At 49.5% G+C, this 72,089-nt stretch overlaps 1 pseudogene; it reads left to right on the top strand.

Moving 5' to 3' along the window:
- Positions 1–25,968: 25,968 nt before the first annotated feature.
- LOC139438330 (S-adenosylmethionine decarboxylase proenzyme 1-like) lies at positions 25,969–26,935 on the top strand (annotated as a pseudogene).
- The last annotated feature ends 45,154 nt before the right edge of the window (positions 26,936–72,089 follow it).

Raw genomic sequence — 72,089 nt, forward strand, 5'->3', positions numbered from 1 at the left:
TAGTCATATAATTGGAAGCATGCAACATTTATTCTACCATATCTGACATTTTACTTAGCATAATGCTTTCAATTTCAGGCATGTTACAGCATGTAGCAAACCATCATTCCTTTCTATGGCTGATTAATATTTTCTCTATGTATCCACGAAATTTTACTTGTTAATTCATCTGTTGATAGATTTTTGTGTTGTTCCTGTCCTTTGTGTGTTTTTAACTATGTTGCAGTGAATATCGGTGTATAATTATGTGTTATATTCCCCAATTTCAATTATTTTTGGTGTATATCTAGGAGTGGAAGTGCAATGTCATGTATTGATTCTATGTGTAATATTTGAGGAACCACTAAAATGCTTTAAAGAGAGCCTGCACTAATTTACTGCCCTACTGGCAATCCCAAGAGTATAAATATCGCCCTGTCTTCACCAACACTGTCATTTTCCAGTTTTAAATATAACTATCATACTGGTATGAAATAGTATCTCCTGATGGTTTTTATTTTCGTTTCTCTTAAAGCTAATGCTATAGGGCATTTTTTCATGAGGTTCATGGCAATTTGTACATCTCTTTTTTTTTTTTTTGAGAGATGTCTATTTACGTCCTCAGCCCTTTTTTATTTTTGCTTTTGATATTGGATGATTTTAATTACTTAATCAGTCTCTTTAGTTGTTACAGGCTTAATCAGATTTAATTTTGTTCATTATTCCTTTTGATAGTTTGATATTTCTAGGAATTGTTTCACCCAGGTTTTGTAATTCTTCATCATATAAATTTTCATAGTTTTCTCTTTTAATTCTTTTTTAATAAAGCAGTTTTGCTGAGATTAAGATACTGTATAATCAATCCAAAGTGTACAATAAATGGCTTTTAGTATATTCAGAATTGTACATTCATCATCACTGTCTCATTACTCATAAGCAAAATAAAACAAAACTATATCTGCTAGCAATCACCTCTCAGACCTTCCATCCTTCCCCAGGCCAACATTATAACCAATTTATTCTATCTCTGTGATGTATTTATATTTGCATTTTATATAAGTGGAATGTAGAATATGTAGAATTTTGTATCTACTTTTCACTCAGCACAATGGCTTTTTAAATTAGCATTTTTTTAAATTAGAGAAATTGTAGGTTACAGAAAAGTCATGTAAAACACAGCATGCCTATGTACTCTTCCATTGTTACACTTTACTTTAGTCTGGTACCTTTACTATGATTGATCAGAGACTATTTAAAAAGCATTATTAAGTATAGTTGATGTTCACCTTATGTATATTGTTCCCATGTACCACGGTGGCAGTTTGATATTATTTATGAATTGTAAAAAGAGATATTGATTATTTTTTTAAATTGGTCTGTTCTACTGGGTGTGATACCCCTTTGACTGTGTAAAATTTGGAGGTTTCACTTTTACTTTACAAAATCAAGATTAGGGTATTTACTCAACCATGTTATTAAGGCATGCAATGTTGGGTTCTCATCCCCTTAGAGGAATATAAAACTCAGCACTTAATCAGGAACTCAGAAGCCCATGTGTCCACAGACAGGGAAGAACATCCTGAGGCCCTGGGATGAGAGTTGAGCCATTCACCTGTTAGTTTACAGTTGACTTTGTGAAGAGAATAGAATAGCTGAGACCAGAAAGAAATGAGTGCTGGGAAGAGAGACAAACCCTATACTAGATGATAGCCGAGCTTGGAAGAAACTGGACTCATAGAGCCTTAAAAGGAAAGAGGAAGCCTGGACCCCCTCTGATTGTATCCGTCATCTTGCATTAACAGGTGGCAACAGACTTTGGGTACAAAAATACCTCTTATGGTACCTTGAGTTGGACTTTTTAGAGCCTTGCAACTGTAAGCTTCTACCCCAACTAAATACTTGGCATCAGTACCCCTTTGGCTGACTAATGCAACCACCCTATTTTTAACAACTTGTATTAGTGACATACATTTTTTCTAGTTCATGGAAGGACATTCTTATATCTGTAGTATTAATCAAACTTATCATCCACAACCAAGTTTTTGTTTTATACAGTCCTATGCTTTATCTTCTAGCTGTTCTTCTAGAGACATACAAGATACCAAATACATAATCAGCACTATTAAGATTGTCTTCAACTATGTGCTACCAATACCTCCATCCATTTCCAAAAACTTAGAATCAGCCTAATAAAAATTCTGCACAATTTAAGCATGAGGTCCTTATTATCTACAGTTTCCATCTCCTGACAACTTATAGTTCAGATCTAAATTCTATGAGTTTGTGTATGATATATATTTTTCATATTAGTGACATCATATAGTATTTTAACTTTTCTGTTTTTGTTGTATGCCTCTAATGTATTTTTAATTTCTACTACTGTGTTTTTCTGTCATTGTTTGAGGCTTTTATGGACCCCTGAAAAGATCATGTTTCTAGAGTTAGTCCATTCCTATTGGTTTAAACCTGTATAGCTGGGCTCTTCCTTTGATTCGATCACTTCAGTAGGGTGTGACACAGGGTGTGTGCTAATCTTCTTATTAGAGTCCTTTATGAAAGGAATGACTAGGGAGAGAAGGAATGGCAGAGACACAGGAGCTCAGAGAGGAACCCACTATAGCTGAGAAAGAAAATAATGGAGCAGCCAGATGCTGAAAGCACCAGACCCTGGAGGAGAAGGCATAGACAGACATCCACTGTGATGGGGGCATGGGGTTCTAAAAACAAAGGCAAGAAGAGGGGCTTAACAAGAAGCCCTCTGGATAAAGCTGAGTCCAGAGGGTTCCGTCTTTGCTATAGAATGAACTAGAAATAAACCCACCATGTAGAAGGAACTCTTCCCCTCTCTACCTTGCCATTGGGAAGGAAGGGTGCACACACACACACTCACAAATCTCAAGGACTTATAATCCGAAGACAGTCTCCATGTGGCAACTTGGTGTCTGAAAACTACAACCTGAGAATTAATTCTAAAGTCATCCTGGGGTGGCAGTGCTCCCAGGCTCCAAGCAGACAGGGCCTCTGGAGGAGCACAGCTCAGCATCAGAATTCCCACAGATAAAATGTCAAAGGATGTTACTTCACAATCAAAAATGACAAATACACCAGGAAATGAGATGCTTCGAATGAGAGGCACAAAACCAATAAAACCACAGAGAGAGGAATGAGACCCACAAAGATTTCAGATACTGGAATTTTCAGACAAAGTTAAGTGTGCTTAGCATGTTTAAAGAAATTTTAAATGAGAAGGAACATGAATAGGGACCAAATGACTATAAAATAACCAGACAGATTTGAAAAAGAACCAAATAGTATTTCCAGAAACTAAGGGCATAATTACATAACTGAAGTTAAAAAAAAAAGAGGGGTCAATTAAGAGAGAATTAGTAAATTGGATGATTCAATGACACAACTGAAGAGATTGCCAGGAATTAACAGCAGAGAAAACAAAGGTTGCATGACAATATGAAAGAGGTTATAAGCTCTGAAAGTTAGAAAGTCCTTAGTCCAGGGAAGGCCAGAGCAAATGAAGAACAAGCAAAGGGTCATTTTCCAGAAGAGATTTCTAGAAAGAGTCTTGAGATTCTTGAAGCCAATCAATACTAAGAAATCAATCAATCAATCAATCCACACATCTTCATAAACCTGTAGCACATCTAAGACAAAGGGCCAATCCCAAGAACAGCCAGGGAGAAAGGCAGATTGTCTTTCACTCAAAACTGAGTATTTACCACCTCAGAACCTCATTAAAATGAAGTTCAAAGGTCAAGAAAAATGATTACAGGAGAATACCCATGATCCAAGAAGGAATGGACAGAGGAAAAAAAAATTAGGAAATGTGTGAATTAGCTAAATAAACATTGATTTATGAATCAATAATAATGATGTCTAATTTGTGGGATTCGGGAATAAAATCTAAAAGAACTAAAAAATTCTAGGTGACCAACAATCCCTGACAAAAACAGTGCCAAAACCAGGAGTTGTGTAAATCTAGTTAGACAAGACAAAAAGAAACAAAAATTCTGCTAAGGGCTGTTAACAAGGGGAAAACCTAAAACATAGCAACAGAATAATATTGAATAAATAAGTAGAACGGAGCTATACCAGACAAAAACTAATCGGAGGTGATCTGGTGTGTTCACATGATTAGGATACAAAATAGATTTTAAGGCAAAAGCATAGTGAGGGAAACATACATATTGATAAGCAGTTCAACTGAGAAGAAAATTGAGTTCAGTTTGCAATAATATCCGCAGGTGTGCCCATACAGCTTATCCTTGGAATTAAAGCAAACAAACAAAAAATTGATAGAACCACAAGCAAAGAACTTGAAGAGTGCCAGCTAGCATAGAGAGTGGAACATGCAGCTCCCCGTAGTTAAGAGGCAAGCTGGGTAAACTATTATGTGTGAGGTGCAGCAATGCTCCAAAATGTGTTCACCGAGTGCAATGAGTGTGCAGCAATGATGCGGGAGGTTTTTGCTGAGGGAGGAGTGGGGCGGGGGGTATACAGGAACCTCATATTTTTTGTAATGTAACCTTTTTTGTGATGTATGTATCTTCAAAATAATACAATTTACAAAAATGATGGGGGTGGTGGGTGTGGAGTGGGTTATATGGGAACCTCATGTTTTTTTAATGTAATGTTCTAAGTGATCTATTAAATTCAATTTTTAAAAAGTGGTGTTTTTTTTTTAAGATAACAAAAAAAAATAAAAACAGGTAAGCAGGCAATAGTTGTGAGAACCCAGAGTGCTCCAGCCTGGGTCTCCCAACTGGGTCCGGGCAGTGGTGAGTGTCTCACAGAAGGGGAGCTGCTCTCCTCTTGACCCCTAACCCCTGCCCCTGGGCACTGGCTTTCAACTATGTTGTTTGTGTAGCGGTCTCTCCTGCCTACTCGTGCGACGTTGTGTCCTTGAGGAGCCCTCTCTACAGCCTCGCCGCACTGAGCGCCCGTCCTGCGCGCTGCACACCGCGCCCTGTCGAAAACAGCCAGGGGGCCCCCCATTGCACCCGCGGTGGGTGGGGGAGGGCCAGCCCCACACTCCCGACCTTCCCACCGGGGCTTTCACACTTGGCTGCTGAGAATGTGAAGGATACCACGGAACCTAAGACCCGGAAGCCACGGAATGAGGTTCCAGGCAAGCGTGGCAGGGTGAGGCTCACGTGCAGGAAAGCAGGGCTGAGGAGCTGTTGGCCAGCCCACTCCCCCCCGCCTCGCCCGAGGCGCGGCCCGGCTCGCCCGCCAGCCTGCATGCACCCTGCACGCGTCGGGGCTGCCCTGGCACGTCCCCGCGGCCGGCAGACATCCTGTGCCCCTCGGATTCGGGCCTGGCTTCCATTCAAGACGCCTTGACCTGTGGTCAAATGGACTGAGAGCGCTCACCCTCTCCTAACCTGATGGAGGGGGAGAAGAAGAGAAAGAGCCCGTGGCCTTCGTGGTCAGTTCCTTGGAAGCCCCTTCCTCGGGGCAGCAGAGAGCCTGCCGAGAGGGGCGGCGACTGGGCGGCCCGGGGAGCCCACATCCACGACAACGTCGGGAGGATGCTGCGCCTGGACCACTGCGGACCCCAAAGTTTAAGCGGGTCCAGAAAGCAGCCAGAATGGCCCCCTCCGAGGCCAGGCTGATCCTCCTGGGGAGCCTGGCAAACGCCCTTCTGGGTTCCCGAAAGCGGATTTCTGCAGAGAGCCACCCTTCCCACACGCCCGAGCTAAGACTGGGGAAGGCCCCGTCGTCCACCCAGGGCCAGGTGGGCCGCTGGCCCCCTGCGGCCACGTCCCGGCTCATGCCCGACCAGTTGGACTGCTTGACCCTCGCTGACCCATCTGGCCGAAAGACCCACGCACTGGGTGCGGGCAGACACCAGCCCGGAGCCTCTCCCACTGCCCAGGGGCTTGGCCAAGACCTCTGGTGAGGCCGACCCTGGCAGTGGACCTAGCCCTCCCTCTCGGCCCTTCTGCGTGCTGGCTGACCACAATTTAAAGCTCTCCTGGCTTGGCGCAGGTCCTCCTTTGGCTTGCCCACGCCTCCTGATAATGGAAGACCTCTTCCTGCCTGGCCCTGGCAAGGCCTAGGCCTCTTGGCCAGAGGTTTCCCCTCACTGCAGTAGTCCTGCCCTGTGCAAGGTGCCTCTCACCAGACTGCAATGTCTTCTTAAATAAAGTCTCTCTTTGCTGAGCCTGGATTGGCCTTTTATTTATTTATTTATTTATCTATCTATCTATTTATTTATTTAATTGTCTTTTTTTTAAGATACATAAATCACAAAAAAAAATTGCATTAAAAAATATGAGGGAAGCAGCTGTGGCTCAATCAGTTGGGCTCCCGTCTACCATATGGGAGGCCCTGGGTTTGCGTCCTGGGGCCTCCTTGTGAAGGCAGGCTCACCTGCACACTGCGGAGAGCGACTCACCAAGGTGATGCAACAACAAAAAAGGAGACAAGTAAAAACACAGAAGAGCACGCAGGGAATGGATGCAGAGAGCAGAGAACGAGCAAGTTGCAAAGGGGGGCAATAAAATTTTTAAAAATACAGACACACAGAAGAAAACACACCAAATGGACACAGAGAGTTGACAGCAAACAAGCCACAAAGGGGCGGGGGGGCGGGGTGGGGATAAAAAAAATATATAAGAGGTTCCCACATACCCCACCCCATTCCCACATTAACAACCTCCCTTATCATGTGGCACATCCACTGCATTTGGTGAGTGCATTTTGCAGCACCGCTGCTTTGCATGGATGATAGTTCACATTGTAGTGGATTGACTTTTTATCTGACAAAAGAAACCAACTCCTGGGCCACATGTCATGGACCTCACGTCCTCATGTCTCCTGCTTTGCTTTTTCTAGATTCAAAGAGCTGAGCGCCTAATTGTTCACAGAAGGAATACCCCTATGTACAACTGAACAGAGTCTAAGAGACAGATAAGGTAGATACAACCCCAGGTATTGGTTCTTTTGAGGGATAAAGAGACCCACGGGTTCTATGGTCATGGCAGAAGGGGTTCACTGCCATGACAGATAGCCCTTCTTTGGACCTGGTGTTTCTGCGTGATGGAATTGGACTCAGAGGGGATCTCTTTTCACAAGACTTGCATGCTACTTTATTGGAATTGTAGTCGGTGCAGGGTTTAAGATATATGTAGGGAATTTGAATCTCTGGACTGATCATATGACACCCAGGCCCAGAGCCTCAACAGACTTCAGCTCCTACACTTTGATTTATTGGACTTACTCCACTCAGCTAACATGGAGTTGAAGAAGGTCAACCACCACAACATGGAGCCTAGAGTGTCTACAACTGGAAGCGGGAGGAGTGCATCCAGTACCCATATGGAATCTAAGCCCTCACTTGACATAGATGTGCAATGGACACAACCAATCCAATGTCCACAGAGAAAATGTGGAATGGGTGTGGGAACGGTAGCCATGGTGGCTGCTGGGTGTGGGGAACGGGAGGAAGAGATGAGATGTGGAGGCGTTTTCGGGACGTGGAGTTGTCCTGGATAGTGCTTCACGGACAATTACGGGACATTATAGATCCCCCCAGGACCCACTGGATGGAACGTGAGAGAGTCTGGGCTAGGATGTGGACCATTGACTATGGGGTGCAGTGATGCTCAGAGATGAACTTACCAGGTGCAATGGATGTGTCATGATGATGGGTGAGAGTGTTGCTGTGGGGGGAGTGGGGGGCGGGGGCGGTGGGGTTGAATGGGACCTCATATTTTTCATAATGTAATTTAAAAAAATAAATAAATAATTAAAAAAAAAAAAAAAAAAAACCTCTGGGGCTTCCTGGGAGGTTTTTAAACCTGAAGGTGGCTGTGTATTGGGTCCTGTCTCTTGGCTGGCAAGCCCCCAGTTCTGCTTTGTGCAGTGTTGGAGCTGGCCTCTGGGTGTACAGCACTGGCCTGCTCTGTCACGGGGCAGCGACCTCCAAGTGAGCATGCTAGCCTGATGGGGAGGGAGCTGCAGACCTGGGTTTCAAGTTCCTTCCCAGCAGACCTCCCAGCCTCCCCTCCCAGGGGCAGGGGCTGGACCTCCTCCTGGGTACTCCTGAGATCACAGCCTCCCCTGGACAAGGCCACCCGTGCAGCCAGGGGACGTCTCTCTGTGTGCGGCGCTGGCAAGCCAGGGCTTGAGGCCTGGCATCACGGCCTTCTTCCATTTTCTTTTTTTTAATATATTTTTATTAGAGAAGTTGTGAACTTACAAAACACTCATGCACATGTGTGGAATTCCCATGTGTGGACGCCCCACCCCAGCACCACACTGCTGTAGGACATTTGTTACAGGTTTGGAGATGATGTCATCAGCCTATCACCACTGACTGAGGTCCATAGTGTGTATTTGGCATGTTTCTTCCATACCCTATTATTAACACAGTATATCTTTAAAAAAAATTTTTTTAATTACAATTAATAGATCACAAAGAATGTTATATTAAAAAACATTTAAAAAAACCAAAAAACATAAGAGGTTCCCATATATCATGCTCCCCACTCCCACCATATCATTTTTATAAATTGTATTTTTTTGAAGATATATACATCACACAAAAACTTTTACACTAAAAAATATGAGGTTCCTGTATACCTCCTACCCTCCCCCCCACCCCACTCCTCCCACACCAACCACCTCCCTCATCATTGCAGCACATGCGTTGCACTCAGTGAACACACGCGTTGCACTCAGTGAACACAATTTAGAGCACTACTGCACCACATGGATTATAGTTTACATTGTAGTTCACACTCTCCCCCAGTCCATTCAGTGGGTTATGGCAGGATATATAATGCCCAGCCTCTGTCCCTGCAATATCATTTATAACAACTCAGAGTCCCAGAAATGCCCCCACATTTCATCTCTTCTACCCTCTCCCTGCCACTTTCTCTACCTCGATGCTAAAATTTCTTCTATTACTCATCACAGTTGTTTTGTAGTAGAATATCAGTAAGTCCACTCTAGTCCATATTTTATTCCTCCATTCTGTGGACCCTGGGATGGAGATGTCATCTCCACCTCTAGAAACGCAGTATGTCTTTACACTATCCAAGAACCTTCCAGTATGGCTAGCAACTAGAGTACACAGGTTACCTTAATTGTGTTTTTCCATGCCTCTCCCCATTCCCACCACTCTGCAGTCCTGATGTCCACATATTGTAGGTCATAGAAGGACATCCTCATACTTGTCAGCCTTCTTCTTGAAGGATTATGCAGTCCAGTTCGCCCTCCCGTGAGCTGGGCTATGTGTGTAAATGTGAAGGAACACCCCTGGGGCCAGCATGTGGCGTGTGCTCAGCAAGTGTCTTCTGAGATGGCCAGGACAAAGCGCTCCCATCCCCAGCGGCCAGGACATGTTCCCACAAGTGAGCATCTCTTAATTGATTCCTGAAAGAAAGTGCATTCCTCCAGAACCGCCTTTAAAAATCATATTCAAAGGGAAATTAACAGACTTGTCCAAGGGGGATAGAAATGGCTTGCAGAACAAAAGGCAAGAAAATTTGAAAGAATAGGTTCTTCCAGCCCAATTTAACTGATATTTGGGTATCTTTTGGAGCCAGCTATTTAGGCAGCATTTTCCCTGAGTCAAGGAAAAACTCCTGGCATCCAAAGGGCACTTCACAGACAGAATCTGCCACATTGGTCTAGCAAGTCCCTATAAAAAGCAACATGAGTCAAAAGCACTGCCTGCGCTGCCACCAGACAATGAAAATGAAGCTCTCTTTGCTGCCTGCCCTGCCAGCTACAGCCTGGTCATGGTGACTCTTGCTGGAATCCTCAAAATTCTCTCTCCTGGCAGGAATATTCCAATGCCTTCAATTGTATCCTTACAAGCAAGGCTCAGAAATCCCTTCTTTAATAGACTTATCTCAGCTTAATCCGATGTGGAGGATTTTATGTCTTCTAATAATTGCAGACACCTGAGCCAAAGGCACAGCATGCTGTTGAGTTAGATTTGCAGGAGTAACTATCCCACACCAACTGAGACTGTCGTTTGCAAAGCACAAAAGCCTTGAGAGTAGCTGCCTGTTTGAGCAACGGTAATGCATGAGGGAGAACCAGAGGTCAGCGCTGGGCATTTCCAGGGTCCTCACTGGCTCAGGGGGCAGACCCCAGGCTACAGAAACCCCAGGGACAGAGGCCGTGTCAGGTTTATCCACCAAGGAAGATCCCAGGGAGGAATGGAGGAGGGAGGGAGGGGAGAAGGAGGAGGGATGAAGGAGGGTGGGAGGAGGAAGGAGAGAAGAGGGAGAGAGTGGAGGAGGCGGGATGGAAAAGAGAGGGAGGGAGAAGGGAGGGAGGGGAGAAGGAGGAGGGACGGAGGAGGGTGGGAGGAAGGAGGAAGGATGGAAGAGAGGGGGAGGAGGGAGGGAGGGAGCCCACAGCCCATGTCCTTTGACCAAGGCCTCGACCCCAGGCAGGTCTCTTTCCATTGGTGGGATGTCCCCAAGCTTGGTCCAGTCCAGGAGAGCTCTCAGCCAGCTGCCAGCACCACCTGACATCCAGGCGTGAGCCTACCTAACATCTAGCGCCATCATGCCTTGGGAGGATGGCTGCCCTGGCCAGCGTCTGCCTGCCGCTGCCTGAGATGACCCAGCAAAACCCTCCCAGCTGAGCCCCCACAGTCTGCGGGAGATGATGATAAGGAGGGCCCTGGGCCTACACGGAAGGATGCTCTGCGCTCAAGGTGGAGGTCCGAGCAGCGGCCGGCATTCCGCTCCCCGCTTGCCATGCACACCGGTCAGACGCTCTGCTGGGTGGGATGCAGTGTTAAGAAACCACCACAGCCATTTGTGGGATCAGGATTCTGGTCTGGAAAGGCCAGGCCGGGCCACGGCCTGTCCACCCTCGGGGCCCAGGGACATAGAACAGGCTCATTGCTCTGCTGTGGGAGGGGGTCAGAAGGGGCTTTGCTCCTTGCTGCCTTTCAGGGATCCAGACAGGGACAAGCTCTGTTTTCTGGAACCCTTGGCCTGCTCAGCTGTCAAGAGAGGGCGTGATTGTCAGTCAGCACAGGGTTCTCCATGGCCTTAGCCTGATAGTGACCCATGGCCCGTCCTCCCACAGGCCCCTGCCCAGAGCTGGCCACACAGCTGCACCCGATTCCATGGGGGCTGGAAGTACTGTCCTTGGATGGAAAGGAGAACCGATGCTGGCAAGTGCCCTGAAGTCTTCCTCTATTTCAGCCACTTTACGAGGGCGAAGGCCAAGCTGGGGTGCCCAGGAGCCCAGCTTGTGGACACAGCAATTTCATTACAGCAGCTCCACAGGAGAACTGGCGCATCTGACTCCAAGGACGCAGGGCTTCCCAGGACAACCTGCACACACTTTTTTGATAGCACAGTGTGGCTGGGGCATGACAAAAATCACAGGTGGGGCAGTCTGGTGCCCACAGCAGAACCCTGGCAGAGAGGAAGGGCCTCTGTCAGGAGGCATAAGTTGAGGCTTATCTTTTCCAAAGAATAGAAGGAAATGCTCTAGGCTGCAGGTGGCACTAAAGACCCTCCACTTGAATGCTGCGGCGGTCCCTTGGTAGCTTTGCCAGTTGCAAGGTTTTTGTGTGTTTTTTTCTCACCTGCAGCCTGCTGGGGTTTTCTATTGGCAGAAATGCCCCTCGTAAGCCTTTGAGGGGTCCTGGAGTCCCCCGAACTGACTCAGAGATGCATGAGGCCGATGTCCCAGAGCAGAGTATGGTGGCAGGGAGGGGGATGGACGCTGGACAGTGGGTCCCCCCGAACACGGGGTCAGAGACCCCTGCCCAAGTTCAACGGTGCTGGGCGGGGGAGTGGGAGGGCAGTTTTGCAATGTTCTCCACACAGGGGCAAGGGGTAGTGGGAAAGAGGAGGTGTTCTTCAAAGCTAAGATGCCAGCACCCCTTTGGGTCATCTTTAATCTTCTTAAGCCAAGCTACAGAGTGCTGCCAGCAAGAGCCCAGTGTCCCTGGAGCTCCTGTTTCCCTTTTGACGTGGGCTGATGTGGGGTCCCACTGTCCATGCTGGTCCAATGATCCCCAGCCCTTGAAATACCCTGGGGTCTCCCCCAGCTCCTCGGATGGCCAGAATGGATTTGGGGGAGCTCTGCCTGGAGGGAAGCCAGCTCCCAGGTTCTTGGTGAGCCTGGAATGGGGATAAGTCTGACAGGGTTGCTGAGCAGCACTGGGTGCTAGGAGGCAAGGAGGAGCAGACAGTGGGCTGGGCTGGGGAAGGAGCAGGGCAAGGGAGGAGCCCGAGAGGGAGCTGGCGGGGGAGGAGGGGGCAGGAAAGGGCAAGAGCTGGTGATGGAGCCAGCAGGGTCCATTCCCAAGCCCACTGAACAACCAGGGGTCCCATGAGCCTCAGTTTTCCCCACTGAGAGTGGACTTGGGGGCGCTGATCTATCACAGAGTCTGCTGCAGGAGTCAGATAACAGGGCTGCCCTCATGCCACTTCCGCAAACCCACTTCTCCATGGAGATCGGCAGAGGAGCCTGCAAGAAGCAGTCACTCTGTGTAGTGAAAACCACACACTCAGGGGCTTCCAGATGCACGACTCTTCTCTCCCGGTTTGGGAGGTTGGAAGTCCACGCTGGGCCTCAGCCACAGTGACCAAGGGGCCGGCAGCAGCCTGCCTTACTGCAGGCTCCTGGGGCGGCTCCTCTACCTGCTCCACCTCCCAGAGGCGCCCTCATCCCCCCTCCACCTGCCAAGCCAGCCACGCTTGGTCCTCCGCTGTCCTCCCCAGGTCATAGCTGGCTCTGGCCCAAGTCCGGGAAGGTTCCCTGCTTTGAAGGCCCCCTGCCTAGTCCAGGATAACCGGCCACCCCACTAGCTTAGTGACATCTGCCAAGTTCCAGAGAGCCATGAGCCTTCATCACGGTGAGATCCATGAATAGAATATAAATATTACAGCAGCCGCCACTCACTCTTAGGCTGACTGTGTGCTCACAAGCTGTGGCTGTGCAAGGTCCCGGGACAGAGTCAGGAAAAGTGATGAGGCTTAGGGAGCAGCTGAGAGGAAGTAGAGGCACTGCTGAGAGAGCTGAGTTGGGCAAACCTCAGCCCCGATACTTGCTGTAGGGATTTTACAGCTGCTTCTGAATGAACAGAGGGCTCCAAGAGGGCCCCAGGGCCAGGTGATGCTGCGCCCAGCCCTGGGTGACCTTGTCCGTGACCCCAACCTCAGTTTCCCCATCTCTGATACACAGGGATGACTCAGTCATCCATAGCATTTTGGGAGGAGCCAGCATGACCAGGCGTGTGGCACCTGGAATGGGCAACCAGGTGTCCAGGTCCGCAGGTCCAGGCTCTCTCTCTGCCCTGGAGGAATTGATTTCTCGTGTCCCTGAGAGGGAACTGAAGGACTCTTGGATCCTTCCTTAACTCTCGCTCACCCTCTCCTCCTCAACATCCACCAACAGCGAAAAGCCGCATCACAACAGTGAGGCACAGGTGTGACTCTGCAGGAATGAGACACTGTTCCTGCTGGCAGGGATGGGAGCACCATTTTCTGCCACACAGTCATTAGTTAAGGTTGGAACAACTGGCCAGGGAAAGTTATGTTTCGTAACGTTTTTTGTTAACAAACTGCTGCCTCCCTGTCAGGTTGGAGGCGCACGGAAAGGTGCTTGCAGTCTTTGTCATCTTCTATTCGTCTTAGGAGCCACACCATGTGAACACACCCCAGCCTTCCCACTCGGTCTCCTGCCACCAGCACCCCTGCAGCCCTTTACCCTGTGCAGCCTTCAGCTTTCACTGCACCATGCGCCTCATCCTGGGCTGCCGAATGTTCAGTACTCTGGGGCTCTGGGTCACAGATGGATCTGGATGGTCTGTGTTCAGATCCTGCTCTGCCTTTTCCCAGCTGATTACACATTATGTAATCTCTCTGAGCCTCAGTTTCCTCATCTGTAAAATGGGGGTGGTAACAGCTTCTGCTGCATTGGTCATCCTGAGTATTGCCACCTGTTCCAGGTGCTGAGCACGCACCCATAAATGTCAGCTGATCCCAACATCGCTACTACTATATTAGTATTAATACAACCAGGCACCAAGAGCATTCATGTGCTGGCACTGAAACTCTCTCCAACCTGTCCTCTTTTCTCCCCGTCAATGTATTTCATCTCTCTCCTTGAGTATTGCACACATCTTCTTACTGGCCTACCAGTAGAATATGCGGACTCCTAGCAAGAAGAGCCCAAACTCATTTATACACCATTCAAGGCCCTGATATTCGACCCCATCTGACTCTGATCACTTCACCCCACAGCCCTGTGGGCCAAGTTCCCTGAAATGCTCATGGTTTCCCAGAGAGACAATATTCAGTCCCTGTGTCTTGGCACATGCTGTTCCCTGAACCCCCAATGCTTATCCAACTTTTCCTTGATTACCAGTAACAACCTCTGTGAAGGGTCCCAATCTTGGCTGAGCTAATAGCCACCTACTCTGTGCTCAGAAAGAAAAAAGACCAGAGAAAACAAGAGCCATAAAGACTGCAGGACAAAACAAGGCTTGCCGGTGCCATTTGAGTAATCACCATACTACTGTGAATGCTGTATGGATGAATGGACAGAGGGACAGAGGGAGGGGGGTGGGGTACATGGCTGTGTAGATGGACAGATGTCCATATTCTTGACCAGCTCCCCAGCTCCTCCAGGCCAGGGGGCCCGACTACCTTATCCCTCAAGGCATGTCCAACTCCAGTTTTCCAAGACGGAAAACAAAACACCTTTTCAAGGACTTCTGATTCCCCAGGTACTGAGGTGTGTCCGTGGGCAAGGTAAACTTTACTAAACCTCTAGAGATGCATCCAGAGGCAGGGCCATCGACCACAGCCTGAGCCTCTCTTCTCAGGCTATCATTCAGCAGATTCCAAATTGGACTTCCATCTGCAGTCCCAGAATGGGCCCTAAACACTCCAGAAAGCTGATTCCTCAGCTCATCCAGCACACAGGCCATCCAGCCCATGCCTGTTCCCTGCATCTACAACTGGCAGAGCCCAAGGCAGAGTATCACCTTTTCCTTACAAGAGAAAACAAACCAAAAAATAAAGACAACAAACAAGCAGCCCAGTAGAGCCAGCTAAAAAGAGCCCAGGCCAGCTTTGCCCACCGCATTTCACAGCACAAAGCCTGCCCCGAAGTGACACTTGAGCAATGGGACCTTGATGCTATCTGGCCACAGAGAGGAAAGAAAGGAAGTTGCAAAGCCCAGAAGATGCTCTTGCCAACAAGCCATTTTCTGATTCAGAGAGGTGCGATGGAGAGGCATTTCTTACTTTAACTTCTGCTGATTTCCTCTATCTGGGGACCTGGGGATTGGAGAACAAAGGCCGCTGGGAGCCATCAAAACAACAGGAAAACTCTGTCCCCAGGGATTCTGACAAATCCTCGGGCACCACTTTTCTCAGGCAGAGAAAGTGGTTTTAAAGGCTCAATAAAGTGCATTTTGTTGTTACAGAAAAGCAATACAATTTTTTTGCTATTGCTACTGCTACTGCAATGAAAAATTGATTCTTAAAAAAAAGAGAAGTCCCAGTTCCATCTCCCCATGATAGGCCAGCTTGAAAGAACACAAGGCACTAGAGAGGGAGGCACAGGGCGCCAGGCAGGGGGTGGCCTTCCCGCACTGGGAGCTGGCTGGCTCTGGCCGGATGAGCCTCCTCCGCTGAGAAAGGGAGTGGGGGACGGGGCGGGTGGCAGGCTGAACGTGGGGCAGGAAAAACTCTCACAACAAGCCAGCTCATTTTTTCAAAGTGATGGAGAGGCAGGGCAAACACACTGACCCGAGCCCACGGGCCCCACCTGAGTGGGAGCTGATGCTGAGAACGCAGTGGGTGTCTCCATGGAAACCCATAGGCCTTGCTGCTCCTGGTCCCGTGAACCCCAGGGCTCACTGCCCACCCCCCCATGGATCCCATAGGTGCCGGCCATTTGCCAGGTTCTTCTCTAACCCTGAGACTAATATCCTAACAGACATAGACTGAGAGTCCTGGTCCTGCTGCAGCCCCAGTCTTGGAGATTAATGAGCAAAGAAAGGTGGCTGCATAGGCACCGTGATTCCTACTTGTCAGAAGAGGGGACCCAGGCTCAAGGACATGGAGGACCCTGCCCAAGGTTGCAGAGCCACTGAGGAGGTGGTGATAGGGACGCTGTGGCCAGGGCACAAATATTCCTCAGCCCCCCAAGATCTTTAAAGTCTGGCTGGTACTGCGATCTAGAGCCCCTACCTGGCAGAGTGGGAAGGCATCCTGCTCACTGCCCAAGACAGACCCATGGCAGTGATGTTCTTCTCAGTGGCTGCCCTGTCCCTGCTTGCACACCCCTCAAGACAGGGAGCTCATTCTCTCCCATGGCAGCCTGTCCATCTCAGAGCATCTGAAGCTGTTAAGAAGTCACTCTAGTTTCCAGCTGACTGCTGCTCAGTTGCCCCATGCAGCTGTCCTCAAGTCCATGGCACAGAACTTCTTCTTGGGGAGCAAGCCAATGGGTCCCAGAGACTTGGTTCAAACCACACCTTGTCGTTTACGGGTGAATGAGGGTAGGTGAATTATTTAGCAACCCTGGGTTGCAGTGTCCCCAACTTGGCTTAGAGGTCACTCTGAGGATGACACATGTTCCTGAGGGCTATCCCATAGAACTGGGTCATAGAAAGGGTGACTCTTTCCTCCCCCCTCGAGGTCCCTCTTATCACAGGAGGCCCCCCTCTCCTCCAGGGAGGGCTTTAGATCTTTTTAAGAATCACGTGGAGTGCCATCGCTATAGTTCAGTCAGAAGGAATACACACCAGTTATTGAACTACTGGGGGAAAAATACCCCAAAGAAAATAAAAACAAAACAGATGCACATTTTGAGGCACTTCACTTTGGTCATTTTTTTCTTTGCACATATATTTTACTTTTGGAGACAGGCGTGTGTATTTTTGGTAACCAGCCTTTTCACTCAAGCATATCCCTGCAGGCTTAAACATTTTTTGGACACACACTTTTAAACCTTTAACAAATTTGTGCTCCCACTGATGCCTCAGGTAATTCACCAGGCCAGTGTTCACATCTCTGCCACACTCTTGTCAACAGGGCCTCACCCAGCGGTTCCCAGAGCTGCACCCTGCTTGACTTGCGCTGGCCACACCCTGCCTGCATCTGTCAGCCCTGCCATGCCGTGTCCCCCATGCTGGCAGCTGAACGACAGGGATTCACTGGCTCGCAATCCCTGTGGTGGATATCTCATGTCACAGCGCTGGCATGGTGGTGCGTTCTCCAAAGTCTACAGTTTCCGGCCATCCCCCACCGCGTGGGCTCTGTGTCCTGACAGGTCCCCTGGGTTTTGTCCACCTCCATCTGCATCCCTTTTCTTAGGAGGGCTTCAGCCCCTCTTGGTGATGCCCCACCTTCCTCCACGTGGGCCTCATTTGGACGAGTCTCACCTGCGAGGTCTCGCTTAGGAGTAGGTATCCACCACCCGACTGGTTAGGACTTGAGCATGTCTCTGTGGATGCTGCAATTCCATGCCCAGTAGCCTCTCCTTGGCTGACCTGCAGGGGAGGGTGCATGGCACATGTCAGAAGAGGGAGGACTTACTAGCCAGGGTCGGGGGGGCAGGCAAAGGGTGGGCAGTGAGAAGGCCCAGCAGGGCACAGATGGGCATGCTGGAAGAAGGGGGCACGTTCTCACTGATGGGAAAAAGGGCGGAGTGGGTGGGGTGGAGGTTCAGCTCCAGGGTCTGCAGCTGGGGGGTGGTTAGCCTGCCTGGGCTCAGCTCACGCAGGACTGACTATAGCCTTCAGAGGCCCTTTGGCCAGGGTGCAGGCCTGAGCCTGCCCAGCTGCTGAGTCCTCCACACAGAGAGCCAAGGAGGTTTTCCAGGAGAGGGAGCCAAAACTCATGCACATGGGAGACCCCAAGCAAACCCCTCTGCCTGCCTATCATCCCAGTGCCCACCCTTCTGTGGAGCCTGGGCGGGCCATTGGAAGAAGCCAGCTCAGAGTCTTTGAGCACCTCTCACTTGTCCCAAGGACTGAACTGACCCTGCTGGGTTTCGCTTGCCGTTTGCATTATTTTAGCTCCCAGCACGCGCAGGCAGGGGAATGGGTGCTGGGGCATGCCTGGTCACCCTTTCTCTTGGAAAACAGGGAGGGATCAGTGGAGGGGGCTGAGAGAGGCCCCACTATACTCCCAGTAAGGCTGTGGAAGAAATTTCTGCCCTGGCTTTGGGTTGCACAGAGTGATTTCTATGATTGCTCCTAAAAATCCTGTACCAGCTTTCACTGGGATTGCCCAAGATATGCCAAACCCTGTTTATGAAAACTGCCTGATTGCATTCCCATCACAGCACTGGCAGATAAGAGCATCATCATCCTAGTATTCAGATGAGGAAACAGGCACAGAGAGGTGCAGCAACTTGCCCAAGGCCATATGGCTGGGCAGCGGCAGAGCTTTCCCAGGGCCTGGCCTGCTCCCATCTTCTGAAAGCACACAGCCCACCCTGGGGACTCAAACCCGACCACATAAAAGGAGTAAACCGTTGTGCCTTTTGAGCAATGCTTGGGCCAAAACAGTGCCCAACAAGCCATATGCCAGGCAGTGAGAGGAGGCTCCCACAGCCCTCTGTGTCGTTGCCATTTGGTGAGGAGGGAGATAATGTTACACGTAAAGGAAAGGCTGTGGGCTTTTTAATTGCCTGCCATTACCTTGTGCAACTGTGCAAAATGACAGTTGGAGTTAGGCTGCTGGTTTGATCTTTCCCTTCATTTTTTTTTTCCATAGGAAAAAGCAAAGGACTTGGACACTCTGGAATTTCAGCCACTGGCTGGCCACATACATCCATGTAAATGAAGGCTCTGAGACTCAGTTTGTTTCCTGAGAAATGCCCAGCTCCAAGAGCGGTCACCACGGTAAGAGGAAATGAACCGCAGAAACGCGTGGGCATTGGACGGCGCTGTCCAGTATTGGCGTATTCCCAAAACTCTAGGGCTCTGCAGCAGTGCTCTGTGGGTGGCTAAAGGGGACACCCATGGACAGGTCTCAGCACACCCTAAGGTGTCTGCAAGTTCGTGGGGCTCTGGCATCTTTAAGGCAAAGGAATCCAGCTGACCCATGAGGGCTGCTCTCCTCCACCTCCTCACGCAGGGCAGGCACAAGCCTGCTCAGACTGACACAGGTAGCTTCATGTGGAGGCTCCTGATGGCCAGAGAAGCCCGCTACACCCAGGCACCCCGGACTGATGATGGGGGTTCCCCCTCCCCCCACCTTCTACAGCCTTGATCTGACCACTCACTCATGGAGACAGGCCCCTCTCAGGGAATTTTACTGGGTTGGGGCTCTGGACTGGGCGCCAGGAAGAGCGGGACTTCCAGTTGAAACGGCCTCTGGCCCCAGCCCCTGAAGCGCCTCCTCCAATGGTCTGGCTCACCGATGCTGGGACAGAGAAAGGGGAGCCTCACTGCAGTATTGAGAGCCAGGAGGGAAATCCTGACAATTGCCACCTTCCGGTCAAATGCAGGAGTGACGTCCATGGAGCTGGGTCCCCCAGAACTGGCCGCCTGAAATGGGGCAACTGGGCCAGGCCAGAATCAGAGGGAGGGGCTGACCCTCTCAGCTCTGGGACCCAGGCCGACCCACCAAGATAGGGACTTGCCCCTCATGCTCCGTTCTGCTTATCTAGACAGTGACAAACATGATAGGAAGTAGGACATAACTGGTAGGGGGCTGCTCATCCTGGGAGGAGGCAGGTGGCACCCCAGGGCAAAGGCATGCAGGGCTCTCAATGTATCACAAATCCCCTAAGACCAGAGAGGAAGAGGCAAGGAGACAAGGCTAGGCATCTGCCTGCAGGGTTTTAAACACCTGGGCAGGCATGGTGCCTTCAGCTAGAGCCATGAAGAAGTTGGAGGGAGTTGATGAGAACCCAAGTGGACAATGAATGAGGCTAAGAAAATCCTCATCTCCTTTTTCAAAGATGGATCAAAAAAGAAATAGGAGAAACCATCCAGCCTGGCCTTTACAAAGAAACACCACAGCTGAACAGAAGGGAGCATTATCTTAAAGACTCAGAAATATCTCTGTAAAGGACTTATCTCAGAGACCTGAAGAAAAGTTCTGGAAACTGACTGACATCTTCAGTAGGATGCAAAGAGATGGCTTTCCATGGAGGCATGAGAAGTCATGAAGACCATAGGCTAGGATGAAACAGTGTTGTCATTTTAGACTGAGAAGACGGCGGAACCATTTGGCAAAGGGGAAGACTGAAAAGAAAATATCAGGATAAGGGTAGAATTAAAACTGTCATTGGGAGACAGTGAAAGGCAAATTAAAAAATGTAGGAAAATGGTCAAAATCTGAAAGAAGGATTTGTGAAACTCTCCCAGAAGGCAGAAGACAAAGATGAATGTTTGCAAATAATGGAAGGAAAAATGGCCATGAAGATGAGAGTACAGACACTCAAAATAAGTGTCCCCAGAATAATTGGAAGAGGGAGAAGATAAGAAACAATGAACAAACCTTGCATATTAAAGCAGCTCAGTACATCCCAGAAGATGCCCGAGAAAGAATCCAAACATCTAGACCTCTCCAAATGGAAATATTTAATTACGAGGAAAAAGAACATATCAGTCAAAAGCAATAAACAGCCAGGTTGGCATAAGGTACCTCTGCAATGCTAAATAGCAGACACCTAGAGCAACCCATTTTCTCTGAGAGAAAAGGCAATGCCTCGAAAATTCAATGTTCAATGAAGTTGTAATTTGGCAGTAATGGTGCCACAGAAAGAAAATTCCAGAATGCGAGGCTATGCTGGCCACTACTCCTGCCAAAGAGATACACTCCAGCCAGGAGAGAGGAACCGAGATTAGTAATTCGAGGTTGTAAAAGACGGGTGTAAAAATCACCATGAGGAATGAAACTGTCCACAGGTTCACAATTGTAGTAAGTACGGTTATAAGACAATGAAAATGTCAAAATACTTGAGCACCAAGATATATGAGGAAAAAGTAAGACTTGAGCAACTCTAATCTGTAATTTGTATTATAGCTATGATACACAGAGGAGGTGGAAGGTATAAAATTCAGTCCCTGGAGTGTCTGTGACTTGCCAGGGAGTCTCAGCAAAGCCGGGACACAGCTGGATTCAAGAAATGTGGGGGATGGATCTGTCTCCAGCAGGAGGAAGGAAAGCCATGAGGACCCGAGAGGAGCACCTACGATGGTTTTCTTGGCTGGGCGCTCCACTTCTCCATGCTCCCCCTCCCTCATGCAGGCCCAAACCCTGTCTTTGAGATCGGGATTGTTTTGAGGTTCTGCAGCAGGAATGCAGACCTAGGGTGATGCATTTGAGCCAGATGCCCATTTGAGCCAGAAGGATCCCACAGGGTGGAATTCCAGGAGACCCCCAAGCATTCATAGCCTATGACATTCCATCTGCTGAGAAGACAGGGCACCAAGGGGACATTATATTCTACAGCTTTACACAGCTGGCTCAGATCATCCCTCCCTCCCTTGCTACCTCCAGTCCACCCAACAAAGCAGTTTTGAGAACATGTAACATACCAGATGAGAAGGGTGTGAGTTCTTAGCTGGCAGTGTAGGGGTGCATGGAAAGACGATGTAGCACCAAGAATCAGAGCAAAACCCCCACAAGTTGCACCTCCCCGCGTGTTTTGCCGCATACTTCTTTATTTTGACATCCCCCTGGAACCAAGCATCCAAGTCTATAAACACACCCCACATAATTAGGCTAATGACATCGATAGTGTCAGCTGAACTGGATAATGGGAGCATTTATTTCACTTTGGAAATCTCACATGCAGTCTGCCAGGGCCGCACGATTAGGTGCTCCTGGAACTTTGCCTGTATGTCGGATTTCACTCCCTGCAGATAAGCCCTGCGTGGGTCCAGTTGCTGCAGGGGCAGGGGTGCAGATGCCTGACCTCATGTGTACCATTAAGATCCAGCATGGAGGCATCCTGGTTCCTTGTTCTGTGGAGCAAGACTGGCAGAGAGGCTGACTCGACATTTAGCAAAACCCAACCTTATCCCCGTTTCTGTCACTCTTCGGCCTTGGCGAGTCCCTAACACAGTGCAGAGCCAGGCTGGCCTCCTGTATGATGAAGGGATCCCAAGTTCCTTTCCAGGCTTCCCTGTCTATTCAGTATTTCTGCTTTCAGGCCACCAGCATATGAAAACACACTTTTCTTAAACTTCCTCTTTCAGTTTCCAAAGCATTGACCAGACCAGTAGTAGACACAAACCCAGTTGAAGCAAGAAGTTGTGCCTCCAGGGGTCCCAACTCCATTTTATCCACATGCCTGCCTTACCCCAAGTCAGATGCCAGTGGGATTCCCATTCTCTTGGACTCTTCTTCTTATCCATAATACTTACTACTTTTAAAATACTATTTCATGCAACTGATATGTATGGACTAAGAAACAATATAGGTTCACCACTGTCCTGGGAGCTGTTTCAAAAGAAGATGAAGCTACAATATACATGGTTCTAGTGAGAGCACTTTGCAAAGCATGTCCACACATGTGAGGGCAGTCCTCCATGTGTCGAGCCTCTGGGGGCAGGTCCTATGAATCCTGTTTTAGAGATGAAGAATTAAGACAGGAAGCGATTTGGCTCAAGAGATAGAGCATCTGCCTACCACATGCGAAGTCCAGGGTTCAAACCCAGGGCCTCCTGACCCATGTAGAGCTGGTTCATATGCAGTCTGATATGTGCAAGGAGTGCCCTGCCATGAAGGGGCGTCCCCGTGTAGGGGAGCCCCATGCACAAGGAGTGTGCCCTATAAGGAGAGCTGCCCAGGGTAAAAGAAAGTGAAGCCTGCCCAAGAGTGGTGCTGCACACATGGAGAGCTGACACAACAAGATGATGCAACAAAAAGTCACAGATTCCCAGTGCCACTGATAAGGATACAAGTGGACACAGAAGAACACACAGCAAATGAACACAGAGAAACAGACAATGGTGGGGAGAGTAAGGGGAGAGAAATAAATTAAAAAATAATAAAATACAAAAATAAAACTTAAAAAAAAAAAAGAATTAAGGCAAGGAGGGGTAGAGGCCTGCACATGGGCATAGTATGAGAAGTTCACCAGCCCCACCACCAAGACTTGCTGTGCTTTTCCATAGCTGGGAATGCCAGTGGGCCAGTCTGGAGCTTCCTGGGCTGGGAAGGCCCTGCTTGAAGCATTAAACCTGGGTTCTAACCCTACTTTGCTTCTATATGGCTCTGTTATTTCTGCAAGTTATTTGGGCAGTTCCCCTGTTGGAACACCAGGCTTCTCCTCTAGAAAGTGTAAAGGGGGAATTAGAAGAGTTGGCCCTTAGCCTTGTTGGGGATTGCATCATGGCCCCCACAAAAGGCATTCTGAATCTAAGTTCCTGTGGATGTGAACCCACTGTATAAAGGACCTTTTGAAGATGCCCTTTTTAGTTAAGTTCGATTTGTGGCCAAATTGAATCAGGGTGTGCCTTACTCTGTACCGCTGGAAACCTGACAAGGAGGAGCCAGCAGGTATAGAAGCCAGAAGTCAGAGGAAGCCATGGGGGGTGAAGGACAGCACCATGAAGCAAGAGCTGCCAGCACCAAGTGACCCAGAAAGAAGGACATCCCTGCCTCCAGCTTGAGGTTGGCCTTCCAGTCTTCAAAATCATGGGACAAGAAAATGTTGTTTAAGCCAACCCACTGTGAGGTGTTTGCTCCAGCAGCTTCAGCAAACTAAGACAAAATCATATCCAGAGTAAACTGTCTGCAATACCTGACACTCCCCAAAACTTGCAGCTCTGAACAGACCTTTTAAAGCATGGAAGTGCTTGGGAAGTATTTCAAGCATTAGGAAGCACCTGAGATGGAGTCAGAAACATGAGGAGAGGGTGTGGTCAGACCTTTCCACGACCCCCAAGTCTAACTACGCAGGCAGCATTTGTCCCAGGCTGATCTGGGTGGAGCAATTTCAGTTAGTTTTCTGCAGGAGGGATTTGGCCAGATTGGCCAAGTCTGTAGGAAAGTAGGAGTATATTGTCTTTATCCTAACCAAAGTTGATTGGCCTCCTAATGTGTGCCAGGTGCCACCCCCTCATGTTCAACAGATGAACCTGGGGTGGGTGGGGAGCTGACTCCTGGATGGCCAAACAGCAGGAAGGCTGCTAAACCAGCTATTGCTATTGCCAATAGAATGGACAGCCTCAGGGAGTTCTTCATCAGAAGAAGCATTCAAGCAGGAGGCTATACTCTCTTACTGAAGAAGGTATTCCCACAGAGGAGGATGTTGGAAGTCATCAGTTTTGCCTTGGTGTCTCCCAGTCTCCATCTTCTGTGTTCCCTTTATATTTAATAATCTCAAAATCATCTAGTTGTCCAACAGTCTGGTAAGGGATATGTGAATTGTGACATACTTGTGATTCATTTAAGCATTTTACACAAGGAGCTGTGGGGGCAGTGTGCTGCAATGACAAGTTCATGGGCTTTGTCATCAGGCGTCCATTGACTTAAAACTGTCTGTGTCCTCCTTACTGAGCTGTGTGACCTTGGGCAATTTGTTTACCATCACTGAACTTAAGGTTCCACCTCTATAATATTGGACATGATACCTTCATTTTGGAGTTTGTCTGTAAATAGCTTAAAATTGTGCTCAGAACATAGAATGCGTCAAACAACAGGTGGCTAAACAAAAAAATGGCTCCATCATAGTTATCTACACAGCAGACTATTTTGAAGCCATTAAAATGGCTACAAACTGTTCCTAACAATGCAGTTAAACAGTTGTATAATGAAAATTTGAGTAGAGAAGTGTCTCAACTACATAAGAAAGATGCAGAGAAAAAAGTTGAGAAGGTCATATATCAAAGCATTAAAAGGCCTTCTCTGGACGATGGATTTACAGATGAGAAACATTTTATTTTTCAGAGTGTAAATTGTCTACAGTTAGCAGGTATTGCCCTGGAGGTAGGGTACAGGGCTCGGCATCTGGGCAGGTATTGTACCAGGAGCCCTACTGGACACAGGAAGGACTGGCTGCTGCTCCCATGGGCACTGAGCATCCAGGAGCTCGGGCAGGGCAGCACCATGGACAGCGCCCAGAGCTCTGCATGGTCTCCAAGGGCCAGGCCTGGACACAGCTGGGTAGGTTCCCCACAGCCCCACAGTGGGGCCCCTCCACCCCGAGCTCAGACCAGCCACACGGAAAACCGCATCGCATTGTTTCTTCAGGATGGGATCTGCTGTGGTCTTCTGAAAGGACACTGCCTCCTTTTGTTTGAACGATATGTTTTTAAAAGTAAGAGTAACATATGCAATAACATGAATCAAAGCCCATCCGCTGAACACCTGCTCCCTAGATGCTTGCCAAACTGGGTCTTACCATTACTGATGTTATTTTAGTGTTTTGAGAAATTAAAAAGGCCCCTGGTTGTTAGATTTGCTTTTCATCAATGGTAACTCTGAGCATCTTTTCATGTGTTTATTCAAGTTTGTGTTTTGCTGAAAATTGCTTTTGCATGCTCTTTCCCCATCTTCCTTGGTAAAAAAGGCTTCTTTTGACTTCTTTAAAATTAAGGAGATATGAAGGTCAAAAGGCCTTTGTGTTAGAATTCGGTTCAATTCTAAGGCCCGCCCTCTCTTGCCCAGATTTTTCTCTGAGCCTCAGTTTCCTCATCTGTAAAATGGGATCTAGTGTGCTCCTCAGAAGGCTGTGGTAAGGATTTGCGATGGGGTCCATAAAACAAAAAACATGCAACCCAAGAGTTTTCGTCAGCTCTCACTCCTCCACCGTCCTGCACCTTGTAACGCTTTGATCAACGTGATGCCCCCAGGGCTCAAGGCCCACGCTCTTGCCAGGCCTGACTTCTTCCCCAGATGTGGTCCCAACTCCTCTCACACACCACCAATCCCACAGTCCCTGCCATTCACAATCCGCAGCAGCAGGAGAAGAGATTTCCTTTTGTCAGTGTTTAGTGGTTGCTGGTTGTTTGCTAGCCTCATGGTAACAGCAGCTACATGTTTTTCTGAAGGAACCAAGAAGTCGCTTCAGGTTTGGCTCAGCAGCAGCCCAACACAGACCAAGGATCTGGGGCCTTCATGCCATCCCAAGATCTGAGTGGGGCATGTTTTTGAAGGATGTGCAGTGTTCAACCATAGTGTGACAAAACTGACAAGAAGGAAGCACATGCACTCAGCGAGAGCAGCATGCTTGTCTCCAAGAGATGTTTCATTTTGAAGAGGTGGCACCAGCCTCTGCTGAAAGTGCTAGTTCCCCTGCTGCAGCCAGCCAGGAATCACAGTAGGCTTGATTCAGGTCGAAGCTTCTTTTATTCTTGTAAGACTTTCATGATGCCTTCTTACCAAGGGTACCCATGCTGGAATTTCCAGGAAGAAATAAATTTCTTAATGCGATTTCCCCAAATGAAGCAACATATTGTATGCGACAGATGAATTCTGACTCTAAGCTCTTAAGTCCTCTGGATTTCCCAGAGTCGTGTTATCAGTCAGCCACATCAAACCCTGGCATCTCTGTTGAGTGAACTGGAGCCCGGGCAACTACGGATCAGTTCTGCATGAAAGACGGTAATACTGCCGAAGGTGTCACTCATGAGGGTGGAATCAGTGACCAGACACCAGGTTTTGTCATTGATGCCACACTTTTCAATCCTTGTGGGTATTCGATGAATGGAATGAAATTAGACAGAACTTATCGGGCTATTTGCACCACTCCAGAAGCAGAATTTTCTTACTTTAGTTTTGAAACAAACTTAAATCAGACCTCTCATGACAACCTGATCAGGAAAGTTGTGGAAGTCTTCAAGCCAGGAAAATTCATGACCACCTTGTTTGTAAATCAGGGTTCTAAATGTCACGCTGTGCTTTCTTCACCCCAGAAGATAGAAGATTTGAAACTTCTTGATTGCCAGAGGGCTATGTTTGATGATTACAACTTTGTTTTTACCAACTTGGCTAAGAACCAGCAACAACAGTGGAGCTGATTAAGAAAAGGAAGAAGAACCAAAAAAAAGAACACACATAGGGGAAGGTGGTGGCTGCTTTCTAGAGAGTGACACAGGGGCCATGCTTTCCATAACCACCACCATGGAATTGTAGGACATCCTAGTCGTAACCATAGTGTAATCTCTTGGAATTGTTGTATGCAGTATTATTTCAGGGACTAAGATACCTTGCATGAATGCTCTATACCACTTGTAGCAGTTGGAAGTTATTTGTGGGTCCCAGAAAAGATCATGCTCTTGGACCTAATCCATTCTCGAGGGTGTAGGATCCTTTGATTAGAATAGATTGTGTGTGTGTGGGGGGGTGTTGATTGGATTTTTCAGTGAGGTGTGAACTAGCGTGGATCTTAGTCTTCCTGCTGGAGTCCTTTATAAATGGGAGAATTATGCAGGGACACACAGAAAAAAAAGTGGCAGAGAATCCCCAGGAGGCTGAGGGAGGTGCCAGGGCTGGAGGCTGGACTCAGCAGAGCACAGAGGATGGAGAGAGCATCCCGAGAGGCTGAGAGATGGGCCTGGAGGGGAGGGGAGAGATGAGGCCTCTCCTGATCACCCACAGCAGAAGGCAGGAGAAAGGAAGCCTAGAGGAGAAGGCAGAGACCCTGCCTGGAGAGCCGCCACGGTGGGGAGGCCAGGCTTGCCAGTAGCTGGCCTTGGTGAGATGGTATCTCTGCTGGTGCCCTGTCTTGGACACCCAAGACATTCTCCCAGCCTCAGAACTATACACCTCTAACCTCATAAATGCCCATTAAAAAGACCAACCCAGTTCTGGTATGTTGCTCCCAGAAGCTGTGAGCAAACTAAAACACCACTCTTGCTATGAAATTGAAATTCACGTAGGAAAACCCTTTTACTAGACAAAACTTTACAGCACTTGTGAAAACAATTCAATTTGGTTTATGCACAGTTTAATATTTCTCTCTCCCAGAATCATTCAAAATTCCCCACAGCCGAGGCTTCCATCCTCACTAGGTGTTGACCTCAGCCTAATAGTCTGGGCCTGTTTTATTAAATTGCTGCCTGGATTTTACATCCACTTACCTCCAGTTTCTAGAATATATTCTCCACTAATGTTATTGAAACCAATTTCTACTTCATACAGATGGATTTTGCAACAGCAATTAAGGTTTTTCTTCCATGAAAAGAGTATTGTTTTGTCTATTGGTGTGGAAGATGACAAATTAAGCCTATACCTCATTCATCATAAGAGTTGTAGAGCAAGCTGGGTTTTGGTTACACAGCCTGCAGGTGAAGCAGCAGGTGTCCAGGTGTTCATCAGGTACATCCTTTATAAGCTCACACGTCCACCTGCTGACTCCAAATGTCCTCGGCCCAGTCTCTCTTCCCTGTCTCTGCTCATACCCTTCCTCTGCCTGAAGTCTCATCATCTGCTCCTAACTACCTTCACAGTGGCCTTCTCTTCAGGCAGCTTTCCAGGTTCCTGCCAGGTCAGGTGGAAGGGATCTTTCTCTCCTCTATGATCTTCTAACACTAGATGTGCTGCAGTTTATCTCCCTACTCGAAAGTGAGCTCCCAACACAGGCTGTGTCCCCTTCACCTTTGTGTAACCCATCCTGGCACAGAGCCCTGGCAGAGCAGCAGCTCCTTGAAAGCATTCAGGTGAGAGCCAACCTGGTGCGCAGATGGGACGACAGCCCAGCTCCACGTCTTACTGGCCCTGTTGTCTTGGGGTACTTGAAACAGGCCCTGAAAGATGAGCAGGATTCAGGGGAGCAGAGCAAGGAGAGGGAAAGAGCCAAGACCAGGATTCTAATCCTGGGTCTCCCACATAGTAGTTGTGTGACTTTGAGAAATGAAGTTCTCTGGATCTCAGTTTGCTCAGCCACACCATGGTGCTAACACTATCCACCTCCAAAAGGTGGTGTGAGAATTTAGTGGGATTTAGTATTGCATATATATGTATTCTTCAATATAGACCCACCTACATGCATATATACATGCATGTACACAAATGTGTATGTGTGCATGTATGTATGTGTATATATTGTCTACCCAAGAGAGAATTTTGTAGGTACTCGGTATAAGGTTACTTTTTAAATTTAAAACAAAATAAAATAATCATGATAACACAAGTAGAGCATTATTAAAACTACCCGTGCCTCATTATTCCAGGGTGGGTGAGGTAAAGGGGTTCCACAATGGAGGAGCGCAGGAGGTGACAATGTCTAAGATCCAAGGGGACCCCATGTGGTGAGAGGCTGGGGGTTGCTGGGTTCATGTCAGTGGTCTCTGGGAGGGAACACATCACCAAGCTCGGACTCCATAAATACTGAAAAAAAATGGAAACTACTGATTGTTTGCTTCATTCATTCATTCATTCATTCATTCATTCATTCATTCATTCATTCATTCATTCATTCCACCTGGTAGATGCAGAGATGTGTTGGGGGAGAGTGGGGAGTGGTGGGAAATCAATCTCCCCAAACTTCCTGATATCCACACCCAGTAGACTTTAGAAGATGAAAGAAGCTAACTTAAGGGTGAGATGGACTTCTATAGACCAAATAGAAATATAATGTTTAAAACACTAATTTTTCTCTGAAAGTATGAAATTAAGTAGAATTCCAGAACTGGGAGAAACTTTGAGACCAAATACTCCACTTGTTCCATTTCATAGAATGAGAAACTGTGTCCACAGAGGCTGCCTGCCCTGCCATCAGGCAGGATGGGGCCAGCTCAACCTCTGAGCTGGAACTGGAATGCAGGGGGTCTGCTACAGCTTGGAAGCTCCCAGCACTCAGCCTCAGCTTTTTTTGCCTTTAGACACATTTAGATGTAGGGAACCAAAGTGCTCCCTTGAGCATAGATCAAACCTAAGCAAACCCATCAACCATCTCAGGCTTAGGAGGACAAATTAACTGTAGGTAATTGTAATTGATAATTGGGTCACACTTGATGAGAACTACCAGAAAGACTCTCTAGGTGCTTTAGATCAAGGGCGTCTACATCTGTGTGCCCTCCTGACTTCACTTGTTTGCCCACCTGACTTCAATCTGTGCTCACCTGGCTTTCATCTGTGTGCCTTACTGCATGCCTGCCTGACTTTATCTGTGCCCACCTGTGTGCCCTCCTGAATTCACCTGTGTGCCCTCCTATATGCCCTCCTGACTTTCCCTATAAGCCCACCTGTATGTCCACCTGGCTTCCCTGTATGCCTGCCTGGCTTCATTTGTGTCCTCACCCGAACATTGATACTAGAAGAAGCAGGCGGTCCTATTCACTTACATCTGTTGCCTGCTCTCTCCCATTTCTGTGCTGGAAAAATGCCACCATTTTCTACCTGGACCCACCTCCAGCTCACATTCTCCACTTCATCCTTCTCACTGCAGCAGCTGTGAATTTCTAACCAAACTTGATGGAATCAACTGATTTTTTTAAAAAGGTCTTCAGGAATATTACTGGAAGCAACTTCATATTTTTAGAATAAAATTGCTTTTTAATAGAGATTCACTTTTGACTTTATAAAGGCAACCTCTTTCTCCCAAATGACTCAGGGGGGCCAGGAAACATGAGTTTTCTTTGCTGGGGTGGCTTTTTAGCTGAGCACGTGGCTTTGGTCAGAATGGAGGATGCTACTGGGGTTGAACTTTGCCTGGCATGTCAATTAATCCTGCTCTCTGGAAAGAACACTGCAACCTTGGAGCTCTTCTTGGTTCTTCTTAACTTGTCACATCCTAACACCTGCGGCTGTGAGACAGTCATTAAAATCATGTTTATTCATTGAGCTGTGACTTCCTTTCCAGGAATGTGACAGTCTCAGCTTTATCAATTTACGAGTCAACAGAACTTTTCAAAAAACTAATTTCCTAATTATGAACTCCGATCCTTCATTTGTCAAATTACTGAATAGAAACAAAAATATTAACTAATTTATCTTCCTCGCATTTCCCCCCCCACCCCAGATAGTGGACCATCAACCCTCCCCAGTCAGACACAGCACCATTGTTGGGCCAGCCTAAAGGGGGAACACCACAAAAGCCCTGGTTAGCCTTCCCAGTCCTGATTCGCCCACTCAGCGTTGGACTCCAGAACCTTTATAAGCTGGCTCAGTGAGCACCCGCCACACCCGGTGGCCCATCAGTTCCAATGTGTCCAGTGCAACTCCATTTTGATGTTTATTTGATTTTGAGAAATTCAAATGTAAATGTAAAAACTATTTAATTCAGTTATTGGGAAATTTACATAAATTTGGAACAACTTGGGTGTGCAGATCTACTTTTCAACTACGAATTTTATGACTCGAAATACAGATCATGTATTTCGTGAGTGACTGAATTGTGATGTGTTGGGTGTAGACAACATCCACTGGGTTTCAAGGAGTTAGTAAGGAAAAAAAAATGTAAATGTTCTCATTTTCACACCAGTCATATGTTGAAATGATAAAAGTAAAAGACACTGCTAAAATTAACTTCACCTGTGACATTTTTCTTTTCTTTTGGAATGTGGCTGCTAGAACATTTAAAATGACATATGTCCAATAAAACAGAGGGTAGGAGTTGCAAGTCTGCTGAGACTCAGGGCCTGGCTGTCACATGGACAGTCCAGAGATTCAGGTCTCCTGAGTATATACCAAACCTAGCACACAACCACAGATCCAGTAAAAGTGACAGGAGAGGCATGTGTAGAAGGGTCACATCTGAGTCCAACTCTATCACAGTCAGGAACACAAACTCCAAAGTAGGGCCAACTGACATGGCACTGAACTCCAGAACCATCTGCCATGACCATAGAACCTGTGAGTTTCTGTAGCCCTCTGGAGAACCAGTACCTGGGTTTTATCTACTATGGCTATCTCTGGGACCCTGCTGAAGCATGCATAAGTGCAACCCCTGATGACCTCCCAACTGTTTTTTGGAGATTCATATAGCCATATAAAGTCATTTGTCCTTTACATTTCCCCCTTTTATTCAAGGTCAAAAAAGCAGTTTTTAACACCTAGTTTTACATGTAGGCTGAGATATTCTGCTGGTCTGAGTTGACCCTTTTATTCAAGGTCTTTTTCTAGTTGCATCATCAGCTGGTGCTTTGTAGTAATCCCTCGGTGCCAGGGAGGCTTATCCCTGGGAGTGATGTCCCACACTGGGGGGAAGTTAATGCATTTACACACTGAGTTCAGCTTAGAGAGTGGCCACATTTGAGCAACATGGAGGCTCTCAGGAGGTAACTCTTAGGCATTCTGCAGCTCGAGGCCTAGTTCATATTTCAGGCACACACGTTCGTAAGCATAGTCATCAGTATCAAGTCATCCTTTTTTATTGGTCTTTGCCATTGCACTTGGGGGATTGTTGCTGTTCCATTGGGGAATGTGATAGAGTTCCCCTGGCTAGGAACTCAGCACTCTCTCAGTTGTCATGTTTAACTGTAACTACTATGAAAATATCCAAACATGTTTATGTACTCTGTATACATGCCCTGGAGAACTCCCTCCCAACTATGTGCCCCCCACCAATAATAACCCACCCCTGTGTTCCTCCCTTGCCATAGTTGAAACTTTCTATGGCCCAAAACTTCTTAAAAAATGAAGCCTAATATATTACAAAGTTCCATTAATAATAAAATGGAATATAGTAATGGGTTTAAATGTTAGCTATAGAATACATACTACCCTGGCCAGCTAATGGGGAGGTGAAGAAGCTCAACCACCACACCAGGATGCTGAGAGTGCCTACAACTGCAAGCAGGAAAAGTGCATCCATCATCCATGTGGAATCTAAGCCCCCTCTTCATACAGAGTTGGAGTGGGCATCACCATCCCAGGGTCCACGGGATGGAATAATAGAGTACAGATTAGAATGGACTCACTGATATTCTACTATGGAACTATGTGATTAGTAATGGAAGAAATTGTAGCATTGATGTGGAGAAAGTGGCCTTGATAGCTGCTGAGGATAGGGAGAGGGAAGAAGTGATACGATGTGGAATTGTCCCGAGTGGTACTGCAGGGACAGATGCTGAACATTGTATGTCCTGCCATGGCCCACTGGGTGGACTGGGGGAGAGTGTAAACTACAATGTAAACCACTATCCATGTGGTTCAGCAGTGCTCCAAAATGTATTCACCAAATGCAACGAATGTGCCATGATGATGAAAGAGGTTGTTGATATGGGAGGAGTGGGGTAGGGGGATGGGGGGGTATATGGGGACCTCTTATTTTTTTTTAATGTAACATTTTTAAAAAATAAAATAAAAATACAAAGACATATGTTGCGGTCACCCCTTGGGCTGAAGTGTGGTTTGCTGGCCTGGCGGGGGAGCAGCCACGGCAGGCCAAGCCGCTGCCCCCATAATAGGGTGGCTGGTCGGACTCACCGCCACCCTTGAAGGGAGCTCGGCATGGGCGTAGAGTGCCCTCGGGTCTCCCCTTCTCGGCAGCCACGCTTCCGCGGCCGCCCCTCCTCCTGGATGGCGCCACACGATGCCTTGTGGGGCGGCACCCTTCTTCTTCTTTCTCCCTGCGCAGGCGCAGGGCGGAAAATTCCAGTCTGCCCTTTTCCCCTCCCCCGACAGCAGCAACAGCCAGGTGTGGGCGGAAAAATCCAGGCTGCCCTTTTCCCTCCCCCGGACAGCAGCAACAGCCAGGCGTGGGCGGGAAACTCAAGTCTGCCCTCTACCTCAGCAACAGCAGCCACCAATCACTAAACCCTGCCACTTCCCCCAGCAACAGCAACAGCCAATCCCTAATCACCACCCCTCCCCCATCCAGTACCGCCCACTGACCTTTCTCCGGCAACCAATCAGAACAGGGCGTGGCTTCAACCAATCAGCCTTCCCCAGCCCCTATAAAACTGTTGCCTCTCCCTCAATAAAGTGGACTTGCGTGTTTACCTTGTCTCCACGGTAGTTCTTCTGCCGTGCGCCCTCCAGTCCCGAGAGCCCCCGACAAGGGCCTGGCCTCCCTTGTCCCCAGTTCGTCGCCTGCTTCTCCGGGCGACCACTTCGTCGCCGGCTTTGCTGGGCGACCCCGTCAGCCGAACCGCGCAACCCCTGTGAGACCGATCCCTCGTCTGCTGCCGGACTGACCCCTCGTCCCAAGTGGGACCGACCCCTCATCCCAAGCGGGACCGGCCCCTCGTCCAAAGCTGGACCGACCCCTCGTCCCCAGCCAGACCCCACCTCTACCGACCGAGCAAGCCGCCGCAATATGTGGCTTACATTATATTTCTGCTGCACTGTGCTGAGAGAAAAGCAGATGGGTCAGATTTGAGAGTGTCTGCAGACTGTGGATGTAACAAGTGAACTCTGGACTTAACAAGTGAACAGACTGAGGTTCTGGAACTGTTTCATCCTGCATCCCATGACCCAGGTTCTTTATCGAGTAACACTTCTTTGCAGGGATCCACATTGTCCCCTCCATTGACAGATAAACCATGGCACCCATGCACCCAGAATGCAAAGTGCAGGAAGGCTGGGTTGAGAGGAGCCACCGCTAGGCAGGAAAAGTTTTCACCAGCTAAAGCCTTCACACAAGGCAGCCTGACCTGCTGCCATCCTTAAATGAGGCATCCAGCTCCACAGTGCAGTCCACCCACTTTCCAGAACCATGAGACAGTTCGTGAGTGTGGGAGGCTCCGGGCTGGGGGCATGCCTGGAGGGATGGGGGATAGGAGGCACAGGGCAGAGGACACTGGAGGAGGCCAGGCCTGGCTTGAGTCAGGAAAGGTAAGCACAGGTCACAAGACACAGGTCAGGAAAGCACCGCCCCAGGGGAGTCCTTCCCCAGGCTACTGCGCAGGCCTGCCTGCCTGGACGCCAGGCCTTTGGAAAGGGACAGCGCCTGTCGTTGTCACACAATGGACCCACACGTGATATCTGAGCTCCCTGATGAAGCCCAGGAGGCACAAATCCCTGTGGATCCCAGAGCAGACATTTATTGGACATCAACTATTGTTCGGGGTTACTTTGGGGACAGGTATTAAAATACCCTGTCCATTGCAAGGCCTTTGGGATGTGGTTGAACCAGCAACCCACGAAGGCTTTGGGGAGGAGGTGACATCCAAATTGGCCATTGGTTTAGACTTTGAATCAGGGGCCTGGGTTCAAGTCCTGCTTCTCCCACCCTTACTGTCCCCTGAATATGGTGGCCAATTCTCTCTCCCCTGTGAGCCATTAATTAAAAAGCTCTGCTGTCATTTTGCTTGGTACATTCAAACTTCCGTAACTCTAAGGCTGCATTCTAACCCACACAGTCTTTGTTGACAGGGAAATAAGTGTCTAGCTCTCAGGGACTGTCAGCATGCTGATGGGAACCCCATGGTACAGTCTTAAAAGGATCGATACCTAAAGAAGAAGGAGATGCCATCCAATAGAGCTCTTCTCACCATGGCAGGCTTGAACCAGAGTGTTAGGCAAAAATGACACACAAGTTTAAGGTGCTGAGCAGGATTGGCAGCCCAGCTGCACATGCCAAGAGCTGCTGGCCTTTCTTGACCATTCCTTACAAATGGGTGACGTGGGTGGGTGGACAATAACCCGGTGACCTTCCGGGCACATGCTTCGTACCTGGCATTGTCTTAGATGCCCTACATGGGGGCTTCCATTCATGCCTCTCCAGAGCTCACAGAGTCAGTGGCACCACTTTCATTTTAAAGATGAGAGCAAAGGTGCAGAGACCTGGGCCCTTGCCCAGGTGAGAGCAGAGCTGCAGAGACCTGGCACCTTGCCCAGGCCCAGCAGGAGAAGCAGTACAGCCCATGGTCTGTCCAGCAGGGTTGGTCCCTCTGTCCCCCCTCCACCCTGCCTCCAGCCAGGGGAACACTCAGCTGCTGGCTTTCAGGTAATCCGTTATTCAAGCTCCCCCTCAACTCCTCCATAACATGGACATCCTTCATGGCTGCGGGTATGAGTGGAGTAAATAAGACCGCCAAGCCTGAAACAGTGCTGGAAGCTTCCCCACCCTACCACCCCACGCAGGAGTGAGTGAGATCAAACAAACAGACCCATAAGGCAATTATGAGCCACCTGGGTGGGCTCGACTGGGGCCGCTCCCCCTGCTTCTGTGTCCCATATGGTCCGCGCTCCATCTCCCAGGACCTGGTGGTGGCCCCCTCGGCGGATCCCGGCCTTCGGTTCAGCTGACACCCGACCCAGTATGAGGGAAAGATAGCTGAGGTGCAACTCGACGGGGCTTGGCTGGCTCCCTGCCATGCTGAGCCACACTCCCCAGTGGTGAGGACAGTGGTAGTGGTGAGGGTCCCCTGCAACCAGCCACAGGCCAAACCTTGGAGGGGACATTAGCTCTTCAGGCACCTGGGAGGATGATACTCTCATTCACCCCATTTTCCAGGCAAGGAAACTGATGCACAGAGAGGGAGGGGACGTAGCCCGCAATCGTAGAATGGGAAGCGGGCAGGGCAGGACTGCACGAGGTGCAGGCCCAGGACCACCCACCCTGGACCATGTCCTGGGGTCTTGGATGCCCCCCTGCCGGGGCCTCTGCCTATCCAGGGGTGCCCACCATCCGAGACCCACCTCCAGGAAGACCACCGTGCTTACTCACCAGTGCCCCACCCTCCATCTGTCCTCCTAACAGTGCCTGGGTGGTTCCTGGTACCCGAGGCAGCTCCGCATGGGCTTGGTAGGCCTGGGCCTGTCTTGCTGGGGATGGAGTCAGGATAAGCCAGGTCTGCTGGGACTGGGCCAAGCTCCCAGGGGGTTGCAGGGGCCTGTCTAGAGCCTTGGGGGCCCAGGGGCATCTGCTGGTCTTTGAAAGCTGTCAGTGGAGAAAGAAGAAGACACTGCAGGCCGAGGGAGCCAGCCTAGAAAGCGGGCCATGGAAGTGCAGCAGGATGGCAGAGGTGTCCAGAAGGGCTCTGAAAGTGCAGAGAGGACCTGGGTCAGGGCATTCAGGTGTCAGATGCGAGGGCAAGGCAGGGGGAGGGCAGAAAAGTCCCTTGGGTTCAGCCATTTGGAGGGGCCTGGGAAGGTCACCCCAGGAATCTCAGGGTGCAGCATCCAGAGGGAAGCCAGAGGTCCCAGGATGAGGTGTGTGGCAGGAGGATGTCCCTGAGGGTCTGAGTGGGACACAAACCTGCCTCCTGGACCAGGCCCAGCTCCCCAGAGAGTGTACCTTTGGAGAACTCCAGCACTGCTCAGGGCTGAGGGGAGGGGCAGGGGCTCTGAAGCCAGGTAGGTGGCCTGGTACCACCCCTGGTGCAGATGACCCACCCAGTGCCATGGTGTTGAGCGCCCATGGGCCTAGCAAGCCCAGAGCGGGCTGCACTCCCATCTGCAGTTCTGCCCTAGAGCCGGGTTCTTTCCAGCCCCTTGGCCCACCTCAGTGTAAAGCTCTGGACGACTTGGCTCCCAGGGGAACGCCTGAGGGTGTCTGGAAGCATTAATGGTGTCACCTCTTGGAGGAGGGCCTGCCACTGCCTGTGTGGCTCACCCAACGGGCAGGGAGACCCCACCCCAGAATTGTAGGGGAGGCTCTGGGAGGCAGAGGGGCTTGCATGGCAAAGGGCCCACGTGCTAGCAGTGTTGAGGGCAATAAAGCCTGCTCCACGGAACTCTGGTTCCTGGTTCATTCATTCCCCTTCCATGTAAGCTGGTGGAGAGGCTGTGAGCCCCACTCCCACAGAGGCTCTGCCATGGGTCCGACCCAGTGGATGGCAGCTCCACACCCCTGCCTCTCCGTCATAGCAGCTCTGCCTCCTGGAGCCCCATTTCCTCATCTGCCAAATGGGGCGCGCTGGAGTCGGTGAAGCTCTAATGAAGGCAACGGGCTTAGGACCAGGTGCCCAGGGGCCCTCAGCAACCCCCGCTCTTTGCTGCACCCCAGGTGGCTGTGCTCCTCCTTGTCCTGTCCCCCCACCCAGGGGCCTCAGCTCAAAGCCAGCCCTTTTGCAGAGGGCCAGGGCACCCTGGGACCTTTCCCCAGAGCTTCTGCAAAGCAAGATGCTGGGACTGGCTGGAGCACAGAGGGTGGGGCCTCCCTAAGGGTGGGTGAAGCAGGAAAGTGTCTCCACTGGATGAAGAAATGATGATCGCTATGACAACTGAACCCAGCCCGGAATAGCTAACCAGGGCTCCATCTCCATGGAGAGTTATTAGCGTCCATCCAGGTAGACATTCAGGTAATAGAGAGTGTGACCCTGCATGCCACCAGGCACTGCACAGCGTGCAAAGCCCACGAAAGCCTTCAAGGCCCTTTCCTGCTATTCGAGCTTCCCAATAGTCATCCCCGGGTCACCCACGCTGTTTCCAGATAAAGTCACTGAGGCTTGCAAACGACCATCGCTTTGTGCCACCCCTGCAGTTGGCAATGAACTTCATGTGACTGTAAGTTTCAGGAAGAGGGAAGTCCTCAGGGCCCACCCAGGAAGGCATGCAGGGCAGCTGAGCAAACAGGAGCCCAGTGGCTTTAAAGATGGAAAGGAGAAATTCACGTGCAGGGCTTTCCGTCACAGCCAGCATGAGAGGAGCGCCAGTTTCCTTAAGAGTGCCTGGCAGCTCCTGGCAGTTGCCTGCTCTCTGCTAGCTTTTCACCACCCCCTCCTGCCCTGAGGTCCACCAGATCTAAGCCAAGCCTCAGTTCTCTGTGCAGTTTCCTCACCGGGGTGCTGAGTGCCTTGGCTTCTTTTCAACCCTCTGTTGACTGTCTAACTCGAGGAGCTGCCCCACTCCTGGAGAGCCTCTCATGGGATCTCCTTCTTCTCCAGGCAGCTTAGATTCCGGTGTCCCCTCCCCTGCATCCCTCTGGAAGGCATTTGTATTGTGACACCTCTCCTTGTATCTGCCCACACACTTGTCTCCCCACTGAGCTAGTGGCACCTCAATGGTGCCCCTGGCATGGGTCAAGTGGTGAAGGGAAGGTGGATGAGTGATAGATGGATGATGGATGGACAATAGATGGATGATAGATGAATGGAGGATGAATGGAAGGATGGGAATATGGACTGTAGCCTTCAAGAACCTAGCTGAGTGGCTGCATGTACTGAACATATTTATATTCTTGTTCTACAGATCGCCCATCCCTGTCAGTACCATTTGCTAGCTGACCACTGCTCCACTAATTACACATCTTTCTTGCCTATTCCTTTTCAACAGTTTCCCCGGAGGGTTCCGCTTCAGCTGCTAGCTGCCAAACTGGGCTTTCTCCCAGTCTCCCAGCCCAGGGCCTTTGCACATGCCCTTCCTGTAGTACTTTTCACTGATATAAATCCTACCACCCTTCTTTTTAACAAGAAGCACCCCACAACTCACAGGATTTGCAACTTGATGCACGGACTTGGTTTTTAAAATTACTGTCAGATTCCGTCAGGGGAATAAGAGAAGGGCAGTGTGGCTTCTTCTCTCAGGATCCTCTAACTAGTTGCACGGAGAATGAAGAATGGGTGCCTCTCCCTGAATGGGGCAATTGGCCAGATGAGCTGTGGCACCACCGCAGGAGCTGCATGGATGTCCTCACTCCCAGGCCCTGCTGGCTGGAGCAGGTGCTTGGGCATTCACCTGGGCCCTGCTGCCCCCCTCAGCGGGCAGGCAGTTGGGGCTGGAGGGCTGAGACATATTTGCAAATGGTTCCTGTAGGATTGCCATTGGAACACTGCCCTTTTAAGTCATTCGTGGACAATTTTGGAGGGGATTGCATGTAACTGCTCCTTGGGAAAGTGGTCATTAGGACAGAGACAGTTTAATAGCTACCCGCATACACAGCCGAGGGTCGGGAATGATGTGTCTCCAACAATTACCATCACCCAAAGGCACTGGGCATGCTTACCAGGAGGCACCTCTGGAGATCCTCCATCTAATCCCAGTTCCAAAGACAGCAAGCGAGATCCAGGCAAGGCCTCCAGCTTCTGTCGACTGCCCCGGCTCTGCCAAATGGCCCGCGTGCTCAGCTACCCCAGGTCCAGTGCCAGGGTCTGAGAAGATTTCTGTATGCTTGAACTATATCTCGGAGTCCTGGGTCCTCACCTGGCCCACAGCCTCAGCTCCTCAGGGGCTTTGCTCTCTGCTCCAGTGGTTGATGTTCTAACGCATTCTGATGTCTTGTGCTGCTCCCAGTTTCCCATGAAGCCCTGGGATGTGGTCTGCCCTCACTGCATTCATTTGCTTGTTTGGCTCACCAGGCAGGGCCTCTCTAGGTGCCCAAAACACTCTCTGCACATGTTGACCTTGCACTCAACAGGCTGCACTGCAAGAACCTTTATGCAGGTAGTGAGGGTGGGCATCCTTTTCTGTGGTCTTTCTACCTCCACTTATTCTACATTCTCCACCAATAAGGCTTCAACAGTGTCTGCTGAATTCCCTTTGGGAACTAGTACCTTAACAGTGGCCTGTCCAGCACCACAACCACCCTGTGGAAAAGATATTGTTGCCCAGTGGTGGGACAGGGTGGGAGGAGGCAAGGTGGAGAGGGTGTGGTTGGGGAGGGGTCTTGTCCAGATCCCGCCAATAATACAACGTCATTCACTGATTTGATCTATGCTTCCCAGTGGCCCAATCATCAGTGATAATTACCAACAAAAGGTTCACGTTTCACAGTTTTCAAATTTTTCAAAGCATTTTCATGTTTACATATTCATTCATCCAGCACTGGGCTGATTTCAGGCCAGGTCCCCAGGCCTATTCTAAGGGAGGTTCCCTTTTTGCTCCCCCTTCCTTCTGGGGATGCCAAAGTAAAGGACTCGACCTGCATTTGGTGGAAGAAATGATGGTTTGTCTTGATTCATTAACTCATTTTAGGTAAGTTCTCATTTTTAATATGTCCTGTCTTCTTTGCTGTCCACAGTATTAGGCTTTGCCCCTCCCTCTGCTGGGCAGAAGATGTTTCCAAGTAATTTTCCTTTCAATAGGGCATGTGGACATATAAGTTACGATGCTCAGGTATATGAAAATGGTTTTATATTGCCTAAACCCAGGAATGACAGTTTGGTTGGGTATAAAACTCTGATAACATACCTTTTTCACACCTGTCTCCTGGCACTGAAATCCATTTTCCTTTCCAAACATGTCATTAGGCCCCAAATCTTATTCTCTTAAATATTTTTTCTTTTCTGAGAAAAAAATTACTCAAAATATTTTCTCAAAATTAAATAAAATGTGAGGACCAGCTTAACAATGGCTTTTACATTTCAGGAACCACGCCCCACTTCCCATCCCTCCTCCCCCCCAGCCCCCATAATCGTCTCTAATTATAGCTCGGGATTGATTTTGTGACTCTCTGGCTGGCTGGTTCCTTCTGCTCTCCATCCGGCATCTTCCTTCTTACTGGTGGAGCCTCTTCATGTGGAAGAATGTTCAGGTCTATCCTCCACATCACTGTCCATTCTGCTCTACCAGGTTTTGAAAGACACTTTTTAATTCTGTCACTGCAATTTTTATTTTCTTGTACATGCTCTTCAATCCCACCTATCTCCCTTTCTAACTCTACTTCATCTCAAGGCACTGCCTTTCATCTCCTTTTGTTTCCTTAACCTTCCCTTTTACACCCGCAAAAGCAATACTTAATTGGGGATTGCATATCACAGCGCACAATTTCCTTGCAGCCACTCCTGCACACCCCCACTTCTCACCTGGTAGGCTGCACAAATATAGGGCATGGGGGTGTGGAAGTGGGAGGCTGGGGAGGTGAGAAGGTATAGCAATCCAGCTGTCCAGGAGTAGGGGGCAGGGAAGGGGCGACGCTCACCCAGCCCAGGCTCAGCTGCATTTGCTTTCCTGGCTCCTCGAAGGTGGCTGCGGCTTCTCTGCTTCGTGTACTTTTGACTTGGTGGCAGGTCTCTATTTCCATAATTCTCTGTCAGTCTTTGTTCCTGGCAGTCTACCTTAGGCTCTGTCTTCATAGTCATTTTAGAGAGAATTTGGGGACACTGGTGGCAGGGACTGCCACTTCTTTTTCCCAGAAATCAAAGCCACCCTCACACTGGCTGCCCCCAGTGCCCTCATCGGGGTTTCACTGTGGGATCATCCTCCCTGCCCTTGTGGCACCTATGCCCCTCAGGGGCCCGTGGTACCTCCCTGGGATATTTATCTTTCATGCAATGGTGTGACAGATGAACACTTGGACACTGTGTGTATTGGTCTGCAGGTGTATATATATCCCATAAAAGCATGTTTTTAAATCTAATCCTTTCCTGTGGGTGTGCACCCATTGTAAATAGAACCTTCTATGAGGCTATTTCAGTGAATGGGTGGCCCACCTCATTCAGGATGCTCAGTCCCATTACTGGAGTCTTTTATAAATGAGATAAATACAGAAGTGGGGGGGCCACAGAGACAAGAAGCTGAAAGCAACGAGACCTGGAAGAGAAGGGAGAAACCAGAGGCGCTGCCTTTCACCCTGCCATGGGGCAGAGGAGCTTGTGATCACCAACAGCTGGTTTTGGGGGAGAAAGCATCACCTGGATGATGCCTTGATTTGGACATTGATTTAGTCTCAAAGCTGTAAACTAATACATTCCCATTTTCAAGATGAACCATTTCACAGGTTCTGCTCACAGCAGCCTGGGAAACCAAAGCACGATGTTCCACCATGTGGCTGTGGGGTAAGCTTTGGTCATGGTGAACCCACTCCATGGTGGGTTGTCCTGTTTGAACCATCCACCAACAGCCCCACTGCTGCAAGGGGCATGTCCATAGTCTAAGAGCTGGGGTTGACTGGGGCCTTTCCTTACAGCAGCTGTGTGCTACTAAGACCCCACAGGTTCCTTGTCTGCTGCTCTCTGCTCAGTCCACTTCTCCAGTGGTCTTCCTTTACTCTAAGTTCTACCCAACACCTTTCCAATAAACTCCCTGCCCGTGGCTGCTATGCTGCAAGTTTCCCTTGCTTGCTGCCAAAGACCCTCAGCTAATACACCCTGAATTTTAAATCACAGCCACACAAAGCCTTGGAGGTGACTGGTGCCAACATTCCTTTTTACAGATGCAGAAATTGAAGTCCACACAAGTGTCACCCCTGGTCAGGGGAGGGGACAGCCCTATTAGGACCCCACCTCCCCACCAGGCACTCTCACATTCTTAAGGGGGTTCACAGTTAGGGAGGCAAACAAGCCTGATGAGCCAACCTTTCAGTCTCCACTACTTGAAACACACACATACATGCACAGAAACAGGGATGTGCTGCTTCCCACGGTACAAAGAGCAGCTGTGCCAGCCGTGCTGCTCACCCGCCAGCCCTCCCCTGGCCCCACTCAAACTGTCCAATAGTGGATTCATTTTTAAACTACCATTTGGATTCATTAATTCCAAAATTCCATTTTGGGGAGGAAATATCAGAGCCTGATCCATTCCCTCTCCCCTAGCTGAGCACACTGTCCTGGGTGGTGCCTCCACAGGCCCTTAAGCTCTGTGAGCTATATGATGAGGTTCTGGTACGTGGCCACCGCTGGTGGGCCTGGGAAGGCAAAGATGAATGGGCAGGGTCCTGGGCTCTGAGGCGCCCCCACTTGATTGGGAGACAACCAGGGAGATGCTCGTGGAGGAAAACCGTGTTTGCACAGCGGGAGCAGAGACCAGCATTAGGGGTCGAATTGTGTCCCCCCAAAGGACCCGCTGAAGTCCTCAGCCCCAGGGACTCAGAATGTGACTTTATTTAGAAATAGGGTCGATGCAATGGAATTGGGTCGTTTAAATGGGTCCTCCTTGAGGGGGGGTGGGCCATAATCCAGTATAACTGGTGTCTTTCTTTTTAAAGATTTACTGCCTCCCTCACCCCGTTGTCTGCTCTCTATGTCCATTCACTGTGTTCTTTTGTGTCCGCTTGCATTCTAGTCAGTGGCAGTGGACTGGGAATCTGTGTCTCTTCTTGTTGCGTCATCTTGCTGCGTTAGCTCTCCGTGCGTGTGGCGCCACACCTGGGCGGGCTGTGCTTTCATCACTTGGGGCACACCCCTTGCATATGTGGCTCCCCTATGCAGGGGACAGTGCTGCATGGCATGGCACTCCTGTGAATCAGCACTGCACATGGGCCAGGTCACCACGTGGGTCAGGAAGCCCTGGGTTTGAACTCTGGACCTCCTATGTGGTAGGCGGACGCACATTGAGCCAAGCCTGCTTCTCTTGATAAAAGACAGACATGGAAAGAAAACAGCATGCACCAACCAAGGCAGTTCAAGGTGTGCCACTGGTCAAGGGATAGTAAGGATGGCCAGCTACTGTCAGAAGCCAGGGAGGACAAAGGGCAGGCTCTTTCCTCCAGATTTCTGGGGACATGGCCCTCCAGGTTGTAGCCTCCAGAACTGAGAGCCAATACTCTTGTTTTATGCCACCTGGTCGGTACTTTGCTATGGTGGCCCCATGGGCTGGGTCCTTTGCCAGATTTATGGAGCTTTCCCCTTGTGCAGAAGGCACCTTGTCCCAGCAACAACACCATCATGCAAAGGTCTAAAGAGAGGCCAAAAGGTCAGGGAATGGAGAAGACCGGCCTTAGGGACCAGGGAGCAGGTCATCAAGGCCAGGTCTCAGGTGAATCCCCAGCCCACTGGCACACTCCGTAAGGGCCAGCAACTAGAATGTTCTCCAGGCTGGGGCATTCCATGAGGAAGGAGGTGGCTGCAGACAGTCACAAGGTCCTTCTTTCAAACTTAAAATAGACTGTTGCTATGTTGAGAGGAAGTGGAGAGAGGGAATTCGAGATTTAAAAACGGTGTTTAAAAGTGTTTGTTAATGCCTAAAATAAGAAAAGAAGTTGTTGCTTTTTTTTCCCTCTGTCTGTCTGTTGTTTTTTAAGTAGATGGAAGCACAGGTGCTGGTTCTCCTGAGGGCTGCAGTGACCCACAGGTTCTATGGTCATTGCAGATGGCTCTGGAGTTCAGGGCCATGTCAGTGCACCCTACTTTGGAGTTCCCTGTCTTCTCCAGCATCTAGAGGCTGCTTCTGTTCCTCAGCTTGTGGCCCCTTCCTCCAGCTTCAAAGCCAGCAGAGACCTGGCATCTCCCATTCCCTTTCTCTCTCTCCATCTCTTTTCTGACCTCTGCTTTTATTGTCACATCTCCTTGATCATGTGTATTCCCCCTCCAGGAGACTGCCCAGCCCAAGGGCCTTCACTGCATCACACCTGCAAAGGCCCTTCTGCCTCTACCTGTCCACTGACCACACAGAACCAGCTGCTGACCTCGGGGACACGTGGCGTGGCCACCCTCCACAGACAGTGTGCAGGGAAGCAACCCTGACCGCATCTCTGACGGCCTAGAAGACATGGTCTCTACATGTCTCATATACAGGCACTCAGAGGGTTTTTCATGTGATGGGGCACAACCCCATGAAAGAATGAAGGGCTCCTCACACCCCGGGCCCTTTCCTGGGCCAGCCAGGAGGCAGCTGAGCAAGTGCTGTCAGGGCTCTGAAATGGACAGAGCAGGCTCTCAGGATGCGCACCGAGACTGAGCCTCTGTTCTGCCATTTCCTGGCTCGGCATCCAGGAAAAGTGTCCCGAAGAGTGCTGAGCATCCCCTGGATGGTCGCCGCACTCAACAGGGGGCTCTGCAGTAAGAGGACACACCCTGAGTTATCCTGAATAGGGAGCCAGTGGCTTTCTGCAAGGGGTGGACAATGGAGTGGCATCAGGGTCAGCAGATGCGGTGGGGAAGGTGCGGGTTTGGACCACAGAGAGGGGTGGGTTCAAATCCTGTTCCCAACCTGAGCTCCTTGCCGGCTGGGCCCTCGGGTCGGGCCCGAGCCTCCATATACCTTTGAGCATCCTGCCAAGCTGGCCACCACTCTCACCTTGAGACTCCCCATGTACGAAGCCCAGCCAAGCCCCCCGCTCCTTCCAGCCTTAGCTGATGCACACTTGTCCAAATGCCACCTGGCACTGTGGCCAGTCTGGCAAGTTTTGCTGGTGCTGTGGAAACAGGCCAAAGCATCCAAGGGCACAGACTGGCAGCATGGGGATGGCCCAGGATGGCCTTTCTATACAACACGTGTTTTTTGGTTATGGTCTCTTTGGGGTGTGAGAGTCTGCACTGTCTGCAGGAGAGAGGGAAAACCCCAACACTCTCTGAGTTGTGCAGTTCCCAAGGCCAGAAGGCCCAGGACACCTTGTCCTGAGAGGCTGATCCTCATTTCCCCTTCCTCTCTCTCTCTCTCCTCCACTAACCTGCCAACATTAAGAGGGGATCATTTTCCACACATTAGGCTGGTGCACCCACAGGCCAGACGGAGTTATTTTTCTCCTTGATGGGAGGATGCTGCTTGTGAGGGACACAGAGGAGTCGCCCAATAGAAAGGAAGGCTGCTTGGCCCAGCCCCAGCCCCACAGGGCCCCCTCCAGCTGGGAGGGCTCCCACCAGGAGACCTCTGAGGGCCTAGCCCTGCTCTGAGCCGGGGGAGGTGCCAGGAGTGTCAGGGTGGCCCAGCAGCCCAAGGTGCTCAGGGTCTCTCCCACTGCCTGAGCCACTGCCCGGCAGCAGAGGGAACCAGCCCTGCCCTGTCCATCGCCTCTTCTGGATCAGGGCTGACCAGGTTGCTGGGGGCAGGGGCAGAGGCCAGGATGGCTGCGCCAGGCGAAGGGAAGTGCTCCAGGAAGCCTGCCCTACAAACCTGATACAGCAGGTGCCAACCGCTAACTGAGCTCCCATTGGCCACTCCTGGGTGTCCAGACTAGCGGCCTTGGCATGTCCCATCCAGTCCTCCATCCTCTCCCCAGGGCCTGCTGCCTCCCCAGCTGCCACCTCAGGGGATGGCACCCCCTTCACCTGTGGCTCATGCCAGAGGGCCAGGGGTCAGCCTTGGCTCCCTGCTCCATCATCACATCAACAAAATGTCTCTGCATATCCCTGTCCACCCAGGTTCACACTCATTGGGTCCCATGTGGGTGTTTGCAACAGGCTTTGAAGGTGTCAGGGGCAGCACAGACGCTCATCTGATCACTATTTGTTGAATAGTAAATGGAGGGATGGGTGGATGGATAGATGGAAGGATGGATGGATGATAGAAGACAGATGGGTGGATGGCTGGATGGAAGGATGGATGGATGATGATTGGATGGACAGATAAATGAATCTCCCTGACTTTTATTCTCCCTCAGTCCACTCTAGTCACTACACTGCAGTAAAATGACTTTTAATTTTTTTTGTTTTTTTTTGAAGATACATAGATCATAAAAAAATGTTACATTAAAAAATAAGAAGTCCCCATATACCCCACACCCCTCCCCCCCACTCCTCCCACATCAACAACCTCTGTCATCATAGTGGCACATGCATTGTATATGATGACTGCATTTTGGAGCACTGCTACACCACATGGATTATAGTTTACATTGTAGTCTACACTCTCCCCCAGTCCACCCGGTGGGACATGGCAGAACATATAATGTCCAGCATCTGCCCCTGCAATATCATTCAGGACAATTCCAAGTCCTGAAAATGCCCCCACATCACATCTCTTCTTCTTAAAAGATAAGCAAATCTGATCTCCTCACTCTCTGGTGTAGAACCTTCGATGGCTCCTTCCTCCTGCCACAATTCTGGGGCTGCCCTTTGGTTAGCTGTTCCTTTCACACTCTGACCACCTGAATTGCCCCAGCCTTGTCTCTTATCTAGGATGCTGCTTCTCCAAGTGAAGCCTGCAGACTGACCGGTGCATTCCTTGGCAGGGGCAGCAGGGTGCTACCCTTTCGAACCTTAAACAATCTCTGCAGAGGACCCTGGGGTTCACTAAACCCTGAGTGGCCCCAGCTCAGGGGAAGTGGTAAACTGCTTTGATGGAGAGGCCTGATACTTTGGGAGCCCCAAAAGGGTGACTGGGAGCCACTGGCAAATGGAGGAGCCAGATTCTCCCTGCTCAGGTGCCTCACCCACGTCTTGCCCAGGGGTCACACCCCAGGAAGGACCTGTGTGCAAGCACCCAGCAAGATCAGCATCCCTGGTTAGAGGAAATCAATAGCAGAAATGAAGATCAACAAGGCATCATGGAGAAGAGCCTCTGTGCCTCCCCAGCCTCACCTTCCCCTGGGGGGCCCGTGGGTTGTGGAGGGAGGGTGCACCCAGTGTACTTTCTTGATCTGATGAGTCCTCCCTAGGTAGCAGTGGCAGGATCGCTACATGGAGGGGAGTCCCAGGGCCCCAGGGCCCTGCCCACTGTAGGTGCAGGTTCAGCCCTACAGAGCTCAAAACCAGGGTGGCACCCTCCTCTCGCTTCCTGGGGGCAGACATGTGGTCCCTGGCCCACTTCCCAGGCCATGGGGAGCCCGGGAGCCCTCCCAAGCCTGAGGAAAAGAGTGGGTTTGTTTTTAGGAGCATTGGTCCCAGGTCAAGTTCAAAGGTACATCCAGGGGACGACCTGGACTGATGTGCAGCAGACGATCCAGGTCTCGAGTCTTACCTGCTCGGCGGGGGCCATGCCCTGTCTACCCCCAGGTTAGGGCTGATTTGGAAGCAGCTACATGGGGTGGAGCCATGAGGCCACCTTTGGGTATTTCATAATCTCAGCCACTGGGTCAGGCTCAGCTCCATCCTCCGCTACATAACCTCAATGCACCCCCTGACAACACTGCGAGGCAGGTGAAGCTGTAATACCCATTTTCACGGGGGCCTCGGGGGCAATGGAGACAAAGAAAGCTCCAGGGGGAGAGACCCAAATTCCCCATCAAGCCCAGTTCTTTCCATTCTGTCCCACGGCCCCTTCTTAAAAGGCAAGTTCTCTTTTAGGTGCTTGGGATGGGGACCGGGAGATCTGCCCAGGAAGAAGGATTTCAGAGCAGAAACACCAACACCCGGACACCCAAGGAGATAGACAGAATTACCTCCTTGCTGGTTGGACAACTCGAAAGAGTGGGGGCCCTCGAGGCACTGTGGGCCTGCCCCAGGGGCTACAGGCTCCTCCACGTGGCATTTCGGGGACCCCACAAAACACAGCAGGCAGCAAGACTGCCCCCACCTGCGACCGAACTTCCAGACAGATCTTGGGGCCTTGAATGCTGCAGCCGGGGTTCCCTGAGCAGGCAGGAGGGGGTCTGCGGGTGACAGCCGTGAGACCTGGCTTAGACGAGACCAGGGTGTGGGGCCGACCTACCAGGGTTCACCACTCACCCCGAGATGAGGGAGCAGAGGCTTTGGGTGGGCTGCAGGCAGCTGCTGGTGGGTAAGGGCAGCGCCTCAGGATTCTATGTCAGAAGGCGGGTCTGGGGAAGGAGAGGTAAGGGGAGGGAAACGGAAGGAGGTGGCAGGGGGAGGGAGAGAGGAAAGGAGACAAAGATGGGGAGAGAGAGGCGGGAGACAGAGAGACAGGAAGATAGCAAAACAGACAGAGAGAGGAGGTGGGGCCTGAGGTGAGGTGAAAGCCTGCAGGGCAGACCCATGGGACAGAGGGAGGGAGACACAGTAGCAGTGCAGGAGCCCAGAGGCAGCCAAGGCAGATGTGGTGGTGGAAATAGAAGAACTCAGGCCTGAGTGGGCCACCTGGCACAACTGCACATGCCTGCAGGCAGGTGGGCAGGGGCTATTGTCCCCCGTTCTCCTGGGCTATCCTCAGCCCATCCTCCTGGGCTATCCTCAGTCCCGTCCTCCTGAACTGTCCTCCTCCATCATCCTGGGATCCACCCTGACCTGCCCAAGCCTCTTGTCCTCATCTGTAGGGTGACATGGACCCATACCCCAGGGGGAAGCTGACACACAAACACCTCCTAACACCCAGCCTGCCCTCTAAAGGACCTGCAGAGCCGGTAGCCGCTGCGCCATGGCCACGTCCTACCCCTTTAAGCAGACTTTTTGGTTCTGTGATGCTTGGAGCTTCTCGTCATTGAGATCCAAGTGGTTAATGTCCCTCTCCTGAGTACTCATCCGTTGCTGAAAGGACCTTGTGAGTGAGTAGAAGGAATGAAGGGACAAATAGTGAGATACACCCTAGCCCAGAGGGGCCTGAGCTGAGGGTCGGTGGAGGGACCAGGGGATCCCGGAGCTTCAAAGTGGACCACTGGTTTGACATAAAGCCTTTTTTGAAACTGTGTGTGCACAATTTTAATATTCAAGCCCATGATGATACATGAGGGAATAAAATGGAAATTCATATGAGTTTTAAATACAAAACATGACACTTGAAGGAAATTCCGTGCCCGGGAAACTCCTCTGGGCTGGACCTTCCTGCCCTCTTCCCCTGCTGGGATATTCCTGCAGCACAGTTGGAAACACAAGGTCAACCCAAAGCAACTGGGGGTGTCGCAGGTAGCATGGAAGGCTCGGGTTGTGGACCGCCAGATCCCCCAGCTCTCTGGGCACGCCATGATGGCCTTGAGGGCTGGGGAGCTCCGATTATACTGCAGGCGAGAGGAAAAATGAAAGGGAAGTCATTTTGCAAGACAGGTCGCTAAGCAACCTCCTAAGGAGCTCTCAAGTGCTGTGTGGTCTGTAATTGCTACTAAATGGACTCCTAACAGCATTCACCACGCCCTGCAGAGCCTCTCCATCACCCAAAGCAAAGCGATGCTGCCATAGCCCATGCAGGTGAGCCGTGGATCAGCAGGGCCAGGGTCTGTCCTCTTCCAGCTGGAGGATGATGTCAGGCCCTTTCCTGGCCAGTCAGAAGAGGGACCGTTTCATTCCCTCCAGAACACACAGCAGGAGGGGCTTTGTCTCCCAGGGCAAGTCTGACCCTCAGGGGTCCTGGCAGGTTAGACTTGTCTGCCCAGCTCGCCTCAGTGGCCTGCTGCCCGGCAAGGGTCCTGGCTCCCTCTACAAGATTGGAGGAAGCATTCTACCCCCAAAGCAGGCAGGGACTTGAGTCGTGACTGTGTACAGGGTGGGCGAAAGTGCTGACAGGCAGCTCAGAGCCTGCCCGCTGGCCGAGGAGAAGGTGGACTCTGGTGCATCCAGCATGGCTGGGATCCTGCCCATGTGGTGTCCCCGTCTGAGCTCCTGCCCTCTCCCCTGCAGAACCCCCAGGGGGGCAGAGTAGGGGAGCCAAGAGCAGGTGCTGGGAGGGGCCTCGGAGAGCCTTCAGTTCAACCTCCTCATCTCATGACTGGGGAAACTGAGGCCCAGAGAGGAATTAGGATCTGCCCAAAGTCACACAGCCCAGCAGTGGATGCTAAATTTCCGCCTTCTGCAGGCGGGCACGGCTATGCTTGCACAAATGGGGGCAGACCCTGTGCTTCCTAGAACTTTGCTAGGGGGGCCTGGGGAGCCTAGGGCATGATGAAGGGTGCTCCGGGGCCTGGAAGGCCTGAGTTCAAATCCTTGTTCAATGCCAGGTGCAGAGAGACACAATGTATTTACTGAATCCTGGATGCTTTGCCACCTCCTAGCCGGTTGATCTTGGGCAAGTCACAAGTGTCCCTGAGCCTGTACTTTCTCATCTGGTAAACAGAAGTGATGATGCCAGACCCCAGTCACCTACCAGTAGCCTTTGGTTCTGGACCAGCACCCTGAACACTCAGCGGCCTGAGGGAGATGCTGAGTGAATAACTTCTAGATAATTGAAGGAAAACGCTGGCTTCATATTCAATCTACAGTCTCCTCCGAGGGGACCCTTCTTTCCCCCTGCTTCCTCATCTCCTGAGTATTTTGAGGGTGAAGGACGTGCACAATGGTGGAGATGGACTGAGCACAACCCAGTTACTCTGCCCAGCTGTCCCATCTCCTCGGACCAGCCTTTGATCCCTAAGTCCTCCCCTCTTCCTTAGCCAGTACCCATGCCCTCCCTGCTCCTTGCTCAACATGGCCTCCAATCAGCTGGATTTCTGCTTCCAAATACACTTATCCCCAAGTCAACCGCAGGCCCCACCTGCTGCCACAGTGCCCAGAGAAAGGCCTCTGTAGACCTTACCTACGTTAGCATGTGCTGTTCTTATCTGGCCATGGTGACTCCACTCTAAGGATGAGGAAACTGAGGCACAGAGAGACTGGGCAATGAGCCCCAGGCTGCACTGCTGGTGAATAAGCACCTGCCACCCCTCGGGTCATGTCCACTCCAGTGTCTGCACGCGACCCAGCCACCCCGGGCCTCGGTGCCCCTGGCCGTGGTCTTCCAGGGAAACAGGCCTGTTCTCATCCCACCCTTCTTCATACCTGACAGGCAAAGACAGAGGGTGTCAGGGTTGCTGCAGCGAAGCACGCATTGCCTTATGAGTCCCAATAACCAATTGATGCCCTCTTGCTCCCTACCACTAAGAATGAATTTGTTCTCCAAGCCCAGAGAGGCATGGGCAGGCGATGGCAACAGGCAGAGCCTGGGGGTGCAGGGCTGGCCTGGTCGCTGGGAGACCCCATGCCTCCTGACCTTCGAGTGGCAGGCGGCTACTAACGAGAGGGCCTCTGGGCTCCTTGTGGGGGTACTGAGCCCAGGGTTCCTTCCTGGAGCCCCTGGGCCAGGCCCTGCTCTAAGCCCTTGCAGGGTGCAGGGCAAGCAGGGGCAGAACTTGCTCCAGGCAGCAAACCCGGTGGGCATGAAGAACCCTTCAACGATGTTCCCTGGTTCCAGCCTGCCTGTTCTCCCCAACTTCACTCCATCCCCCGTATCTGCCCAGAGCTGACCCCAGCTCCCTGCAGTGGACCTGGCCACATCCCGGTGGTCAGGCTCTCCCTGCCCTGTCGCCAAGGTCCTCCTGGAACTAGAGCGCCCAAGAGTCATTCAGCCTGGCCTGTGGGCCCACTGGAGGTGGGCAGGGCAGGGCCAGTCCAGGTCCAGGGGTGCGAGCAGGTGGGAGTGTGGGGGTGTGTTCTAGAAACCTGGCCCCTGCCCAGTCCTGCTCCTTTGCTCCTGCTGAGAAGTTGGGTCTACGTGTGCAGGAAGAGAGCACCGGGCAACGTGTGACTGGTTGGGAGAAGGGTGTCTGGCCTCTGGCTCCCTCCCACCAGTGCATCCCAGAGCAGATGCTGAGTTAGCTTCCCACAGGTGAAGGGGGGAAGCCTCACCAAAGCCCCTTCATGCCCCTGGAGCTCCTCCCAGGTGCAGGAAGCCCCAGGGACAGGCAGGCAAGGGTGCTATGACATTGAGTCTGCAGTGCCCCTGTGGTCAGAAGCATTCATTCCCTCACTTACGCACTCCTTCCATCCTGGGAACACCAGCGGAGCCCCTGTGCTGACCTCAGGCCCCTGATCAGAGCCTGTTGTCTACACTCAATGCTTTTCTCAGGCTAAAGGGACAAATGACTCCAGCTCTGAAGCACCCTCTTGGGGAATCTCCCAGCAGGTGTGGCCTTTGAAAAGAGGCAGGCCTCCTGTCACCCCACACCCAAGGGAGAAGTGCTACTGCAGTGGTGACTCTGCAAGTGCCCCATATCTAAGCTGCACCCTGAGCCGAGGCCTCAGGCAGGGCCACTTGGGTTGCAGACTTGGGTCTTGAGGCCCTGCAGCAGTCCCGAAGGCCCTGCCCAGCTCAGAGACCCTTTGTTGAAGCCCCTGCAGGAAAGGCACCATCTTAGCCACCTATCCGGCCACTCTGAGGGGGTAGGGAGACTGCCCCTCTTCACCCACCGGGACTCAGGAGCTCAGAGCAGCAGCCCTGGTCAGGGTGGTCTGGGACTCGCCTGTGGCCTCCCTGCCCTGACCGGCATCAGCGAAACTCCAGGGTCTCCACTGCCACCAATCCTCCACCCCTACTCACTTCCAAGTACGCAGGTGTGGGTCCGTCCTAGAACTGCCTGCCTGCTGACCAGCAGGGTCTTCTGAGAGGCATGGGGAGTGCAGGGTGGTGGGGGAGGCGCCGTGGGGAGGCTGCCTCTTCCCAAGGCTGGCTGGAGCCAGGGGTCAGTGGGAGGCCTTTCGCCTGGGTTGCTGACCATGAAGTCCCCTGAGCTGGCTTCCTCTTGGGGTCTGGCTGCTCTCTTGGGGTTCCCAGTTTTCCCAGCATGTGGTGGTGTCCTCACTTCCATGTTCACACCAACTTCCGGCTTCTCCTTGTGTTCTTCTGTCTGTATGGCCTTCAGGAATCTGGACTGGGAATCATCCTGATTCAGCTGGCCTCACTGTACTAAAAATGCATCTTCAAAGGGTTGGGCTTACCCACGGGATGGGAGGAAGATGAATATGATTTTTCTGGGGCCCAGAACTGCTCCTGCCACAAAGAGTGTGCCCTTTTTTATTTTTGTCTTTATTTTTTTAATATTACATTAAAAAAAATATGAGGTCCCCATATACCCCCCACCCTCCTCATCCCACTCCTACCCTCATAGCAACAATCTCCTCCATCATCACAAGACATTCATTGCATTTGGTGAATACATCTCTGAGCACCTCTGCACCTCACAGTCAATGGTCCACACCATAGCCCACACTCTCCCCCAGTCCACCCAGTGGGCCATGGGAGGACATACAGTGTCCGGTAACTGTCCCTGCAGCACCACCCAGGACAACTCTAAGTCCCGAATCCCAGGTGCTGGACAGTGTGTCTTTTTGGGTTTTCTGTTCATACACCAAGGCCACCCTATGGAAACAGACACAATAGGTCGTCATTGGCGCAACTCTTCAGTTTTGTCATTGTTGACCGTTTTTTTGCAGTCCAAGCATTTTTGCTATTAAATATTTTAAATCAGTTACTCTCAATTTCATGACTTAAGCCATTTCTTTGACATTTACTGCCAGACTCTAACCCTCTCTGCTGATTCAGATGGTGGGCCGCTGGAGCTAGCCTTCAAACCAGGGATGCCATGTGGCCAGGGTGCTGAGCCAGAGGCTGCTAGGGCATCTGTTCCCAACAGAAGGGGTGCTGAGCTCAGGGCAGGGAGGGGACCCATGGAAGGGTGTGGAGCTGGTAACATCTTTTAAATTTTTCCTACTTCTTTAAAAATAATCAATATATCATTTGGGCTGCTTTTAGCTGAAACTGAAAAGAACCAACAGCTACTTAGAAAAATCAATTTAGACTGTCAGATTCTATAATCCAGGAATTGGCATATGAAAATGTTACGATTTTATTCCAGGATCTACTAAGTATAAATGAGAACCCCTGTTGGTTTTTTTTTCCTGAATAAATTGGATTTAGGAATACATTTTTAAAAAGCCACAAAGGAGCTCACAGCTTCTCACCAAGGCAACCCACTCCAGAGACTTAAACCTGATGAAATAATCCAAGATATGGCAGCTGAGCCATGGGTGAAGGTGAGGGGCAGCCGGTCCTAAACAAGGGAGGGGGCAGCTTGGGGACGAGGTGGGCCTGAGGGTGCAGAGGAGGCTGGGGGAGCTCCTGCCCCTTCACTTGCTCAGGTCTGTCAGTGAAGGCTAGGGTCCAGGACTCCCCCATGGCAGTGGTGCTGGGTAAGTCTCATGGCCCTGCCTCAGTTTTCTGTGCTGGGGAATGGGACAGTAATGGGCATAGTGAGAGCACAGTTGCCATCTGTGCACTTGGGCAAGTCATGTACCTCTCTATGCCTCAGTTTCCTCCTCTGGAGTATGGGGGTGCAGATAAAAATTCTCACCATGTAGGGGCTGTTGTGAGGATGAAGTGAGCTAACACACAGGTCACACTGCCATGACAAATACCACCATGGGGCTGGAACCCCGGCTGTCTGCCCCAAAACTGTGATCTTGACCACTGGGTTATGGAGCTCCCATGCTCAGCTACTTTCCAAAAGAGGTGCAGCAAGGGAGACTTCTGACTCAATAGAGGCTTCATCTAGACTCATCTGGTGAATGCTTTTGAAGAGCAAAGGAAAGGACGGGAGGGGAGGGGAGGTTGAGAATGCAAAACAGTGCAGTCACTGTGGAAAATAATTTGGCAGTTCCTCAAAAAGTTAAAGAATTGCCATGTGACCTAGCAATTCCACTCCTGGGTCCACACTCAAAGAATCTGAAGACAGTGGGATTAAGCAGGCATCTGTATACCAGTATTCATCACAGCCTTTTCAGAATAGCCCAAATATGGAAATAACCCAAGTCCAGTGTACTATGGAATACTTCACTCTCAAAAAGGAATGAGATCTGATGCATGAAACATAGATTAGCCTGGAAGGTCCCATGTTGAGTGAAATAAGCCAGACACTGGAGGACAGATCTTGCAGGGGTTCACTTCATATGAAATATCTAGAATCAGGAACTCCAAGGAGAGAGAAAGTACATTAGAAATTGCCAGGGGATTGGGACAGGAGGGGAGGGGAGTTAGTGCTTTGTGGGCATGGAGCGTTTACATATTTTGGAAAATTTTATAGAGAATAGGGTGGCCTGCAGTGGCAGCCCCTGCCTCTTCCCCTGGGGAGCCTCTGGGGCCCCCAGGCCTTGTCTACCTCAATTCTCAGAGAAGGCAGCTCCACCTGCACCTGACAAAGCCTGCCAAGCCCTCTGCAGCACGTGTGCACCTGGTTCTGTGGACATGGCAGCACCACCAAGCTCTTAGGCTGGCCTCAGTGTCTCCAGCCAACCAGGCAGCCAGCCTTGGGGAGAGCCACACCCCTGCCAATCCATGCTAAAGTCATTATGGTGGGACAGCTGTCTGCAGCCATGGCTCAGAGCATGCACATGTTGAGGGACCTAGCCAGGGTGACCCCCAAAGTACACTCACGTGGAGGGATGTGGCCAGTGGGACCCACGGGCTGTGACCTTGGACTGCCCACCCAACCTCATTGGACCTCAGGTGTTCCCAGTACACACTGGGGAAAACCACACCTTCCTCCTGACGTTTTCACCAGCGCCAGTGGGAAAGACAATTGTGAACTGCTCAGCCATCCTCCTCCTGTGGGGAAGCTCTGTGCCAGCTCCAGGTGTGTGCACCACTGTGCCAGAAGGCAGTGCCAACAGTTGCAGTCTGGGCTCCTAGCAGTCACTTCACTGCCTGGGGTCTGTGGTCCTGTCCCAGACTGGCCCTCCTTCCTGACCCCAGGCCTCTCCCCCTTGCTAATGGCAGCCACCACGCCACCCCAGGTGAGATGGCAGCCACCACACCACCCCAGCCCCAGTCCGGAGGGGCCTCAGAGGGGCAAGACCCATAGTTCCTGAACCCTCCTGGTGCCCATGGCACTCCATCCATGGGGAACTTGGTACACGGATATCTGGTTCCCGCTGGGCTAGATGTCGCCTTCTGCCCACTTCCGCCAGCCCCAGCTGCTCCATGTAAGAACATTTTCCTCCTCCTGAGCAATAGATTCCACACTGAGATTCTATCACCCGGGAAAAGGGGGGCAGGGTTGTTTCCCACTTCCTATAGAAAGGAGAACTTGCGGAGTGTTTCGGAAACTGTGTTTTCCTGCCCCGAGATTCTAAAATCCGCCACACAAAACAAGAGGCGAACCACAGTGCTTTCTGGGGCCAACACTGGAGGTCCATGCCTGCCAGCTTCAAGCCTCAGCAGGATGGTACAATCACCTGCTAGCGCTAGACCTCTGGGGCTACTGCGTGGCTCACCAGCCCTCCTTGGGCCTCCGGGTCACTGCTGCTCTGCCAGGCATCCCATCTCTGGCTAGTCCTCTGCATGCCCATGCCTTCCCCAGGCCTCTCACCTCAGCCCATTCCTGCCCGTAACCCACCCCCTACCTGCCAAAGTTCGCGTGCTCTTGCCACCCACCCTGGGAAGCTAGTGACGCCTCCCGGCCCAGAGAACTGCCTCTCCTTTTGGGGCCCATACTTGGTGGAGCTGGGATCAAGCTCCTTTGATCCCCTCTGGAATGCCCACATGTCCCGGCCACCTTCGCTGCTTGGCATAGTCACCTCCACACAGCCTGGTCTGGGCTCACCAGAAGGATGCCAGTGCCAGCGAGCGACAAATACCCGCAAGACCAGCCTGTCCCCTGCCAGCACGGACCCTCCTGGGCCCCCACCCATGGCCAGGGAAGACAGTGAAAGTTTGCTGAAATGAATGAAGGATGCCCCAACATGTCCAAACCAGCCATAAAAGACAGCGAAAACAGGGCGAGCCCTGGCCCCCCGCCCCCTTCCTAGCACTGCCCCTTGGCACGGCCTACCCACTCCCCCACCCCCACAACACTCCACTTTTCCTTGTAAGCAAACCCAAGCATGAGTGGAAATTGGCAGAACATATTTCTCCAGTTCCTGGGAATCACATTTGAGAGTTAAAGAATGACAAGATGCCTTTAGGCGCTTAAAAATTATGAGTTGAGCCGCTACCCGGTAAGTCTCGGCATTTAGCAAGGATGTGGAATTGATTATTTCCACCATAGCTCTCGGAGCCCAAGCGGGGTGGAAGGGGGGCTTCAGAGCATTTGATGGTGCAGAATCTCCTGGGAAACCAGGGAGCTTCTTTCTGCTCTCGGACTCGCCCTAGGCACCGGGCACTGTCAACCCATGCTGTCGGAGTCGCTGGCCCGAAGGGTATCGGGAATGAAAGACAAAGTGTTCCCGATAGGACCATGGAAGAATCTCTCCTACAGTGACTACTTCGGGTCCCACATTGGGTGCCAGTTGTCAGAGTCACAGTGAAAACTGCATATTTACTTGAACTTTTTGCTCTAGTATAATAACAGTTACTGGTTTCAGCCAGAAGGAAAGAATCTTTTAAATCTTAAACGGTGGAAACAGGTAATGAGGGTGCTATGTAGAGCATATCAAAAGGGAGAAACTATACCATTGTCTGTGTGGGCTTTGTGCCAGCAAATTGCTGCCACCTTAGGTCCTTTACAATCAGATGCTTTACCCTATATTAATAAGATAATTGTTCCTAACTCCATTCCTCAAACACCATTAATGCCTGTTTATTGCACAGATCTCAACAAGGGGATCTGGAGGCCATGCAATTATTGTCAGCTTTTCTGGTTATATTACAACCAACTCCATCAGATGCTAATAATCCTCAGGGAGGTGTTGAATTCCATCTTGAATTAATACCTTTTAAACTATTGAAAGATTTAAAACAGGCAAAAATACTAAATAAAGTCCTTGTTAGTGAAATCAGGCTTGTAAGAAAACTTTCTGTTAAAGTGTTAACTAAGACAAGGAAACTTCTGGCAGCAACTCGGCAAACCCCCTGCTGTCTACATGACAATGTAGCTGTGAGCTAGTGGGGGTTAATAGAGTTAAGCCACTGAAAAAACAGAAAAACATGGCAACATTGGTGTTCTGTTTTGTTTCCATGCTAATTCTGATTGGGCTTATTTAACCAAGATAATAAAATTAGTACAAAATTTTTATCAAGGTCTAAGAGGAATTTTCAGTTTTAAATTAATAGTTTACTCCTGAACTTCAAGTCTCAGTATAGTCTTACAGAGTAATAATCCAAAAATGTGTGTTAACATCTGTCTAAACTGCTAAGTAAGAACTTAGCTACATTTATGCTACTCAAGTTATCTTAACTGATTGCTGATAACTAATAAAAATGTTTCCAAGCACAAGCTTGCATGTTACAGGCAACATGGATTCCAGAAGAAATCTTAAGAAGTTATATTTAAAATGTGGTATAATGGACAGCTTAAAAGCAGCTATACCAAGAAAGAAAGAATTATGAGTTAATTGTAAGCCGTATGTTTCTGTTATTGTGTTGTGATTGTTCTGTGTTTGTCTGTTCGTTCAATGTCAGTGTATATTTTGACACCTCCAGATGGTAATATAAATTAATAAGTAAACATTTTTTAAAAAGAACCCTATTCAATGGCCAAAAATTAAATAAGCACTTATATTAATACGTAAGTTTAAGTGTTAATAAGATATCTACAATGATAAAAATTGTAAGTCTTGATTAACAAAATTACTATAAGTCTTTTCATAAAAAATGGTTCTTGCCTAGATTGAAATGAATAGTTTATTTTTCTTCACAGGATAAAATGAAGGATATAAAACTTAAATGAATATTAAAGAAGGTTAAAAGTTTGAAGGAACGCGGAAACTGGAAAACTTCCTGAAATTTTGAGATGTCCAATGTAGAGTGACCCAGGTCAGAAAATACAGGTAAGAATTTTAATTGATTTTGTTTCCGCTAGCATCAGGGTATGGGAAATCAACCGGGACATCTGGAAAAATATTCCTAGGTACTGAAAACTCTTTTAAAAATTGTCAGAGTCGCGAATTTGTAAAGTTAATGTGATGCATGGCAGCAAGTGCCATAGATCTCAGTGAAGTATTTTAATCTCCGGCCATATTTCCACACCATGCCCCACTCCAGCCAGCTTCAGAGCAAGCCATCTTGGCTGGGCCATGGGTGGGGCCTTCCTTCCTGAGTGCCAAGAGAAACTGCACCCACCTTTGCGGGGTTAGGAGCGAGGGGTTTTTCCCTGCCTTGACCATCAGGAGCCTGCGGCTGGAGCTCCACCATCCACACTGGATAGGTCTGGGCCATGTAACCAGGGTGTGGCCACTTTGGAAGACAGTCCAGCAAGTTCTCACCATATGACCCAGCAGTCGCACTCCCAGGAATTCACCTAAATGAGATGAAAACTGGTTCCACACCGAAACCTATGCACAAACATCTATTTAAAGCAGCTTTACTCATATTGCCCCAGACTTGAAGCAACCAAGAAGTCCTTCCACAGGCAGATGGCTAAACAAACTGGTCCATCCTTGCAATGGGGTATCACTCAGTGATAAAAAAGAAACGAGCCACACACCCACATGGGGGAATGTAAATGCACTTTGCTGAATGAAAGAAGCCAGGCTGGAAGGGCCACCTACTATACAATTCCGACTATAGGCTTTACTGAAAAGGCAAAGCCACAGAGACAGTGAAAAGCTCAATAAGTGCCAGGGATTGCAGGGAGAGGGTAGGACTGAGCAGGTGGAGCACAGGGCATTTTTAAGGTGGGACAACTATTCTGCTTGATAGTGTAATAAAGACGTAGCATCATGAATTTGTCAAATCCACAGCATGGTACATTACAGCCAGTGAACCGTGATGTCAACCACAGACTTTAGTTATTATTACTGTAGCAATCTTATGTCATCAGTCATAACAAATATGGCCCACTAACACAAGATGTTACCGATGGGGAAACTGAGGTGAGGGAGGGATATAAGGGATTGCTATCTTTTTTTCTGGAAACTTAAAAAATGCTCCTAAAATAGAGCCTTCTAACATATTTTTTTTAAGTGACAGAAAAGGCATGTGTAGAAAGGTCACATCTGAGTCCAGCTCCATCACACTCAGGAACACAAATTTCAAAGTAGAGCCAACTGACATGGCACTGAATTCCTGTTTTTTACCCTTGCTCTTGGGGGTTTGTTATCCATTATTATTACCCATTATTATTATCCATTATCCATAATTATTATCCATTAGATAATGTGACAGAGCTCCCCTGGCTAGGAACTCAGAACTCCCTCAATTTTTGTTTGTAACTGTAACTACTATGAAAATACCCAATATATATCCAAACATTTTATGTACCCAATGTACATGCCCTGAAGAACTCCCTCCCAACCGTGTGCCCCCTGTCAATAGCACCCCACGCAGGAGTCCTCCTCTGCCATAGGTGAACCTCTCTGCAGTCCAAAACATCTTCAAAAATGAAGCCTAAAATATTGCCAAATTCAATTAATAAGAAAATGAAATATAGTGATGGGTTTAAAGATTAGAAATAGAACACATACTAATTTAGAAAAAATAAAGTAAAAATAAATTGGGGTATTAAAAAATGCTCCAAAAATGGAGACTTCTAACATATTTTTATTTAAAAATCATATAACTTACACCTGTAGCATACTTTCTGTTTTTCATAGTGTTCTCCCATGGGAGTCAAAAAGCCCCATTTTCGAGACCATCAAAACCAAGGCTCAGGGAGATGAAGTAACTGGCTCAGAATCCCACACTGAGCAAGGGCAGGGGCGGGCATGGGCTCTGGTCTGTCTGAATCTAAAGCCCTCGCCATTCCCCTCTGCCTTCAGGGAAAGCAGAAGTTGCCATCCCTCAAGGGCCCGACTTCTGGGAACCCCACCCTGGGCTTTGCCTGCAGACTTGCTGTCCATCAGCAGCCTGGAAATTGAGGGGAGAATACACGATGAAAAGGGGAAAAGGGAGGCTCAAGGACAGGCTCAGATTCCCAGGGGAAAGCTCCTGCCCTCAACAGCTGGGTCACTGTCCTTACAGCCATGTGGGGTCCCACAAAAGAAAAGTCACACCCTGTGGTAGAGGCCAAGCCATATGCCCACCATCGGGGTGACCCGAAAAAGCAGGGATGGGCCCTGAGCAGGTTGGAGAGAGGGACAGAGGAAAGAGGCCAGGCCTCCTGTGTCCCAGCCTTGGAAAGCCAGGGAGACATGCGTGGAAATGTTAGAGGATGGGGACTAGAGTGCTGAGTGCAGGAAGCAGCCCACTCCTATGGATCCCAGCTTTGAACAGCTGAGCCATACCTGGGGGTCCTTGGGGCTTGTTTCCCACTGGCCACCCCAGCCTTTGAGAATCCTGAATGTGTCAGCTGTAACTCAGCAGAGAAAGATTCAGCTTGGTGGGTCATCAAATAGGACAGCACCCTGGCTTACTGGGCTCTCGACAGCAATCACCAGAGTTGACACCATGGATTTGGGGTGTGGCAGTTTAAGATTATTTTATGAATCCCAAAAGAGAAATGTTATGTTTGTAAACTAGTCTTCTGGGTGTAACGCCCTTTGATTATATTAAATTCAGTTAAGGGGCTTGTGGCAGTTTGCTATTATTTATGAATTCCAAAGATATATATACAGATTATGTTTTTAAACTGGTCTGTTCCTCTGGGCATGATAACCCTTGGATTGTATTATATTAAGCTGAGATGTCTGATTAAATTATGTTAAGATTAGGGCTTTGATTCCACTACTTCAATGAAGTATAACTCAGCATTGAGTCCCAACCCCCTTGGTAGGCTGGGAAAACAGACTCTTACATGGAAGTAGATACACAGAGAAGAAGAACATAGAGGAAGAGAGACAGCACCATTGACATGGCATGTTCTGAAGAAGAGAAATGTGCCTAATGGTTTGCCGAGCCACTGAGAGGCCCTGAAAGGTGAACCTTGTGCCAGCCTACATCTAAGATTAGAAGAAACTGGGTCCATGGAGCCTTTAGAGGAAGAGGAAGGCTGAACCCTCACAGACATGGCCCACCTTCTTGTTTCAACATGTGGCAACAGAGTTTGGTAGGAAGAAACTCTGCCTTGGACTCTCTAGGGTCTTGTTACTATAAGCTTCTACCCTAATAAAAACCAGCAGAGTTCTGGTACTTTGTATCAACACCCCTTTGGCTGACTAATATAGGACCTCTAATTAATATGAGTTGACATGATTGCTGTAGGGATTTTTATTGGTCTATGTCAGTAAGGCCTGACTCAGGTTGAGTCCTTACCCCCTTGCTGGACCTGATATAAATGGCCACTCACTCAGACAGACACAGGAAGAGAGAGCTCTGTCATTTTTTATTCTGCCATGCGATGGAAATGAGAAGGCTCAAACAGCTGTGGCCTGGAAGAGAGGTGAACCATGGGTCTGACAGATTACAGCTGAATTTGGGAGGAGAGCAGAACAGCTGAGAGTGGTATAGGGAGCCCTAAGGGACAAACCTTATGCTAACTTGTAGCTGAAATTGGAAAGAAAGTGGAGCAGCTGAACCTAAGAGAGGAATCCTAGAAGGCAAGGAGAAACCTGGGCAGAGATCGGCAGCCATTTTCCTTCACCACATGGCAACATGCCAAGATCAACAGTAGCTAATTTTGGTGAGAAAGTATCTCTGAGGTGCATCGATTTCTCTGACGGTGCATCGATTTGGGTTCTTCACAGTCTTGGAACTGTAAGCTTTTACCCCAAATAAATCCCCTTTATATAAATAAGCCAACAGATTTCTGGTACTTCATATTGGCAGCCCTTTGGCAGGTCAAAACATGGAGAGAGGATAAATCTCAGAGGTGGACTTAGTGCGTGAGATCAGAGTCCCTTTCCACCAGAAATCCTCATTCTAGGGCCAATCACAGAGGTCCCAGCTTTTAGTGTGAAGAAAGTTAGAAATATTTCCATATTGTCACTGAACAGTCTTCAGGATGTCCCCTTTGGCTTAATGAATTTATCCCCTATTTTTCCCACTTACTCCAATCCTGTGAGAGCTTAGAACATCTTGGAACACTTTCCCCTTGCATTCCTCATTGGCTGTCCATCCATCCACCTCCCCAACCTTCCATCTTTCCATCCATTAATCCATCCATCAATCTTTCCATCCTTCCATCCATTTAACCACCCATCAAACATCCATCACCCATCATCCATCCGTCTACCCATCCAAACACCCATCATCTATCCATCCATCTGTACATCATCCATCCATCCATCCATCCATCCATCCATCCATCCATCCATCTCACTCATAAACACACATTCCCTGGAAAACTGCTCTGTGCCTTGCTCTGGGCTGAGCAATGAGATGGGGAACCAGTGGTGCCCTGGAGAGGCTCCACTCTTCAGGAGCACAGGAAAAGTTTGAAGAATGATTAAGTATCTAAATGAGACTTTAAGAAGCCCTCTCAATAGCTGCAGGACCTGAAAAGTTACTTATCACTGGTATCTTTTCATACCCCTCATAGGTAACTACATTCAGGACCTGCTATTGGGTTGGTTCCAGAACTGACTCTTTTTTCTATTTTGAAAACACAATCTGTCATTTGTGACATCATTCCTCAGGAACACACAAAGGAAGGAATCTTTGTGCCTGCTGTTTTGTTGGGAGGGCATCATCTACCTTCAACCATGAAATCTGGTCTCTCAAGGACCTACTAAAGAAGAATTCATGGTGATTTGGGCCCAGGCTAATATCAGCTCTCTGCTTTTCTTCCCATTAAGGAGAATTTCCCCCCTGAGGACAGACATGGGTCTGGAAATGGGCCAAGCCAAAGCCTGTCTGAATTTTCTGTGTCAGCACCTGGGGAATCAGCAGACAGCTCATGCTGGCATTGCAAAGAACAAGAGGAGTTTGATCTTTCAGAAAGGTGAAGAAAGGGATGGCTCAGCCTCACCCACCCCTGATCTCATCTGCCTGCCCACCTCTAGAGGCACTGCCAAGACCTCCTCCGGGTGCACCCAGACCTGTCTGTAGAAGTATTGCCAGCACTCACCTGTCCCCCTTGTCTCTCTGGATGTCTCTCTTTCTGCCTCTCATCTCTCTCTCTCTATGTCTCTGTCTCTCTGGCCCTCTTCCTCCATGTTTGTCTCAAATGTGGCCCTCCGGCCCTCATCATGCACCTGTCATTCTCTCTGTCCCTCGGGGTTGGTATTTCTCGCGTGTCCTTTCTCCCAACTCTCCCCGGCCCTGAGGCCTCCCCAGGGCAGTGCCTCTGTCTCCCTTCTCTCCATCTGTCTGTCTGTCTCTCTGGGTGTCCACAATCTTCTAGGTGAGCCGTTCTCTCCCTCACTGCCTGCTTCCACACGCCCTGCTCCCTCTGTTCCAGGTCACGTCAAGCCCTGGCATCACCCCATATAAAGGCCTGGGGACAATGTGTGGCCCCGCCCCCCCCCACCAGTGGGCAAAGAAGAGATGGCATTCCTTCCCACCCTGTTGCTCCCAGCTCCAGACGGGGAAACAGACAGGAACTCGAGCGATAGTGAGGCAGGCAGGGATGCGCACTAGGGTATAAGCTGGGCAGAACAAGGTGCGGAGAGTCACAGGAGGGCTATTTCATCAAGGAGGCCTTCCCAAATGGCCCTTCAGAGAGGTGGCCTTTGAGCAGAGATTGGATGCATGGGGTCCATCCAGGAAGGAGCACAGCGAGTGCAAAGGCCCTGCAGCAGCACCCACTTGGAGGCTGTGTTTCCTGCACCCTGCTGCCTGTGGAACAGGACCCCTACCCCCTAATTGCACCACCCACAGCCACTGGATGGTGGGGATTGAAAAGGGCCTGCAGCATGAAACGAGATGTGCTTCACATTTAGGCATCTGGCAGTCTGCCCTGTTTTGTGTTTCAACCTGACAGCCGGGTCCCAGGGCAGGGGACCCTCCAGGAAGAAGTCAGCAGGGTGGACACAAGACAAATGAGAGCCACTGACAGCAGGAGAGGGCAGGACGGACAGCAGGAGAGGGCAGGGGCGAGCCTGGCCCCAGCCTGGTCTCACAGGCCCCAAGTGAAACTCGGCCCGGAAGGGAGGTCATTCCCATAGCAGTCCCCAGAATGGAAGGTGTTTGCAATCATGTCCGTTGCCATCCCTCAGCTGTGGACATCTTTGAAGCCGGCTTCCAGCCATGTCCTTTCAGTGGCAACATCATCACACTTGCTTCAAATGCCAAATCCACATCCATGAGGTAAATAAACAGGGCATTTAAAGATCAGCGATGGCACAGTACCCGTCTGTTAAATTATATTTCACCATGAAGGGCGGGAGGGAAGATAAACTGGGATTACTCCAGTCACGGCAATTAGAAAAAGAGGAAGGGGTTTTGAGAGCTGTAATGTCATGCTCTGTGGGAGCTGCCTCCACTAAGGGAGCGCTGGATTGCAGGCCCACGCCCAAGCGCAGACTCCAGCTGCACAGGGCCACGCTCCTTCCTGAGACCGAGCTGGACCCTTACCGATCCCAAGCCCCCAGCATACAGGAACACCAGGGAGGAGCAGGAATGGGCCCAGGCTCCCTGGAGCTGGGGCCCAGGGCTACTGCTGGGAGGTCAAGCTTTGCCTCCTGGCTTCCAGGAGGCTGCTCTGGGTGCCCCACGCAGCTCCTTGACCCAGCACAGCCTGTTTCCTTTCTCTGGTTTATCTGGGACCTCTTGCAGCTTCACTTTTCCCATCTGGAACCCGGGAGTGAAAAGATAGCCTCAGTAGCTACCACCACATTCTCCTGTTGGCTGTGTGCAAGAATGGGCTTGAGAATGTTTTGTGAACACATGCGACCTGGCTGTTCTGCCCAGTCTGTTCCTAGAGTCCGTGCTCTGCTTGGAGTCCTGAGGCTGCTCATCCCCTGACCTCCTGCTGGAATCAGCCATGGGAGGCTCCGGGGGGGCCTGGAGAGTGCGAGGAAGGCAGAAGCCAGGCTGTGTCTCCTGCAGACCTGTTCCTCCTCCATGGCACCGGCTCCTGCCTGACACACTTGCCCTGCTTCTGGTCCCTGCCTGTTGGCCCTGACTCCTGAGCTACAGGAGCTCCTACTCTCCTTCTGTCGCTCCACTCTGGAGGTGGCAGTGAATCCCTGCAGCAACTTTCCCACCTGCACACCTGTACTCCTGCCCACCTGCACTCCTGCCCATCTACAAACCTGCCCAAGCACCCACCTATACTCCTGCCCACCTACACTCGTGCCCATCTACAAACCCACCTGCTTGCACACCTGTACTCCTGCCTGCATGCATGGCTGCCCACCTGCCCACATGATCTTCTGCCCACCTGCCCACCTGTACTCCTGCCAATCTACAAACCCACCCCCCTGCATACCTGCCCACATGCACAGATGCACACCTGGGCACACCTACACTCCTGCCCATCTACAAACCCACCCACCTGTACACCTGTACTCCTGCCCACATGCATACCCACCCATTTGCCCACCTGCACACCTGTATTCCTCCACACCTGCACACCCGCCCACCTACACACCTGTACTTCTGCCCACCTGCATGTCATCCCCAGCTGGCTCCTCAGTCGCTTCCATCACCCCTGCGACCATTCCCTGTTCTCAATACTTCCAGCAGAAGCTGATTTCCTGTTTGAACTTGACTGGCCTTTCACAGGAATTAGTAGTTATGCGCAAACATCATTCTGTGTATTCAAGGCACCCACTGGGGTACATGACAGGGCTTACAGTGGGGACAAAAATCACCATGCAATGCTCTTTCCCCATGAGTACTGCTTGCTCTTGAATAACATCCAGGAATTTTGGTCAGGCTGACCATGTTAGTTCCTTCCCTGCCTCGTTCCACTTTGTCTTCTTTCTACAACAGTTTCTGTCCATTTTTTATCAACATTGGGTTTAATTTCAGTACTTTGGGCCTGTCCTCAGAGATCAGGAGCATGCAAAGTCATTTTTATTTCTTTTCTTATATGAGAATTTGAAGGATTACAGAAAAACCGTGCAGGAAATAGAGTTCTCATATACCCACCCCTACCTCACACACAGCATTCCCCATTAGTCACACTGGGCATTAGTGTATACCTTGGTAAAGCAGGTGAAACAGCATTGCTGTAAGGGTTCTATCAACCGGTCCATAGTTTACATCAGGGCTCACTGTTGGTGTTTACAGTCATATGCTTTCTTTTCTTTTATGCTAATAACATACATACAACCTAAAATTTCTCCTTTTAACCATATCCAAATATGTAGTTCTGGGGTGTCCATTACATTCACAATGCTGTGCTCCCATTACTACCACCATTACCAAAACTCTTCCATCACCCCAAACAGAAGCCCTGTTCCAAGTAAGCATCAATCCCCCATTCCCTACTTCCACCCTGGCCCCTGAGCGTATCTACTTTCTAACCCTATGAATTTGCTTATTCTACTAATTTCATATCAGAAAGATCACACAAATTTGCTTTTAAAACAATATGTAGAGGGATGTTTATTGCAGCATTGTTAGTAAAAGTGAATTTCTACAAGCAGTCAAGATGCCCATAAAGATGAGAACAGTTGAGCAGTTATTGTACATTCACATTATGAAGCATTTTGTAGCCATTAAAATAGAGTGAGTGTTTTCAGGTATTAATTGGAATGTGTTGGAACAATATTCAGTATTTGTTCTTTACTTTCTGGTGTCTTTCACTCAATGTGACATCTTCAAGTTCATCCATGTTGTCACATATATAGGAATTTTATTCCTTTTCAATGACTGAATAATATTCCATAATGTGTATATAACACATTTTGTTTATCCATTCGTTCACTGATAGACACTTGGGTTGCTTACGTCTTTTGGCAATTGTTAATAGTGGTGCTGTGAACATTGGCATACAAATATCTGTTCACATCTCTGCTTTCAGTTCTTCTGAGTGTGTATATATACACCCAGCAGTGGGATTGCCAGATCTGTGGCAATTCTATACTTAGCTTCCTGAGGAATTGCACAACTGTCTTCCACAGCAGGTGTACCTTTCTACACTCCATCAGTGGTGAATAACTGTTCTTATTTCTCTACATCTTCTCCAACACCTGCAGTTTTCTGTTATTTTAATAGTGGCCAGTCTACTAGGTGTGAAATGATATTTCATTGTGGTTTTGATTTGTATTTCTCTAGTGATGTTGAGCATCTTTTCATGTGGTTTTTAGCCAGTTGTATTTCCTCTTTGGAAAAATGTCTTTTCAAGTCTTGCCCACTTCCTACTTGGGTCATTTGACTTTTCATTGCTGAGTTGTAGGATTTTTTATATATTCTAGATATTAAATCCTTATTGGATATGGGGTTTCCAAATATTTTCTCCCATTGAGTAGGCTGCCTTATCAACTCCCTGACAAAGTTCTTTGAAGCACAACAAATATTCAGTTTATCAATTATCTATTTTTTTTTCATTGCTCATGCTTTCACTGTACAGTCGAAGCAACAACTGCCTACCACAAATCTTGAAGATGCTTCCCTATATTTTCTTCTAGGAGTTTTATGGTCCTAGTGCTTATATTTCGGTCTTTTATCCATTTTGAACTCAATTTTGCATAAGGTATAAGATAGAGATCCTCTTTCATTCTTTTGGATACGGATATTCAGTTCTCCCAGTACCATCTGTTGAAAAGGCTGTTCTGTAAAAGTGACAGAAGAGGCATGTGTAGAGAAGTCACATCTGAGTCCAACTCCAGCACACTCAGGAGCACAAATCCCAAAGTAGGGCCCACTGGCAAGGCCCTGAGCTCCAGAGCCATCTGCCATGACTGTAGGACCTGGGTGTCTCTGTATCCCTCAGGAGAACCACTACCTGAGGTTGTGTCTACTTTGGCTGTCTCTCAGATCCTGCTGAGCATAAGCACAAGCCTTCTGATGACATCCCGACTCATTTTGAAGTCTCTTAGCCATATAAACTCACTTGTCTTTACTATCCCCCCTTTTTATGTTTTTGTCTTTATTTTTTAAAAATATTACATTCAAAAAATATGAGGTCCCCATATACCCCCATCTCCCACACCCCACTCCTCCCCCCATAGCAACAATCTCCTCCATCATCATGAGACATTCATTGCATTTGGTGAATACATCTCTGAGCACCGCTGCACCTCATGGTCAATGGTCCACATCATAGCCCACACTCTCCCACAGTCCACCCAGTGGGTCATGGAAGACCTACAATGTCCGGTAACTGTCCCTGCAGCAACAACCAGGACAAATCCAAGTCCTGAAACGCCTCCACATCTCATCTCTTCCTCCCACTCCCCAACCCCAGCAGCCACAATGGCCATTTTCTTCACACCAATGCCACATTTTCTTCGATTACTAATCACAATAGTTCATGAATAAAATATCAGTAAGTCCACTCTAATCCATACTCTATTCCTCCATCCTGTGGACTTTGGAATGCTTGTGTCCAATCCACATCTATATCAAGAGGGGGCTTAGATTGCACATGGATGCTGGATGCAATCCTCCTGCTTTCAGTTGTAGGCACTCTAGGCTCCGTGGTGTGGTGGTTGACCTTCTTCACCTCCATGTTAGCTGAGTGGGGTAAGTCCAATAAACCAGAGTGTAGGAGCTGAAGTCTGTTGAGGCTCAGGGCCTGGCTATCACATGGTCAGTCCAGAGATTCAGATCTCCTGGGTATATATTAAACCCCAGCACCAACTGCAGTTCCGGTAAAAGTAACAGAAGAGGCTTGTGAACAAAGATCTCATCTGAGTCCAGCTCCATCACACAGAAACACAAACTCCAAAGTAGGGCTAACTGACATGGTCCTGAACTCGATCTGCCATGACCCTAGAACCTGTGGGTCTCTGTAGCCCTCAAAAGGACGAATATCTGGGGTTATATCTACTTTATCCCTCTCTGGGACTCTGCTGAGGTGTTCATAAAGGCAACCCCTCTGATAACCTCCTGGCTCTTTTTGGAGACTCATAGCCATATAAACTCTTTTGTCCTTTCCATTTCCCCCTTTTATTCAGTCAAAAAGTATTTTTAACTCCTGGTATTATATATAGACTGAGATATTCTGCTGGTCCAAGTTGACTCTTTCATTTAAGGTCATTTTCTGGTTACATCATCAGCTGGTACTTGGTAGTAATCTCTTGGCACCAGAGACCTTCATCCCCAGGAGTCATGTTCCATGCTGGGGGAAGGCAACACATTTACATGCTGAGTTTGGCTTTGAGACTGGCCATATTTGAGCAACACTGAGGCTCTCAGGAGGTAACTCATAGGCATCCTGCAGCTCCAGGCCTTGTTTTATTTCAGGTGCATAGGCTTACAAGCATAGTCGTTAGTATCAAGGGTTCATTGTTGAACCTTCATTCTTTTTTGGTCTTTGCTGTTGCACTTGGGGAATTGTTGCTGTTTCCCCAAGGGACTGTGATAGAGCTCCCCTGGTTAGGAATTCAGCACTTCCTCAGTTGTTTTTAATTGCAACCACTATGAAAATATGCAAACATTTTTATGTACCCTGGATATATGCCCTGGAGAACTCCCTGCCAGCTGTATGTCCCCTGCCAATAACATCCCACACCAGTATTCCTCCGCTGCCATTGTTGAACCTCTCTGTCATCCAAAACTTCTTCAAAAATGAAGCCCAATACATTGCCAGGTTCCATTAACAGTAAAATGGAATACAGTGATGAGTTTAAAGGTTAGATACAGAATACATATTAATTTAGAAAAATTAAGATAAAAATAAATTGGGGTATCAAAAATTTAAAAATGCAAAAGCTTTGTTTTTTGATGTTTTGCCTTCCATCACTGCAATAAGTGTTGCCCTGTATGGAAATTGGCAAGGCAACTTCTTCTGTCTTTTCCTCAGTATCTACATCCTTTCTATTTCTTTTTTTACCCCTAATCATTAATCTTATCATCACAAAAGTTTTGGATCACAGTAATTCATGGATACAATATACAGTACTCCCACATATCCAACATAAACCCTTTTCCCTTCTGCAGCAATAATCTTTTTACATATTCATACTGTGTTTATTGAAACTGATGAGACAATAGCTTTCAAACAAGGTAACATTTGGGTTTACATTATGGTTTATATTTTAGACTATACAATTTTCTAAATTTTTAGTTATTATATTTTATGTTATGAATTTATATTTTAACCTATCAGCCCCTGTATAATTTTGGTGTAATTTTACATGTCTTATATCCATCCTTGCGTACCCTTGTGGAACACATCTATTGCCCACACAGTTACATTGATTCCATCTATTCAATACCTCTTTCCCCCGCCCCTTAGGGACCACAGTGACCATCAATCTTCATTGCAAGAAGGGTCATGTTCACAGATACTTGTGACAGTACTGA

The sequence above is a fragment of the Dasypus novemcinctus genome, chromosome Y, assembly GCF_030445035.2.
Source record: "Dasypus novemcinctus isolate mDasNov1 chromosome Y, mDasNov1.1.hap2, whole genome shotgun sequence".
NCBI lineage: Eukaryota > Metazoa > Chordata > Mammalia > Cingulata > Dasypodidae > Dasypus > Dasypus novemcinctus.